At 42.2% G+C, this 72,089-nt stretch overlaps 1 protein-coding gene across 1 annotated transcript; it reads left to right on the top strand.

The window, feature by feature from the left end:
- Window positions 1-26,691: 26,691 nt before the first annotated feature.
- DBX2 (developing brain homeobox 2) lies at window positions 26,692-57,247 on the top strand. Its single transcript, XM_068273645.1, has 5 exons — window positions 26,692-26,741; window positions 34,592-34,917; window positions 42,899-42,994; window positions 49,589-49,776; window positions 56,948-57,247. Exons 2-5 carry the CDS (start codon window positions 34,593-34,595, stop codon window positions 57,245-57,247), a joined length of 909 nt encoding a protein of 302 aa, XP_068129746.1. The 5' UTR covers window positions 26,692-26,741; window position 34,592.
- The last annotated feature ends 14,842 nt before the right edge of the window (window positions 57,248-72,089 follow it).

Raw genomic sequence — 72,089 nt, 5'->3', positions numbered from 1 at the left:
TGTAACACAGAAATATTTTACGTCAAATGCTAATATACTGATATTGCGTGGTGTTTTTGACCACAAATACAGTTCTGCGCACTGCAGATTATCAAAAAAATGTTCTCAGGTGTAAACACAGAAATATTTTTCGTCAAATGCTAATATACTGATATTGCGTGTTTTTTTTTACCACAAATACAGTTCTGCGCACTGCAGATTATCAAAAAAATGTTCTCAGGTGTAACTCAGAAATATTTTTCGTCAAATGCTAATATACTGATATTGCGTGGTGTTTTTTACCACAAATACAGTTCTGCGCACTGCAGATTATCAAAAAAATTTTCTCAGGTGTAAACACAGAAATATTTTTCGTCAAATGCTAATATACTGATATTGCGTGTTTTTTTTTTTACCACAAATACAGTTCTGCACACTGCAGATTATTGAAAAAAATGTTCTCAGGTGTAACACAGAAATAATTTTCTTCAAATGCTAATATGCTGATATATTGCGTGTTTTTTATTTTTAGCACAATTACAGTGCTGTGCAGAGGGCCTGAGGCGGCAGCAGATGGCAAAGAACGCACACAAAATAAATGAGGCACTCTGAACTATTGATTTGCCAGAAAGGCTGCAGTGCACTCTGGCAGTGACACTGATTGACTGACAGCCTTAAATGAGGCAATTATCTGATTTGCCAGCCAGGCTGACTATTGGACTGGTCACTGGCAACTGAACTGGCACAGCACACCAGACCTGCAGCACTCTGATTAATTTGCCAATGCAATTGGCACAGCACACTGCCACAGCCAGTGTCTGGAGAGGCGGGTGGCAGATGGCGGCGGGTAGCAGAAGGCCGGCGGACAAATATGCTGGCTGAGCCTGAAACAAGTTATTCAGTTTGAGCGCTGACTCTGCTCTCTTCGAGAGGAGTCTCAGCTCTGACGCAGGCACAGTGGCGGGAGCGGGACCTTAAGAGGCCGCCCTGCATAGAGGAGGAGTCGACTCTCTCAGAGGAGGAGAATTCCTCTTTCTCTGAGAGAGTCGACTCCTCCTCTATGCGGTGCGGCTCTTAATGTCGCCACTGCCTGCGTCACAGCAGAGACTCCTCTCGGAGAGCCGTCCGAGGAAGAAGCGGTCATGTGACTGATCACATGACCGCTCTGCGCTCCACGCCATGGACCAGGAAGCAGCCGCAGCGGCAGAGCGAGAGCGGCTCTGATTTGAGGGGGCAACGAGTCTGTTTGAGGGGGCTCTGCCCCCTCTCGCCCCCCCCTAAAGCCGGCCCTGGCAACTGCCATTCACTAAGTGCTTTTGAAAATAAATAAGTCCAAAACCTGTTGCTCCTGTCAGATTTCTACTACCTACTGTAAGGGCCCAATAACACTTAGAAGCGCAAAACGCCGTCGATTTTTCCCGGTGTTTTGCGGGAGTGATTTCTCCCCGATTTCACGTGGAAATCACTGGACAGTGCATTGATTTCTCCGCAATCACGTTTAGCGCTTCTATAGCACTGAAACGCAATTGCCGGGATATCGCCTGAAAAGGGTGCAGGCTACGCGTTTACTTTTCACGATTTTGGGTGATTTGCGGCGATTAGCACAAATCGCCCAAGTAAGAACGGGCCCATAGGGTTTTATTACAGTAGCGCTTTCAAAAGCGCTAGCATTTGAGGGTTTTACCGAAATCGCCAGCAAAACGCTCTAGTGCGAATGGGCCCAGCAACATAGGAGAAAAGTAATTTATGGCTCATTTTACTCTGGAAAAAACATGCTTCTTATTGGTATATATTTGCATATATTTAAAATGTTAACATTTTTCGTCATAGTGCCCCTATAATGATGTTTTCTTAGAAAATGGAAAGTGAGCATGTCAAAGTTTAGATCTGCTGTGAAGGAGACACAATTTACACCTGGAACACATGTAATTACCACGGTTTTCAGTGAGTTGCCATTATTTAATTTAAGCAAAATTTGATTACAGCACACTTGTCTGTTTTCATGCACGTCTTCTGCATAGGAAAACTGAGAACCAACGTTAGTCAATGTTAACGGACAGCAGTGCAGAACTGTATGTACTTTTTGCTATTGATGACATTAGCTGCTGTGAAAAAACATGCACAGTTTCCAACATACAGGCACACATGGGCCTCAGTACACTAAGGGCCCATTCACACTAGAAATTGCTAAACGCTGACGCAAAACGCTGAGCGTTTTTCTGGCGTTTTTTCCTAGCGATTTTTCACTGTATAGAGAGCGTTTTTCCAGCGATTAGCGTTTTGCGATTTCTAGTTCAATTCAAATACTTTTATTGAATCGCTAATCGCTCCAGAATCGCTCAGAAAACGCTGCATGCAACTCGTTTGCGTTTCAGCAAAACGCTAAACGCTTAGATGAGAACACTTCCATACACTTTCATTGTGCACACGTTTTTCAAATCGCTAGCGATTTTCAGCAAAGCTGAAATCGCTCTGAAAACGCACAAGTGTGAATGGGCCCTTAGGTCCATTAGGTAATATTCCTGCGTTGGGGGAAATATTGAATGCAGTGTTTCTGGCTTTTGTTTTTTTCTTTTAAATGCACTTGGTTGTTTCCACATGCGGGAATCTCACAATAAATTACCAACAGAAATCTTTGGTTCAGGGCTGATTCACACTACAAGAGCTTTGAAAGCACCAGTGATTTTAAAAGCTCTTGCTAATGCAATGCTATGGGAGATTTTTACAAAATCACATGGCTCCAGTGTGAACACACACATAGGATAACATTAGCTGGAGCTTTAAAAATCACAAAACGCTCAGAAAAGCTCTTCTGGTGTGTGCACCAACCCTTAGAGCAGGGGTCTCAAACTCAATTTACCTGGGGGCCGCAGGAGGCAAAGTCAGGATGAGGCTGGGCCGCATAAGGGATTTCACAAAATCAAATTCACACTGAAGCGAACTATTTTGCCTATTTTACCTTATAGTTCGCTTCAGTGCTCCCCGCGGCAAAACGAGGGCTGCAGAGCCCCCAAATCGCCCGGGGGGCAATCCGCCGGCATTTCCTGGAAGGGACAGAGCTCTCAGCTTCAGCTCTGCCCCTCCTGACGTCAATCGCGGTGCATCACCGCCTCTCCCCACCCCTCTCTGTGAAGGAAGAGTGAGAGGGGCGAGCAGAGAGGGCGATGCGCCGCGATTGACGTCAGGAGGGGCAGAGCTGAAGCTGAAAGTTCTGCCCCTTCCAGGAAATGCCGGTGGCTTGCCCCCTGGGCGATTTGGGGGCTCTGCAGCCCTCGTTTAGTGGCGGGGATGCAGCGGATTACTTGGGAGCACTGAAGCGAACTATTATTATTATTATTGTTATTTAGTATTTATATAGCGCCGACATATTACGCAGCGCTGTACAGAGTATATATATATATATCTTGTCACTAACTGTCCCTCAAAGGAGCTCACAATCTAATCCCTACCATTGCCATATGTCTATATTATGTAGTGTAAGTAGTGTAGTGTAAGTCTAGGGCCAATTTTTTTTTTCGGGGGAGCCAATTAACTTATCTGTATGTTTTTGGAATGTGGGAGGAAACCGGAGTGCCCGGAGGAAACCCACGCAGACACGGAGAGAACATACAAACTCTTTTGCAGATAGTGCCCTGGCTGGGATTCGAAACAGGGACCCAGCGCTGCAAGGCGAGAGAGCTAACCACTACGCCACCGTGCTGCCCGTGCTGAACTATAAGGAAGCTTTTGCTGGCACGGGCCACAAAATATTGTATCGAGGGCCGCGAGTTTGAGACCCCTGCCTTAGAGTGTGTTAGTGCAGAATGCTGGTGCATTGAGCAGTGGCAGAGTTGGCAGAGCATGTCTGTGTACATTGACAGTCCGGGGTTGCTGCCTCTGCTAGGTGGTCGCTGTGCACACTAGTGGTGCTCATCACGACCTCGTGATCACGGAATAGCCGTGATTCACGAGCATTTTTTCACTATCCGACATCGTGATCCGAATTCGTGATCGCCTCTTGATCACGGATTCAGTTCCTAATGCACTCGTGATTGTGGTCCAAATCCGGCTCATGATTGCGGCAGTGATTAAAACCGCCAAAACCCACCGACTTAAGCGGTTAATAGCAAAGCCCCCTTACTTGCTAGAAACACCACATTTGCAGGATATGTTTACGTAAACAACAACGGGAATTTTTTTTTTAAACCTTATAGTTTTTGAGAAAATAGATTTCAAAATTTCAAAGGAAAATAGTATACATTTAAATGCGGTAAATGACAATCAATGCATTTACATGTATACTTTTTTCCTTTGAAACTTCCTTTGAAACTTTAAAATCGATTTTCTCAAAAACTGTAAGGTATTTTTGAAAAAAAAAAACCTTTTGTTCCCACTGTTCTACTTAACATAACCTGCAAATTTGGTCTTTCTAGCAAGTAAGGGAGCTTTGTTATTAACCGCTAAAGTCAGCGGGTTTTGGCGGTTTTTAATCACAAATACTTTTTTTCATTTGAAACTTTTAAATCGACTTTCTCAAAAACGATTAGGTCTTTCTGAAAACATTTTTTTAAGTTGTAGCCACTGACCACCTTTATATTCCATGCTATTGGTGATTGTAGCATGTATGGGGGCTTTGCTATTAACGTTAAAGTTAAATCCGTGATTTTACATGTAATCACGGCTAAAATCCAAGTCGAATTCAAATTTGGATCAAGGCATATCCAGATTTCGATTCTGCCATGGCCGGATTTACTCGAATTTGTGATTGGGGGGTATCCGAGTGACACTAGAGCACAATGATCCCCACCAGCAGCGGCTGCAGAGAAATCCTGGATCAGCCTGACCCAGCTCATTCTTCTGCTGCTGTGACAACATTAAAGTGTAAAAAAAACAAAAAACATCCTAGCAATCCTTGAGGGCTGGTCCATACTCGGACACTTCTCGGCGCTTTGCTGATCACGGGCAATCAGCAAAGCGCTGTTTTACTTATGTATCCCTATGGGATCATTCTCACTGCAGCATTTGCGATTTGCATAAATCGTAAACATACAGAATTTTGGATGCGATTGCAATTTGTTTCTCGTTATATTGAATGGGAATCACAAACACAAATCGTGGCAAAATCGTAACAACATTCGTGATGCAAAATCGCAATTGCGATCCGGTCCGGCTCCGTACTGTACGGAACGTACGTATGTGAACGTCCGCATAGCCTTTGCATTGCTATGCGGAACGTATGTTCCGTTTGTACAGTATACGGTCCGGATCCGATCAGGGAACGCTAATGTGAACCGGGCCTTACAAGGCATGGTCCAATTAGCCCCAAAAGGGAAAAATTCCTTCCCGACTCCAGATGGCAAGCAGATAAAATCCCTGGATCAACATCATTAGGCATTACCTACTAATTGTAGCCATGGATGTCTTTCAACGCAAGGAAAGCATCTAAGCCCCCTTTAAATGCAGGTATAGAGTTTGCCATAACGACTTCCTGTGGCAATGCATTCCACATCTTAATCACTCTTACTGTAAAGAACCCTTTCCTAAATAAATGGCTAAAACGTTTTTTCCTCCATGCGCAGATCATGTCCTCTAGTCCTTTGAGAAGGCCTAGGGACAAAAAGCTCATCCGCCAAGCTATTATATTGCCCTCTGATGTATTTATACATGTTAATTAGATCCCCTCTAAGGCGTCTTTTCTCTAGACTAAATAAACCCAGTTTATCTAACCTTTCTTGGTAAGCGAGACCTTCCATCCCACATATCAATTTTGTTGCTCGTCTTTGCAACTGCTCTAAAACTGCAATATCTTTTTTGTAATGTGGTGCCCAGAACTGAATTCCATATTCCAGATGTGGCCTTACTAGAGAGTTAAACAGAGGCAATATTATGCTAGCATTTCAAGTTTTTATTTCCCTTTTAATGCATCGCAAAAATTCGTTAGCTTTAGCTGCAGTGGCTTGGCATTGAGTACGATTATTTAACTTGTTGTCGATGAGTACTCCTAAGTCCTTCTCCAAGTTTGATGTCCCCAACTGTATCCCATTTATTTTGTATGGTGCTAGACCATTGGTACGACCAAAATGCATGACTTTACATTTTTCAACATTGAATTTCATCTGCCATTTATGTGCCCATATAGCCATCCTATCCAGATCCTGTTGCAATATGACACTATCTTCCTGAGAGTTGATGATTCTGCACAATTTTGTATCATCTGCAAAAATAGCAACATTGCTCACTACTGCATCTACTAGGTCATTAATAAATACATTGAAGAGCACTGGACCCAGTACAGACCCCTGTGGGACCCCACTGCTAACAGTCTCCTATTTTGAGTATGATCCATTGACCACAACTCTTTGTTTTCTGTCCATTAGCCAGTTCCCTATCCATGCACACAGACTCTTCCCCAGTCCTTGCATCCTTTTGCACCAGACTTTTGTGGGGAACAGTGTCGAAGGCCTTTGCAAAGTCCAAGTATATGACATCTACAGCATTCCCAATATCCATATTAGCATTCACTATCTCATAAAAGCTGAGCATGTTAGTCAAAAAGGACCTGTCTTTAGTAAACCCATGTTGATGCTGAGAAATAAGATTATTTTCTACTATGAAGTCATGTATAGTATCTCTTAGTAACCCCTCAAATAGTTTGCATACAACTGATGTTAAGCTTACAGGTCTATAATTTCCTGGATCTGATTTTTTGCCCTTCTTAAATAATGGGAACACGTGGGCTGTACGCCAATCCACTGGGACTCTGCCAGTTGAAAGAGAGTCACAAAAGATAAGATAAAGGGGTTTATCTATAACTGAACTTAATTCCCTTAGGACCTGAGGATGCATGCCATCCGGGCCAGGTGCCTTGTCTATTTTTAATTTATTTAGTCTTGCCTTCACTTCTTCCTGCGTTAAGTATTTAATATTACAGTTGCTCCTTTAAAACAAACAGAAAAAAGTCCTGGTGTAACTTTAAAATCCTCTGTATACATTTTTATTCAGTTTAAGATGTATATGTAAATGATTATTTATCATTTATTACTTAATTTTCTGATGTCGCCACTATTTATCTGTTTTTGCGTGAATAATGACTACTTGTGGATGAATAATGAGTATTTAGATCATGCAGGCATCCTTTACTCACCTCCTAGGCTCCAGCGATGAGCAGCTGTGGACCCATCCGCTCGTCCTGCCGCTCAGTTCCGGGTCTCGGCTTGATGACGCCATCAAGCCGGGACCCGATACTTACGTCAGAGCAAGCGGGGATGGCGGCCAGAGTGGAGGGAAGCAACGATCACGGGGGGAACGTCAGGAAGATGAGGGGATCCTCTTCTTCCCCCCCCCCCCCCCTACTGCCGCAGTTCCAACAACAGTGATCACTACGATCTGCCGGCGATCTGCCGGTGAATGATGACAAAAGGGGGAAGTAATGGAAAATATATTATTATGATATACATATTACTAAATTAGCCTATGACAATGAAGATAGTTATTATTTATTGTGCATTTATGTAGCACTGAACAAAACACTCTAGGTGATTTATGTTAGTCAATTAATCTTTTGGGGGTTTTTTTACATAATTTTTAAAAGCCAATTAATCTACTAAAAATCCTTCATACCTACAAGACACTCTAGATAATTGCAGACTTGCAGGATGTACAGTAATGTGAGCGCATCAAGCGCATCAACCACAATTGATGTGGTCAGCCTATACCACACCTTTTATGGATCAGTGGTGTCTGACTTTCAGGCTAACATTAAGTATAGGCTGAAGGCTAACTATAATCTCATTTCAGCTCAACAGAATAGGTTTACTAAAGACAGGGCCAGTCTCACAAACATGCTCAGCTTTTATGAAGTGGTGAATGCAAATTTAGATTTTGGGAAAGCTATAGATGTAGTATACTTGGACTTTGTAAATAGTTTCGATACATTTGCGCAATGGCCTGGTGCAGAAGCTGAGGATACAGGGACTAGGAGAAAATGTGTGTAATTGGATAGAGAACTGGTTAAAGAACAGAAGGCAAATAATGGTGGTAAATGGACCATACTCAAAATGGGAAACTGCTAGCAGTGGGGTCCCACAGGGTCAATACTAGATCTAATTATTTTCAATGTATCCATTTATAATTATTTAGCAGACATTGCAGAGTAATGTTCCCATCTTCACAGATTAATTATGCAGACTTATAAACTATATGAAATGCATAGAGATTACAACAGGATCTTGACGTCATGGCCATACGGGCATGCATATTAAAGCAGATTAAATTTAATGTTGAGAAATGTCAAGTGATGCATCTTGGATGTGTCAGCAATCGAGCACCATATAAAATAAATGGCATACGCTGGGAACATCACACTTGGAGAAAGACTTAGGAATATTGGTGGATAACAAGTTTAATAACTGTATACAATGCCAAGCAGCAGCAGCTAAAGCAAATAAAATTATGATATGGATTAAATGGGAAATAAAATCTCGAGATGCTGGTATAATACTCCCTTTGTATAAATCACATGTGAAGCTACATCTGGAGTATAGTATACAGTTTTGAGCACCACACTATAGAAAGGAGATGACAGTGTAGAACAGGTGCAATAGTTGGACAATATGGACGTATTTAGCTTGAAAATAAGATGACTGAGAGGTGACCTGATTAAAGAGACACTGAAGCGAAAAAAAAATTATGATATTATGATTTGTATGCGTAGTACAGCTAAGAAATAAAACATTAAGATCAGATACATCAGTCTAATTGTTTCCAGTACAGGAAGATTTAAGAAACTCCAGTTGTTATCTCTATACAAAAAAGCCATTAAGCTCTACGACTTTCAAAGTCGTGGAGAGGGCTGTTTTCTGACTTTTATTATCTCAACTGTTAGTTCATTTTTTACTTTTCCTCTGCTAGAGGAGAGGTCATTAGTTCACAGACTGCTCTGAAAGAATCATTTTGAATGCTGAGTGTTGTGTAATCTGCACATATTATAGAATGATGCAATGTTAGAAAAAACACTATATACCTGAAAATAAAAATATGAGAATATTTTCTTTGCTGCTAATTTTCTAGTAATTATTCATAGTACACAACCAATTCATTATATCATATATTTTTCCGCTTCAGTGTCTCTTTAAAGGAATACTATAAAACTTCATCAATTTCTGGCAGTAGCATAAATCAAAATTCCATCAACAGTCTGATGGAACACAGCATATCTTTTTGCTGTGCAGTGTCTTATTTTATTTATTTTACCTTATAGATTGCGTCCCCTGAGAAACTAACGGCGACGGGGAATGGGGCAGCTCATTATATGAGAGGGGATTCCTATATGACAGTGTAGCAGTGCCTATCCTACTTTCCCCACATCATAGCGCATTATTCAGCACATGACCCGCCGAAGTAGCCTGCTATGAGGAGTGAGAGACAAAACAACCGCTCTCGCTCCTACTCTGCCCAGCCAATTATCCGCCCCAGGAGGCTTCCGTGTGTCGGGCTGCTGCCGCCGCATCATTATTGCTGTTTGCTACACAATGGCAAACACATTAGCTGGAGGAGGGCGTGTCATTGCTCCTGAAAGCATTGGAAGCAGGAGCGGAAGGGGAGGAAGGCTCATGACGCGTCCTCCTCCAGCTACTGTGTTTGCCGTTGCGTAGCAAACAGCAATGATGATGCGGCGGCAGCCCGAGCCCAACACACGGAAGCCTCCTGGGGCGGATTGGCTGGGCAGAGTAGGAGCGAGAGCGGTTGTCTTGTCTCTCGCTCCTCATAGCGGGCTACTTCGGCGGGTCATGAGCAGCTGAGCAGATCATTACAGTGTCCTGGCTACCATTAACCCATTGGCAAGATTTACCAAGGCATGGTTTCAATATGTGAGATGTGTCCTGATTTTTGGAACTAGGTGATGTCTCAATTTTGATGACTTCATATTTCCGAAATGTCAATTTAAAATAGCAGCGTGTAAATTTGGGCACTGGGAATTACTGTTGTTATTATATTGTTAATGGAGCTGACATAAAATGTAATTTCAATTTAACTCAACTTGAGCTTCTGTAGTCCAGGAAAAAAAAATATTTGACAAAATATTTGCAAAGCCAACAATGTTTATCTGATGAAAGTGGCCAATCCAAAATTGCCGGACCTTTCTGTTGGTCCATAGTAAGTCCTTCTGCTGAGAAGATGAGTCCTAGAAATTGAATAGACTGCTGTTCGTACTCACATTTTTTCTGCCTTAACATACAGATTATGGAGCCAAAGGCATGACTGGACATGACAGACTGCAGTACGATACATTTTCAATGAAGATGAAAAAATAAAGATGTTATCCAGGTAAAAAATAATAAACCAATTGATAAAGTCATTAAGAGCATCATTCATTGAAGCTGGAGCATTGCAAAGCCCAAAAGGTATCACCAGACCAGATATTCCCTTCCTCTCTTCCCTTCATCTCACCAGAGTATAGGTTCCACAAATGTCCAGCTAGGTAAATAGCTTATCTTCTGAAATAGCTCAAGGACTAGAGGCAAAGGGTACCAGTTCTTGTTTATCACGTTATTCAATTCCTGGTCATCATTACATGGGTGGAAAGTCATGTGTTTTTTTATTTCTACAAAAAAGATCCCGGCACTGGAAGGAAATGTAGAGGGGCAGATAAAGCATTTTTTTTTCAAATTATCCTCGAAGAACTGTTTGAGCATATGGTGTTCTGGTTTTGAAAGGGAAAAAATCAGACCAAACAGAATTGGGGACCCTGGCAGTAGATCAGTTGGAGAATGGTAAGAGTGATGAGGAGGTAATTGATTGATCAGCCCCTGTTTTAATCAAAAGCATCAAGTCGTGGTGCTGCAGAGCAAGGACCTCGTAGTTGTTGAATTTTCTTGTGAACAGCAGCTCTACAACAAAACCGAAGTTAAAAGATATGAGTTTGACGGACCAGTCTATTGCAGGTTTGTGTGCCTGATGAACAGTAAACCCAGGATTAATGGAGTGGAGACAAGATTGTGTTTGAGTAACTCTTGGTGTTTTTCAAGAATCTGAGTAACAACAGGGATAGATTCCAATGTTATGGGTCTAGAAACAGTGGAAGATCTGTCTGCCAGATGAATGTGAAGGGGTTTGTTTCATGATTGAACAGGAAACTGAAGTGTCCATAAAACAGCTACATGAACCAGAATCATAATGGCTGATGTCTCAAGGGTTCTTCAGGGTAGCTGAAAAGAAATGGCAACAGTTAAATTATTAGTAATTGTTGCAGGAATGGTAGAGGTCCGTGTATTTAGGTATGTTTCCTTGTACAGTGTAAAAAACAGTGTTCTTTAATTTTTTGCTGCTCAGCTTATGTTTGTACAATGTTGACAGTATTTGCAACTGTTTCTGTATTGCATGGCTGGGCAGGAAGGCTGTTGAGTGCCTCAGAGGACAGTGATGACAACCACAATCTAACCATAATCTCACTAATATTATAAATGCCAAAGTTTGGATGTTTGTTACTCAATCACGCAACAATAGCTAAATGGATTTAAATGAAATTTGGCACACACATAGTACATTACCTGGAATAACATATAGGATACTTTTTATCCTCATAACCAAAAAGTTGGCGGAGATAAATACAAATTTCACTGGTAAAATGTAAACTGCAGCCATTCTTACACTGTTAACCAGTTCACCCCCAAGGGTTTTTATCCTAACGGACCAGAGCAATTTTCAGTTGTCAGTGCTCCTCCCTTTTATTCCCTAATAACTTTATTACTACTTATCACAAGAAAATGATCTATACCTCGTTTTTTTGCCACCAATTAGGCTTTCTGTGGATAGTACATTTTGCTAAGAATTTTTTTATTCTAAATGCGTTTTAATGAGAAAAAAAAAAGAAAAGAAAAAAAATCATTATTTCTCAGTTTTCAACCATTATAGTTTTAAAATTAAACATTCTTGTCACAAGAATGACTACGTACCTGGGATAGGTGCGGCCGATTTGTAGAGGACAGCCTCCCCTGCGACTTACCACCCCCAGGCCCTGGAAGTGAAACAGGGACCAGTGGGAGACAAGGGGCAGGAGCGCTAGCGAGACAGCCGGTGTAACGTCGAGAAGCGTGACCAAACTGACTCTCAGGCACTCCCGCGGGGGTTGTGCAATGACCTTGCGGCAGGAGTGGTATATGCTGCAGGTCGTAACCCCAGAGGATGGTTGCTCAGTTGCAGGCTTCTTGGTCTGAGATGCACAGACTGAGTCCCTTAGTGAGGTAGATCCGGAAGCAGGCAGGAATCCAGTGTGGGAACAAGTAGTTAGCCGGGCAGGGGTCGGTATTAAAGCGGATAGTCGGACAGGCAATGGTTCAGCAACGGAGCGGATAGTCAGCCAGGCAGAAGTCGGTATCAAAGCGGATAGTCGGACAGGCAAGGGTTCAGCAACGGAGCGGGTAGTCAGCCAGGCCAGGTTCAGCATTCCAGGAGCAGGAGCAGATTCAGAGATCAAGCACAGGAGACACAACGAACGAACAAGCTGCAATACTACAGCACTGATCGTTGGTCTCTCCAGGTTTAAATAGGCCTTTGGACGGAAGTGACGTACGCGGTACGTGACGCACGCGTACGTCAGCACGCATCACGCCGCACACGCGTACGTTAATACGCATGACGCCACGCATGCGCACGTCAATACACATCACGCCACGCACGCGCACATCAACCAAAACACATGTACACGCGGACGCCCCGTACGGGCGCCCGCACGTCAGCACCCACATGGACGCGTCTCCACGCCCATGCCATGCTAACGCACATAGCGCCTGCGGGCACGGACAGCAAGACCCCCAGGAGCCCGGCCGCCCGCACCAGGACACCCGCTGACACCAGTCTGTAGCCGCCGCCTTCCCTGGACACGTGAGTGACCGTGACAATGCCCCCTCCTAAAGGGCAGCCTCCGGATGCCTACTGGTGCAGGCTTGGCAGGGTATTTTCGATGGAAATTTCCCACAAGTCTTGGTGCATGAACATCAGAAGCCGATTTCCAGGTATTATCCTCCATGCCATAGCCTTTCCATTTAATTAAATACTGAAGTTGCCTTCTTCTTCTTCTAGAATCCAGGATAGCCTCGACCTCAAACTCTTGATCACCATCTACCAAAACTGGCGGTGGAGGGTCCGTACTTCGACCAGGGAACATATTCGGAGAGACCGGTTTCAGTAGTGACACGTGAAAAACAGGGTGGATCTTGCAAGTTTCAGGTAACGTCAGCTCATAAGCCACCTTCCCCACTTTCTTCTTGATCGGGAATGGACCAACGAACTTAGGTCTTAGTTTACGGGATGGACCAGGAATTCTCAAGTTCTGCGAGGATAGCCAGACCATATCCCCGATTTCCAAGTCCAAATTTCCCCTTCTATGTTGGTCCGCCTGGGATTTAAAATCCTCCTGGGCCTTTGTCATAAAGATCTGCAAAGTCTTGAAATTCTGTGATATTGATTTAATAAGTTCATCAGCAGCTGGTACAGTAGTCTCAGGAATAAGGTCAGGTAACAGGGTTGGGTGATAACCATAGTTTGCGAAGAATGGTGATTGTTGCGTAGTGGAATGAATTGAATTATTATAAGCGAATTCGGCAAATGGTAGTAACTGAAGCCAATTATCTTGTAGGACGTTTAGGAAGCATCTAAGGTATTGTTCCAGGGTCTGATTTGTTCGTTCAGTCTGTCCGTTTGATTGTGGATGATAAGCTGAAGAAAAACATAACTGAATATCAAGAAGCTTACATAAGGCTTTCCAAAATTTTGAGGTAAACTGTACCCCCCTGTCGGAGACTATATCACTGGGCACACCATGCAACCTGATGATTTCCTTGATAAAGGCAGATGCAGTCGTTTGGGCCGAAGGAGTACCTTTCATCGGAACAAAGTGAGCCATCTTGGAAAGTCTATCCACAATTACGAAAATTGTATTATATCCTTCAGACGGAGGAAGATCCACTATGAAGTCCATAGAAATGGAATGCCAGGGTCGAGGAGGAACTGGAAGTGGATTTAACAATCCCCATGGTTTACTGTTACTACTTTTACATCTGTTACACGTAGGACAGGAGTCAACATACTTCTTGCAGTCCACCTTCACAGTTGGCCACCAAAAATATCGTTGTAGCAGATCTAATGTCTTGAAGTATCCAAAATGTCCAGCTAGAGGATGATCATGAGCCAAACAAAAGGCCTGAATCCGCAGTGTTTCAGAGACAAAGATCTTGTTTCCAAAAAACCACAACCCGTCCTTAAGCACTAATTTGGAGCGGAATTCCTCTGGGGGAGGTTCCCTTGTTTGTTGAATTTGTTGAGTTAGATCTGTCTGTAGAAGCAGAAAATGTTGAGTCGACAAGATTGTATCAGGAACAATGGGCTGAGATTCTTCTGAATACATGCGGGAGAGTGCATCTGGTTTTGTGTTTTTCGAACCTGGACGGTAAGTAATATGAAATGAAAAATGTGAAAAAAATAAAGCCCACCTTGCTTGGCGTGGATTAAGTCTCTTTGCTGTTTTCAAATACTCAAGGTTTCTATGGTCTGTAAAAATGAGAACTGGGTGAAGTGCTCCCTCCAGCAGGTATCTCCACTCCTCTAATGCTTCTTTAATTGCAAGTAGTTCACGATCTCCCACATCATAATTCCTCTGTGCATCTGATAATTTCTTGGAAAAAAAAGCTAATGGATACAGAACAGACTTGGGTCCCTGTCTTTGCGAAAGAATAGCTCCCACAGCGGAATCAGAAGCGTCCACCTCCAAGGTGTATGGAAGAGCAGGATCAGGATGCTTAAGGACAGGAGCAGAAGTAAACAATTTCTTCAACTTATCAAAAGCCGTCTGTGCTTCAGAACTCCATTTAAAAGGAACATGTTGTCGTGTTAACTGAGTAATAGGAAGAATTATTGCAGAAACCCCCTTAATGAATCTCCGATAAAAGTTTGCGAATCCTACAAACCTCTGTACTGCTTTCTTATTTACTGGCGGAGGCCAATCCTGAATGGCCTGTACTTTTTGTGGATCCATGGTCAGACCTTCTGTAGAGATTATGAGACCTAAAAACTGGACTGATGATTTGTGAAACTCACATTTTTCGACCTTGACATACAAATTATTTTCCCTGAGTCGAAGTAACACCTTCCGTACGTGCTGTTGATGTTCCTCCAAGGACGATGAGAAGATTAAGATGTCATCCAAATAAACAATAAGAAAATGGTCAATAAATTCTTTAAGGACATCGTTGATAAAGTGTTGAAATGTTGCTGGGACGTTGCACAATCCAAAAGGCATCACTAAATATTCAAAGTGCCCGTACCGTGATCTGAATGCTGTTTTCCACTCATCCTCTTTTCGTATTCGTACCAGATTATATGCTCCACGCAGATCGAGTTTAGAAAAAACGTTTGCCTCTCGGAATTTTTGGAACAATTCCGTAACTAGGGGTAGAGGATATCGATTTTTGATTGTAACTTTGTTAAACTCTCGATAGTCAATACAGGGCCGTAATGTCTTGTCTTTTTTCTCCACAAAGAAAATACCTGCTCCCGCAGGTGATACTGATGGGCGAATTAACCCTTTTTCCAGATTTTCATCAATATATTGTTTAAGGGCTGCCTGTTCAGGTTCAGAAAGGGAGAACATCCTTCCAAACGGAATCCGGGATCCTGGTAACAGATCAATTGGACAGTCGTATGGGCGATGTGGAGGCAATTGGTCGGCTTTTTTCTTGTCGAAGACATCAGAGAAATCTTGATAACAAGCAGGAACGAGACTGTCTGGAGGCAGAGATGAGCAAAGTAAAGACCCTTCAGTAATTTGACCACTGTTATCTTTACAGTGGTTATTGCAGTAGGTTGATGGAAATGACATTTGCCCGGTGGACCAGTTGATATCAGGGTTATGTGCTTTTAACCAGGGGAGTCCTTAAATGATAGGGTACATGGGAGAAGTAATTAGGTCAAATCGTAACAACTCTTGGTGATGATCTGACACACAAGTCATAACAGGGATAGATTCACTGAGAACTGGACCAGAACAGATAGAAGATCCATCGGCTAATCGGACATGAAGAGGTTCCTGACGAGGCTGGATGGGAATTTGATGGATGGCAGCGAAGTTAGAATCTAAGAAGCAGCTGCAAGCTCCTGAATCAATAATGGCAAAGGCTCTAAGAAGTCTTCCGGGTAACTGAAATGAGATGGGTACAACAAAGTGGTTAGTGGATGCAACAGCCGATTTCTGGGCGAACTTCTGATAATTAATATTCTTACCTGTGGGTCTCACAGGACAGGTCCTTAGGAAATGCCCCGCTCCCCCACAGTAAAGGCACAAGTTTTCCCTTCTCCTCCTCATCCTTTCCTCTGCAGTCAGACTTGGACGCATGACACCTAATTGCATAGGTTCGGCTTGATCAGGTGGAGGGCTGACAACTGGAGAAGGATTAAAGAAGGCTCCCGAAGACCAGGGCTGACGTCCTGCCCCAGTCCTTTCTGCCTGTCTTTCTCTGAACCTTCGATCAATTTGTATGGTAAGTAGAATCAAGGCCTCCAATGTCTTAGGAACACCTACCCGAGCTAGCTCATCCTTTAGAGATTCTGTAAGTCCGATCCGGAATTGAGACTTCAGCGCGGCCTCGTTCCAGTCGAGATCCGCGGCTTATCGCCGAAATTCTGAGGTGTATTCCTCAACAGGTCTTCGCCCTTGCTTGAGATTGCGGAGCATGGTTTCGGCTGTGACAGCTCGTTGAGGATCATCATATAATGTAGCCATTAATTCAAGAAAAGTAGTAGAAGAAGCCAAGGCTGCATGTTTTTGTTCTAAGAGTTGGTGTGCCCAGGACTGGGGTTCTCCTTGTAATAGGGAGATAATAAATCCCACCTTGGTTCCTTCATCGGCAAATGTGCGGGGTTGAAGAGCAAAGTACAAAGTACAGGAATGACAGAAGGCTCGAAACCTAGAGCGTTCTCCTGAGAACTGATCAGGAAGTGGAACACGAGGTTCTGGTGGAGGATGAACGGGTGCTGGAAGAACTGGAGGTTCGATGGGAGCAGGTGGAGGAGCTGGAGCTTCCATTGGAGCGGGAGCTGCAGGAGCGGCAGGAGCTGTGGTTAGCGTGTTCATTCTCCCTTCTAGAGCAAGGTAGCTGGACTGGAGTTCCCTTATTGCCTCGGTCAATGTAGTTACTTGCTTGCATAACGTAGACAAAACTTCAGCTGCCTCTGCGGCCTGCATTTTTTGGCTGTAGTATTCTGTCACAAGAATGACTACGTACCTGGGATAGGTGCGGCCGATTTGTAGAGGACAGCCTCCCCTGCGACTTACCACCCCCAGGCCCTGGAAGTGAAACAGGGACCAGTGGGAGACAAGGGGCAGGAGCGCTAGTGAGACAGCCGGTGTAACGTCGAGAAGCGTGACCAAACTGACTCTCAGGCACTCCCGCGGGGGTTGTGCAATGACCTTGCGGCAGGAGTGGTATATGCTGCAGGTCGTAACCCCAGAGGATGGTTGCTCAGTTGCAGGCTTCTTGGTCTGAGATACACAGACTGAGTCCCTTAGTGAGGTAGATCCGGAAGCAGGCAGGAATCCAGTGTGGGAACAAGTAGTTAGCCGGGCAGGGGTCGGTATTAAAGCGGATAGTCGGACAGGCAATGGTTCAGCAACGGAGCGGATAGTCAGCCAGGCAGAAGTCGGTATCAAAGCGGATAGTCGGACAGGCAAGGATTCAGCAACGGAGCGGATAGTCAGCCAGGCAGAAGTCGGTATCAAAGCGGATAGTCGGACAGGCAAGGGTTCAGCAACGGAGCGGGTAGTCAGCCAGGCCAGGTTCAGCATTCCAGGAGCAGGAGCAGATTCAGAGATCAAGCACAGGAGACACAACGAACGAACAAGCTGCAATACTACAGCACTGATCGTTGGTCTCTCCAGGTTTAAATAGGCCTTTGGACGGAAGTGACGTACGCGGCATGTGACGCACGCGTACATCAGCACGCATCACGCCGTGCACGCGTACGTTAATACGCATGATGCCACGCATGCGCACGTCAATACACATCACGCCACGCACGCGCACATCAACCAAAACACATGTACACGCGGACGCCCCGTACGGGCGCCCGCACGTCAGCACCTACATGGACGCGTCTCCACGCCTATGCCATGCTAACGCACATAGCGCCCGCGGGCACGGACAGCAAGACCCCCAGGAGCCCGGCCGCCCGCACCAGGACACCCGCTGACACCAGTCTGTAGCCGCCGCCTTCCCTGGACACGTGAGTGACCGTGACAATTCTCCTGTGGATAAAACAAACACGCTTTATTTGCCAAGTTGTCCCGATTATTAAACAGTTTAAATGATGTCCCTATCACAATGTATGGCGACAGTATATTATTTTGAAATATAAGTGTTGTTTTTCTGTTGTGTTTTTTTTTTATTCTGGCCATAATTACAAGCCCCTATGTAATAAATTAAAATTAATTTCCCCCCATAAAATATAAATTAACAAAGCTGAGTCCCTAAGGCAACTATTTATTTATTTTTTTTAGCTGATTTTTTTTTTTTACAAGTGTTTTTTTTTTGGGGGGGGGGGGGGGGGGGGGAGGGGGGAGGGAGGGTTGGAATTGTAATTTTATTAAGATCTGTATGTACTTGAAAATGAATGTATTTTGTAGGTGTAATGTACTTTTCGAACACTCATAGGAAATGTTCACTTTTTTTTTCTTCTTCACTTTATTTAATTGTTACATTTCCTGTTATTGTGAATGGACGTAGCCGCTGTTCGCGGTCACGTCCTTCCACTCCAGGCACTGCGATTGGGTAGAGGACCGTTCAGTCCTCTTCCCCAATCACCCAGCATGGAAGCCCGACGGGAAAAGCGGCGGTAGCGGCGCACACACGGCGGTAGCATCGGCGGGAACGCGGGACGTATTAAAACGTCATGTTGCTGTTAATAGCGGTAAGCATGACGTTTTAATACGTTAGGATGTCAGTAAATGGTTAATGGTAGGGTTCTCAAGCTTCGCACAGTTGGTCACTGGGTGACTGGGATTAATCAGAAAAGTGGGTAGAGCCTACAAAAGCCAATCAAAATTCACCTATTGATTTTCAGGGGAATATTTAATTGCTGACATCCTTGTACTGTTCATGGCCCAAGCCTCAAACCTGGTACAGTTGGTCATTGGGTGACTGGGGTTCAAATTCAGAAAAGGGTGTGGAGCAACAGCCAATGAGATTTGTTTCAATTTAATGCAAATTATAACAGGTGGTGTTTCCCTGACGTTGTTAGCACATGCGCTGCCTGCGCAGGGCCGGATTACCGACCAGGCAAATGAAGCATTAGCTTGGGGCCCTAGTAAGAGTCTAAGGGCCCCATCAGCCAACCGAGAAGCCAACATCTTACATTCTATCAGCCGCTCCCTGGCTGGAGCCCCTCCATGCCTCAACTCCTCTCAGCACTCTGCTGACTCTGCAGCAGCATTATCCAGCCCAGACGAACGAGCAAGCAAGCAGCGGCCATTGATATGGTGATGGTGCCGCGTGCCAGCTCTGCTCACTCCAGCCCAGCCTGTGCAGTCAGACGTAGACTGATGTCGGCAGCGTCATGCTGCTGACATCATCAGTCTAGTGCCTTCCCTGCCCCAATCCTTCCCCTGTGTCTCCGCTCCTCCCCAATCCTTCCCCTGTGTCTCCACTCCCCTCCCCCCTGCGTACATGTAGTGCAGTGTAGGCATTGTCTTACCTAAGCCGCCATGCCTGCAGGGATCGACGACCTCTCTACTTCCATACCTTACCCCCTAATGATTGGCTTGTGTTGATCGCATAATGATGACACATCAGCATAAGTTGGTCACCAGGGAGAGAAGTGCGGAAGTTGATAGATTGGTGTTCCTGGCTGGTTGGTCAGGGTTTGATTAGATAAGACACTGCCTACACTGTATTACATGTAAGCGGGAGTACTGAAGACACAGGGCAAGAAGTGTGTGTGTGTGTGGGGGGGGGGGGGGGGGCTACCAGAGACACAGAGGAGGGAGAGGATGGGAGTGGAGACACAGGGGACAGAAGGGGGACACCTTGGGACACATAAGGGACAGAAGGGAGGACAGGAGGGGACACCTGGGGACAGGAGGGGACAGAAAGGGGGACAGCAGGGGACACCTGAGGACAGAAGGGATGACACCTGGGGACAGGAGTGGACACCTGGGGACAGAAGGGGACACCTGGGGATACACAGGGGATAGAAGGGAACACCTGGGGACAAAAGGGAGGACAGAAGATATGTGAGGGAGCAGCCTGGAGTTGTACTTTGTACTGGTTGAACTCGATGGACGTATGTCTTTTTTCAACCAAAATAACTATGTAACTATGTAAGAAGGGAACACGAGAGGATACCAATTGGGGGACAACATTATAAGACATTCCTGAAATATGGACCCACCAGGTTTAGTATATACAGGATCTTCTCAAAAAATTAACATATTGTCAAAGTCAACCTTCAAATAATTATGTTCAGTTATGTACTCAATACTTGGTCGGGAATCCTTTTGCAGAAATGACTGCTTCAATGTGGGTGTGGCATGGAGGCAATCAGCCTGTGGCACTGCTCAGGTGTTATGGAGGCCCAGGATGCTTCGATAGCGATCTTAAGCTCATCCAGAGTGTTGGGTCTTGCATGTCTCAACTTTCTCTTCACAATATCCCACAGATTCTCTATGGGGTTCAGGTCAGGAGAGTTGGCAGGCCAATTGAGCATAGTAATACCATGGTCAGTAAACCAATGACCAGTGGTTTTGGCACTGTGAGCAGGTGCCAGGTCGTGCTGAAAAATGAAATCTTCATCTCCATAAAGCTTTACAGCAGATGGAAGCATGACGTTCTCCAAAATCTCCTGATAGCTAGTTGCATTGGCCCTGCCCTTGATAAAACACAGTGGACTAACACTAGCAGCTGACATGGCACCCAAGACCATCACTGACTGTGGGTACTTGACACTGGACTTCAGGCATTTTGGCATTTCCCTCTCCCCAGTCTTCCTCCAGACTCTGGCACCTTGATTTCCGAATGACATGTAAAAGTTGCTTTCATCCGATAAAAGTACTTTGGACCACTGAGCAACAGTCCAGTGCTGCTTCTCTGTAGCCCAGGTGAGGCACTTCTGCGCTGTTTCTGGTTCAAAAGTGGGTTCATGCTTCCATCTGCTGAAAAGCTTAATGGAGATGAAGATTTAATTTTTCAGCACGACCTGGCACCTGCTCACAGTGCCAAAACCACTGGTAAATGGTTTACTGACCATGGTATTACTGTGCTCAATTGGCCTGCCAACTCTCCTGACCTGAACCCCATAGAGAATCTGTGGGATATTGTGAAGAGAAAGTTGAGACACGCAAGACCCAACATTCTGGATGAGCTTAAGGCCGCTATCGAAGCATCCTGGGCCTCCATAACACCTGAGCAGTGCCACAGGCTGATTGCCTCCATGCCACGCCGCATTGAAGCAGTCATTTCTGCAAAAGGATTCCCGACCAAGTATTGAGTGCATAACTGAACATAATTATTTGAAGGTTGACTTTTTTTTTGTTTTAAAAACACTTTACTTTTATTGGTCGGATGAAATATGCTAATTTTTTGAGATAGGAAATTTGGGTTTTCATGAGCTGTATGCCAAAATCATCAATATTAAAACAATAAAAGGCTTGAACTACTTCAGTTGTGTGTATTTGAATCTAAAATATATGAAAGTCTAATGTTTATCAGTACATTACAGAAAATAATGAACTTTATCACAATATGCTAATTTTTTTTAGAAGATCCTTTTTCCCCTAGTTTTTGCCCTCTAAACTTAGATGTGTCTTATATTTCGGAGCATCTTATATGGCGGAAAATACGGTATTCAATATTTTGATAAAATATACAATAGTTCACAAATTAAATTAAGCTCAGGGTTTCATAAATGTAATTTTAAGCAGGCAGATCAATTGTGTGGTAAACTTAACACTGTGTGTTGATCTGAATTGATATTATTCTATAAATGTGCATCAGCAGCAATGTAATCAAGTAGCACAGGACAGTTTCCCCCCTGACTCATTGTAATGTACAGCAGTCATGTTGTTAATAATAACTTGTTGCCAGAAATAGTCCTACCATGAACCAAAGCCAAGATGCTATCTGTGCACGCTGTATCATGTTTAGGATACAAGATTATTTATTCACTCTTGCTTAGATATAATATAATTAAATCTATTTTTATTTGGGATAGTAGTAATAACATGGCAGCAGCTGTGGCAGAAAAAGAAATCTGAAGCACTATAATAAGTAATATGTAAATATGGGCTGTTCAATGCTAAAAACAAGAGAGCTGCCAGTGCCAGATGTAAAGTGTGGTTTATTGGCGGAAATATGTATGATACTGCATACAAGCAGATATTCAGTACAGTATGCAATGTGCCTGTAGGGAATGACCCTTTACAATAAATACACAGAAACCTGGGAAATCTAAACAAAAATAAATAAAAAGTACAGAAGCAGAAGTTACCTGCAGTGAAAGCTGCATCTATAAATTACATCTTTCCTTTGGTATATAAGACTTTAGCCCTCTAGTGGACTTCACAGGTATATGCATCTAAAAAATGTAGAAATACACCAGTGGTCCACCTATATTTTTTTTGTTATTTGGTATGAAGTGCTCAGTGTTCTAGGGAAATGCTGACTGTACATGACTGCTAATATTACAATTTATTACTTCCACTCAGCCTATCTGGGGGTTTTTACAGTAGTGAAAAGTAATATATATTAGATTAGAAAAATAAATCCACTGTCATCTGGATAGCTGGTAAAGCTGTTCCCTTTGATGTGGGATTTGAGCCCTTTGACAACAGTTGGCATCCCGGCTCAAACCAGCATGTAAAACAGTAAGGAGTCTTTGAACAAGGCTCCCTAATGATTCTGGTCGCCTGTGGAGCATGCCTTAAAGAGCAATTGTTGCGAAAATTGTAAAATTTAAAACACATACAGATAAGAAGTACATTTCTTCCTGAGTAAAATGAGCCATAAATCACTTCTCTCCTATGTTGCTGGCATTTACAGTAAGTAGTAGAAATCTGGCATTACTGACAGGTTTTGGGCTAGTCCATCTCTCCATAGGGGATGCTCAGCATGGCCTTTATTCTTTATAAAGACACTCCCAGAAAAAGATTTATACAAAGATGCTGACCAGCCTCCCAGCTCACTGTACACTTTTTTGGCAGTTGGATGGAGCAACTGCCATTCACTAAGTGCATTTTCAGAATAAAGAAATCCCGGTGAACCCCCCATGAGGAGATGGGCTAGTCCAAAACCTGTCGATTCTGTCAGATTTCTACTACCTAAGTAAGTGACAACAACATAGGAGAAAAGTAATTTATGGCTCATTTTACTCTGAGAGAAACAGACTTATTAATTGTACATGTTTAAATATATTTAAAATTTTAAGATTTTCACGAAAAAGGTCGTTTAAATGGCTGCAGCTTTGGCACTTTGAGTCCGCCAGGAGAAAAGCATGATATAAAAGTTCTCTGTCTTGTCTTTTCTGTGTTTTCTATCTCCATATTAACTGTAGCATGACCACTGCTGGTCGCAAATGTCTCCCCATGTTTCTAAGCAGTAAGTTTGGAATCAAGACTACAGGGTTTGCTAAAGTTAATTTAACCACGTCAGCCTTCAGTGTTGTCTCAACGTATGTTTCCGAGCCACTTTCACCTCCCATTCATTCGCCAATAACCTTATCACTGCTTATAACAACAAAATGATCTATATCTTGTTTTTTCCGTCATCAATTAGGCTTTTTTCGGTAGTACATTATACTAAGAATTATTTTATTCTAAATTAATTTTAACAGGGAGTCGACAACGCCCCTGGGGGTGTTCATAGTGGCATCTGGGAGTCCCTTTTAAGAAGGGGACCATCAGTTACCTGCCCTCCTCCGAGGAGAAATGGATATAGGGGTATAAAGTACCCCTTACTCATTTCCACAAAGGGTTAAATGAAATAAAAACACAATGAAAAAAGTCCTTTATCATCTTTAATTAACCATAAATATTTACTTGTACCTTTTAAGAAAATGTTCCCATGCCAATATCCTCTAATCTTGCGACCTTCCTTCCTTGATTGAAGATCTGTGTACCCAAAGCCACACACACCGCTCCCTGCTCAGCTCTAGCTATACTAAGTATAGCTAGAGAATTTTTCTTTAATTTTGGCTCTTAGGCTGTGCTATGGGTGCTCTAGGGTGACAGCGTGGGTGGGCGCTTTAAGTGTGGTATGCGGAGCGGAGAGCGGAGCTGCGCAGGAAGGAGACGGAGCTGCTCTAGCTATATTTATTGTTTGGCGTCGGGTGGGTGGAGATCTTCAATCAAGGTGAAGGTCGCAAGATTAGAGAATATCGGCGTGGGACATTTTCAAAGATATTGGCGTGGGAACATTTTCTTAAAGGTGCCCACTGTCCCCCTCCACAAATCCTGCAAATGTGTTGTTTCTAGCACATAATGGGGCTTTGCTATTAACCACTTAAAGGAATACTGTAGGGGGGTCAGGGGAAAATGAGCTGAACTTACCCGGGGCTTCTAATGGTCCCCCGCAGACATCCTGTGTTGGCGCAGCCACTCACCGATGCTCCGGCCCTGCCTCCAGTTCACTTCTGGAATTTCTGACTTTAAAGTCAGAAAACCACTGCACCTGCGTTGCCGTGTCCTCGATCCCGCTGATGTCACCAGGAGTGTACTGCGCAGACACAGACCATACTGGGCCTGCGCTGTGCGCTCTTGATGACATCAGCGGGATCGAGGACACAGCAACGAAGGCGCAGTGGTTTTCAGACTTTTAAGTCTGAAATTCCAGAAGTGAACCGGAGGTGGGGCCGGAGCATCGGTGAGTGCCTGCGCCAACACAGGATGTCTGCGGGGGACCGTTAGAAGTCCCGGGAAAGTTCAACTCATTTTCCCCTGACCCCCCTACAGTATCCCTTTAAGTTGGCGGCCTCTCGCCTGCCATTTAAGTCTATGGGAAAAATGTAAATGCGATTTTTTTTTTAATTGCGTTTATCACAAACAGCAAACACCCCTTCTTCGCTGCAAACTATCCTCCCTCAGAGCAGTTTGGACCAGCTCATTGTGAACCAAATCTCCTAGGAGTGCGTAAGAGGCTAAAAAGGTCGAAAAAGCCCTTTTAATAAGAACACTATGCAAAACAGAAATGTGCCTTCTTAAAACAAAAGGTATTTGCGATTATTCAGGTTGGACTGAGCATATGAGGTCTCCCACAATGCCTCACTGCTGAATATGCCATGCCATGTACTGATGAGTACCAACCTGTCTTAAACAGTCTGTATGCATGTTGGATTATTGTGGCTCTGTACAATTAACAAGCTGGCACATCATTGCATTCCAGGGGTTTTGGATGTGTGTTTAGCTTTCAGGGACAACAAAGGGATGATTTGTAAATATTCCATGGTCCTCCTTTGCTTTCAGTGAACCTCGTTGCATTGTGGGAAATAATGGCTTTTTCCAGCTGCTAAGCAAGCAATATCTCCTTCTGTTCATAGAACTCTCAGTAACCAACATCCATACAGATCACCTGGCAGAATTAAAGATGTCACCACCAGTGATAAAGTTCAGAATGTAAATCAGGGAGAGGAGAGGAAATATTTTCAATGGGCAAACACTGACTAAATAATCTATTAATGAATATTGTAAAAATAAGCAATTTAGGTACCATATTTTCACTACAGTTCTGCAGATCTTAAAAAAAAAGGTAAAGGATTACGATAAAGTCACAATGCAAACTTAGTAGTCTGATACAGGCAGTCCCCTTCTTACAAACGACTCGAGTTACAACGTTTCAGATGTATATGTTTTATGTTTCACCATGTATAACACAGGACTTAACTTACAAAAAATTAAACTTACAATCTCCCAGAACAGAACCTATTTGTAAGTAGGGGACCGTCTGTACAGCATTCAGCTCTGGAAAGAAAATAAAACATTTGTTTCTATTGAAATGTTCTGTTCCCTTAAAAGTCTAAGGAAGCTCCCAAAGGGAAAGAGTGCAGAACAGAAACAACACAAAGGAATGAATCGCCATTTTAGTCAGACTATTAATTGTTGTGTGGGCCTGAAGAAAAGAACACAATGACCACTGCTTTGCACCAGGCTGCTTGTCTGGTGAATATTGCTCACTGCAAATGTTAGTAATGTGTGAGTATTTATTGTATTTCTATAAAGTCCTAATGAGCTCAAGAGGAGAGAATAAAACCTTTTGCTTTTTCACACTGTGCTCAGGACCTCTAGACTTCATTGGGTCAAGCCTAAAGAAAGGGTAATGGACCATGAGGTCCTGCTTAATAGACCCGGCATGAACACTTTAGCAAGAATGTCACACAATGCAACGTTTAGGGAACCAAGGAAGGGAGCTTTTGTTAGTGCTAAATAGTTTACAATGATACACTCTAGCTGTGCTATATCAATGTCACCATGGCTAAACTTAGGAAATGTTATAAGAAGTAATACTTTTGTCATTTTTCGCGTGATTGGCTTGTGTGTGGCAACGATCATTTTGCTTACACCTATCCATCCATGCTCCCACCTTTACTTATCAGAATCAGTTATTTTACAGTTTACAACCCAACTCTGGGCAAGAAAGTAATACATACCCCAAACCTCCACCCACACCACAGCCACACGGAGTAGGCAGCTGTCCCTGATGTTCAGGACACAGCACCCCAGTGGCTCTGCATCTTGGTGGTGGACAAAAAAAGTAAGGGACACTGATAGATGCTCGTGTGCATGCATTTGAACCCTTCAGCTCTTGGCTTGAAATGGTTAAGACAAAAAACAGCAATCACGATCATCCTCATCACAAAGGCAATAATGTCTAGAGCCATCTTTTGCTGTAATTTCAGGTGCATGTCTCTCATGGTATGTCTCTGCTTAATTTGCCTTCTTAAAACAGAGGTATTTACAATAATTCAGCTTTAAAGGAAACATCTGAGTAAAAAAAAAAACCCAAGTTCTACTTACCCAGGGCTTCCTCCAGCCCATAGCAGCCGTCTGCAGCTGTGCAAGTGCACAGCTGCGCCGCTAGCGGTTGTGCCACTTGCGGTCGTGCTCCAGTGTTCAGGAGCCTTTTGCGCAGGAGCAGTAGTTCTGCACCTGCGCAGAAGTCTCCGGGCCACATTAGCGCGATAGCAAGCGGCACGGGACACCAGAGCTGCGGTGAGGGACATATCCGCAAGCCCCAGTAAGTAGATCTTTTTTATTTTTTTCCTCAGACCTGTCCTTTAAGTGAGCAACTGTAGTTTCTTACAATGCATCACTACTGAACATACAAATGATCTCTTTATGCCCTTGAAACCAGGCTTACATCCAGAATTTAGCAATTACGTTAGATGGGTTGCATTGGTGTAAAGCAATCATCAATTCATGTGACAGGTTCTCAGTTGTATTGTAGTCTGAGCTTTGATTAGGCTATCCCAAGACATTTCAACATGTTTAAAGATAATCTGTACTCTAATATTCTTACAATAAAAAGCATACCATTCTATTCATTATTTTCTCCTGTGCCCCTCTGTGCAGTTTCTGCCACTCTCTGCTGCAATCCTGGCTTGTAATTAACAGTTTTAGGCAGTGTTTACAAACAAACTAACCAGCTTCTAATAGGCTCAGCTAAGCATAGTGTGTGAGTCATTCAGAGTGTGCAGGGGGCCTGCAGAGGGTGTGTATCGCTTCTACCAATCACAAGCAGCCCTGCACATTCCACACAATCAAGCCTTAGCCCGACAAACAGGACAGAGGAAAGATACATTGATTTATTACAGAGACAGTGCAGTTAGGAAAGACTGCAGTAAGCCAGAGCAGATTAGAACAGGCATAGGAACTTATAGGATAGAAGAACTAAGGCTGAAAAATTTGTTACAGAGTCTCTTTAAAGCCAGTGGCGTAGCAATAAGGGATGCAGAGGTTTGCGGTCACACCGGGTCACAACTGTCTCACACTGGAGCTGTCTTTGGTAGATTTTGGGGCTCCATATCATTAGAGTGCTTGGAGCCCCATGTTAAACTCGCACTGGGGCCCTCAGCTCCTTAGTTACGCCACTGTTTAAAGCACACCTGAAGAGGGAGGGGTATGAAGGCAGATATATGTATTTGCTTTGAAGCAATGCAATGCAAGTTCTATGGTCTTGCTGACCCTCTGCCCTTTAATACTTTCAGCCATAGACACTGAACAAGAATGGATTATCCGCATGCTAGTTTCAGGTGTCTAATTTAGATACTGCTGATTCCAGAAAGATCAGCAGGACTGCCAGGCAACTAGTATGGTTTCAAAGGAAAGACTCCTTACTGTTTTATGTACTGACTTGAGCCGGGATTTGAACCCTGGTCACTCAAATCCTTACCAGTGTGCTGTCCAGCAGACCCATCTAAACTCAGAATGATACCGTACTTTTTCCTTTCAAAGAATGTTATTGTACAACAAACATATTGCATAATATCATTAACATAAAGAGGAGGGAATCAAGCACTATTAGTAGCCGCTTAACGCGGCAAATATACACATAAGTTCCAAATGGATGTTTGCAGCAACAAAGCAACAGGTACCAACATCCCTCATGGTCCAATCATAAAACAGAAGAAACATTCTTACAAGGATCCATCTCGCAGATATAATGGATCAGTTGATTAGGACTACGTGTACATGACAAGGGGGGGAGGGAGGAAAAGGTAGGGATGGAGGGGGAAGGGGAGGAGGGAGGAAGAAGAAAAGGAAGGGGGAAGAAACTCAGAGAAAGTAAAAAGAAAGAACGAAAAGAAGAGGAAGGAAGAAAGGTGGATGAAGAAAGTTTCTTGGCTGATCAGTCATCAGTAGGTGGCGAGAGAGGTAGCTGGTAATAGGCACCCAGAGGTGGGGGACGCGTGGTGGTGGTCAGCTTTTAGACTTCAGTATGGTACTGAGGAAGCCAATGTGAATAATTGAGGAAGTAGGGCTTCCACACCTTCTCGAATTTAGGAAGGGTATCATCAAGAATAGCCTTCATTCTGTCACAGCAAAGGGCATGACTTAGGTTGGACTTAAATATATCAAATGTTAATGTGGAGGATCTCCTTGAGCATGCTATTACTCTTTTGGCTTCTGAAAAGATATGCTGGAGCAATCTATATTGGGAGAAAGTTATTTCCTGGGGTTTTGTTTCATACCTAATAGGGCAATTTGTGGTAATTTAGGTACTTGCATTTTGAAGATGGTATATATCACCTGATAGATTCTGATCCAGAACTTGCGCGCTCTAGGACATGACCATCATGTATGCAAAAAAGTTCCCGGCTGGCCACAATTCCTAAAGCAGAATCTAGTAGCGTTAGGGTGAAACTTAACTAGGCGATCAGGCGTTAGATGCCATCTAAGCAAAACCTTATACTGTGTTTCTACCAAGGAGGCACTGATAGAACAGCAGGGGATAAGCTTCCAGGCACAATTCACATCCTTGGGTTCAATATTAATGTTCAGTTCACATTCCCATTTTAGGATATATTGTGGTTTAGGTAGATGTGTGTGTGGGGGAAGGGGGGGGGGGAGGATGCATTTATTCACCAGAGAGATAAGTCCCGGAGAGTTAGGGTTTGAGGTGCAGATATGCTGAAAGCAGGACCTAGTTAGCAAAGATGATTGGCGATTGATAATTTTATTAATAAAATGGGAGTTTTGTAGGTAATGAAAACATTCATTATCTAGGATTTGTCTATGTTCTTTTGGCGAAGAAAACATTTTAATTGAGCTATCTGTCACCTGGCTAAAAATCGTAGATTATTTTGTCTCCACCAGTGAAAAGCAGATGGATTGTGTAGGCCAGTTAGGAAGTAGGGGTGGCCCAAAACAGAGAGAAGTGACAAGTGGGGCAATATGAGTTTTCCCTTTGTTTTAATCTGATTCCATACTGTTAAAGAGTGAGAGATTATGGGGTCTTTAATTTTATTCTTTTTCTGTCCTGTTAGCCAGAGAAGATTTCTGAAGGCGACAGAGTGATATAGTGACCCTTCTATAGAACATAGGAGTTGGTTTGATAAATTCTCAGGTATTTTAGTTTTAGGGGCTCCCATTTAAACTCAAAGGATGACTGCAATTTCATAACGTCTGAAACAGGAAGAGAAATATTAAGAGCTTTAGACTTGGTACTATTGATTTTCAGTTCAGATATATCTTCAAAATTTAATAATATATCCCCTAAGTTAGGAAGGGATGTGAGTAGGTTGGTGATAGCTAAGATGACGTCATCTGCATATAAGCAGAGTTTGTGTTGAACTTGATAGCACGCCAGTGGAATCCCCCCCAACCCCATCATGGCGATTAATCATTATCGCCAGGGGTTCCATTACTAGAGCAAATAACAAAGAGGAGAGGGGACACCCCTGGCGGGTTCCTCTTTGAATAGGAAATGTAGGGGAACTATAACCACTATATTGAACGCAGATCTATACTTTTGTACAACTTTATGATTTGTCTGGAATGCTCCTGGGTCTTCACATTGCTTGCTTAGGGGTATTACGGAGTCAGGAGCCTTTACATACAGGCCTGTTTTCTGTGGCATCCTGTGACAGATCATGTGACACTTTAATAGCTCTCAGTTATACTGTAATCAACAAATCGTGCAGATTCTGAAATTAACTGGTTGAACCATTAGGGATTCAATACCAAAGGGAATGAAAATACATGCACCCAGAGCTAATTTTATTTTCAGTCCAGTTGCACTACTTATTATTATTATGGGTTTATAAAGTGCCAACATATTCCATGGCAAGAAACAAACATGGTACATAATAAAGACCATGGTACACACAAAATCTAAACACTGGTACATAATACAGAATTGGGAGACATAGTAATAACAGAGATAAATGTAACAAAATTAATAGCAAATTCCAAGACACAAAAGAGTGAGGAAGCCTAGGAGAAAGGGAAAAGGGGAGGAAAGTCATTTATAGTGCATTTTACTCTGGGAGAAATGTATTTTTTATGTACAGTAAGTGCATCTAAAATGTAAAGGTTTTTCCTGATAGTGGTGCATTGAGATTTCCTTTATGTGAATGTCGATTAGACTAGGAAGACATGATTAACGTAAATGGAAAACAGGAAATCATGTTCGGGCTAGACTGTAGCAATGGCAAAATAATACCAGAAACAGCTGAATAATACTAGTTTACAAGAAAGTAAGACAGTTTACAATTAAAAGTGACTGAAGATACTTTTTTGGACTTGCCACCAAGAATTTTAAACATGTTTATCCAGAATCTCTGCCTGCATTCTGTTGATTAAGAATGCCTGCGTGCCATATATAAATGACACATTAGCCTGCAGTTCATCACAGACAAATTCTCAAATTTGTCCGACATTGCACTTCCATGCAGAAGTGGCACTTTTATAAATGATGAGAACCTGAAATTAGATTACAAGTAACCTTTGGCTCCTGCACAGTGAGACAATTGACAATGTTGTTAAGGGCAATTTCCATGCACAGCATGTGGGTCCTGTTTCAGCATCCAGAGACATGGTTTTATACTGCTCACAACTGTGTTTGCATTTTAAGCAGCCTGGGTAAGAAGCCCTTTATAAATCACAGCGCAATGAATGTCCCTTACTACTAACAATTTCACTTATGCCATACAGTTTTCTTTATCACATGTTGAGAGCAGCTAAAATTAGCTGTAAGTTTGTAGCCTCTCATAAATAGTGTTTTCATCTTTTTTAGACCTGTAGATTAAACTTGTTGATAAAGTTTAATATTGCAGTTTTAATCATATTGCATACCTTTTTGTCAAAGCAGTACGTGTCACAAATTGCTACAGATGTACGTATAAAAAAGATAAAGCAAGCTGATTTTAGTGAGACTAATCACTAAACTGTCTATTATTTGGTGATTTTTAAATATTGCAATATACCATAATCTTTGTGGGGCTGATTTCTCTACCTTGGAATAAAGAAAACTGGTATAAAAAGAAGCAATTATATAAATCTACCAATCAGATTTAAGCTCTAAATTAAACAAGGATCCTTATTGGTTAACCAGGGTAACTGTCCCACTTTTGTGCTATCAACGCTCTGTATAATATGAATATAAAATACAATGATGCTGTCATTTACACATTTTAAAATTACTGTGTTCTGACTGTGATTGATTTAGGGCTGGTTCACATGGGCGTTTTTGTGGCGTTTAAGCAGCGTTTCATGGGATCTACCGCCGTCCCCATTCAAGTGAATGGAAGCGTTTAGAGCTGGCTTTTGCAGGCTTTCATAAAAGCCTGGCGGTAGATCCCAGGGTTGCGTCTAGTCTCGAAAGCAACATGTTGCTTTCAGAGGCGGTAAACGCCAGGAAACAATAGCAGAGACCAGAACTGCTAGCCTTCAACGCTTCCCAAAAGCCTTCAAAAGCTTGCTTTTAAACGCTAGCGTTTAAACGCGGCGCCAAGCGAAAGCTCAGCAGACGCCCGTGTGAACCAGCCCTAACTAGATAATCATAATTAGAGGAACCAAAGCAGAAAGAAGTATAGCACTTAGTGATGGTTCTGTCTCCACAACTATACTGATCCCCCCTTGAGTATATTAAAGCTACACAGTAGTTGGTCAACATTTGTTGAGCTTTCATCTCTGAATATGTTTAGGTAGCCAATAAAAAATATCACAGGCCTGGGGCAATTATCCCTTTTCCTTTGCTAAGATCTATAGATAACATGGTACCACGTGTTACTGCTATTTTTTTCTTTTGGATCTACCAAGACCCAGATAAACAAGAACCTTTAAAGTAAATTCAGCACCTGATATAATAATACACTGCTTTGTAGGCCTAAAATGTTTAATTAAAATAGACCTATACATAAAAGCTAGGGAAAAACTACATCTAATAAATGCCTTTGTGACTCCTACTCCTAGATCCATCTTTCTGTGCGTGCTGATGCTGCAGAGAGTGGCTGAGCTGTAGTGTTTGGCTGGTCCAGCTCTCTCACCCCATATGTCCATACTTCAGGCCCAAGTGACATGGTTCCTCCCCCTCCCATGCATGTTAAGGCTGTAGGCAGAAATGCTTACAGTCTTGCACGCTTGACACATGCCACATGTGATGACATCATTTCCTACATGCATGCACACACAGTATTGTGCTAGATGAAGGGGAGCGGAATGGCGTGCAGGTTGGTAAGAGGCTGTGAGTATTAATAGTTATGGGAGGTGTTGAGTAGTAACAGTAACTGCTCAGATATATATATACCATATATATATTTGTCAAGACTATTCAGATCATATGTAGCCTTTACTGTTTACTCTGAAGAGGTGGTGAGAATATGTACTCTTCTTTAGCTGAAAAGCTTTGCGTCTTTATCTAGACTACACTGTGATAAATCACTCCAGCTAGTCAACTACTTTCCTCATATGCAGGGTGTAACTAGAGGGTAGCGGCCCATGTGATTGCAGGGGGGCCCAACTACGAATACAACTATACTTCAGATCAGGTGTTTTGTGATTACACTTGTTATGGGTGTGGTCATGATGGCCACACTTGTTTTATGACCCTTGGGAGATGGGCCCCAAGGCCGCGAAGGGCACCAAGGGGAGGCAAGTGAGGGGGTGTGAACATTGGGGGCACTTAAAGTTTTGCTGGGGAGCCCCATGAATTGTAGTTATGCCACTGTTCATATGTAAATAACTTAGTATATTATTATTATTTTACTATGACTTATATTGGGGCCATTTCTAACCATACAACAAAGTTAAGTCCACGGGCCTCAGACTGTATCCAATCTATCACGGAGAGTCACAGATTAAGGTAGGAGGTCCATCAAGTCTCCAATGCAATAAAGTCCATACCCATACAATACCCTTACAATAACAATGGTTATACAGCAACAAGAAAGCACAAATGTGCTTTCTTGTTGCTGTATAACCGCTGATGAAAAGCAAATAAAAAGTTGAAACTTACTGCAAAAGGGTCGAGTCCAGATTGGATTGTATGGGTATGACCATTTCTAACCACACACATTTTTATTCTCATTTCAGTATGTCGCAGTCACCTTCATTTTTTTAAAGGATGTTTTTCATATTGAAAGAGTCCTTAGGCAAAATGTATTGCAGGGTGTAAGTTAGAATTCATAGAACAGCTCAGGAAAACTTTGGCTACTTCAAAATTGAACTGGGTAAAACTAAAAAAAAATATTCTTATACTGACTGGGGCTTTGAAGTGAACATAAGCTCACTGAGTTGGCATAAAGCTCACTTAAGTTAATCATCCCCTTAGTTGAATACTCTCAGTGGTAGTAAATACATTCTCACACAACAGCAAGCACTTTGTAAAAAAGTGCATTTCAGAGGCCAGTATTGCTGTGCAGCAGTTAATTGTTGTCCATGTCATAGCCATTTGACATAATGAATGAGTTGGACACACCTTCTCCTAGAAAAGCTGCTTGTGTCTTATCTAACTTGCTGCATCTTGAAGTACAAAAAAAACTATTCAGGAACAACCTCTGCTTTGCTGAAGTAGTGAAACTGAACTGGGACCCAGCACAACTGTTCTGTGAGGCAAAGAGGCTGGAGAGCTGCAGATAATTCTACGTAACATTGTTTATTTAGAATGATGCCTGGAGTGCTATCATCTCATGCGATGAGCTGGAACCTAACTGAACATTCAACTTTGGTCCATCATACAGCAGCTCCTCATGTGTATAGGGGACTGGGCAGAAGTTTTCTAATAGATGATCTGTTAAGAGATATGGAACAGCCAGCTAGCAAGTATATTCCAGTGACTTGCAGCTCTTCTCCAATCACTCTGTGTCCTGCGGTGAAACAAATCAGCCCATCAGGAGGTACATATCCTACATCCTGGGTTTTTCAGCTTGTTAACCCAACAGATGGATTGGCAGCTTACCATCCACACACAGGCTTTCATCCCAATTCAGGTATGATTCTAATTCTTATATATTAATGAATATTATCTGATCAACTTGATTGATAGTAAAAGAGCTGAGTGGCCACACACAAGCAGATTTAGAAAATTGTATTTTAACATCAATTTTAGAAGTCAACAGATTTGTAAAATATTGATCAAAACTATTTACTAATGTTCTCCTGATTGCAATAAGAGAAGTGTTTAAAAAAATTATCCACCAATCATGAGTTGTCTTGTTCGTTGTGATTGTTTTTATGACTGGATTGCAAAATTGTTTATGGATTTAACTGGTGGATTTTTTTTAATTATAATTTAAAAGGATAATTTCCAATGTGTCTGTTTTTGTCCAACTTTATTTGACTTTGTTATACTTTATCAGAGCATTTATATAACTGCTCAGGCTGCGTTAACAGTGGGCATTTATATAACTGCTCACGCAACGTTCCCTGTGACAGTAGGAAAGCAAAAGATTGGGAAAACACATTATCCACACATTGTGTCACATACACTGAAGCATACAGTGAATGAAAAGTATGCTTCACTATAACTGTTATTATACCTGTTTTATGGTAACGCACTGCATGCATTTACTGCACGCTGTTATACCACAACATACCCTCCGCACTGTGAATGTCGCATAGGTGGTGCATTGCAGTGCAGCAAGCCATGTTCCCCGTAAGGCACCACTATTAATGTAGCTTCATTCTTACATTTTTTGCCAGCTACCCATAGTTCCAAATGTGAGCTCAGCAGAAAATGACCTCATATGTTCAAGTTCCAAACATCTCTAGAAATATTATTAAATATAACAGACGGCTCTGTTCACAAGAGCCTGCAATCTATAGGGATATAATAATACTACAAGCCCACAGGGTGGGGTTTTACTATAGGAGTAATTGCTACACCCAGGTTAAGTCCAAACAGTCACATTTTAAGAAAACTTTTTCATTTTTCCTAAATGTCCTAAAATTCTATCTATCCCAACTGGGTAAATTAAATTACTAAACTATAAAAAATGACTATACACTATAGAGCAGAATCAGATGATATCAATTTTATTTTAAAAAATCATATTGTCATTTCTGACTAGCCAGTAGTGGGAAAATCAATATTTTTAAAACTTTTATATACCACACAAGATGTATCACATGCATAAAGGATGCAACAAATAATTAAACCAAATTGAAGTTATTAAAATAAAATATTATTGCTTAAATGTTGCAGACTTTTTGTTTTCTTTGCGACAAAATGTTTAATTTATTGATAAATATGTGAATACATTACAAATACAGTTAGGCCTTTGTCACACACACAGATATTTGTAGCAACAACGTATCTTTAGCAAATGTTTAGTCGCTGCTAATACTATCCAATATATTTGCTACCAACTGTGTCCCACAAGCATCAACTTGAACCTTTACAGCCTTTTAACTACAGTTTGGTACTTTGTTGTAGTAGATCTACAACTGTAGCAGCATATTGTAGCAGCACAATAAAAATCAATGGAGATTTCCACCATCCATCGTGGAAAATGTATTAAAACTTAACAAAATAGCTTTCCAGTTTAAATTAATGTTACTTTTGAGACACAGAAACCCCTTAATAATGTATTGTTGTATTGTACTTCCACCATTACTGGACTGCTGTGATTAAAATAACCCTGATCCTCCACTGCTTTCCAGTACAAAAACATTACAGTTCCATAAGCTTTATTTTTTTGATTCATTATCACAATAAAGGTCTATAGACCTCGTAGTGACATATTAGGTTATTCCCACAATGTTCAAAATACCTCCCCTGGCTACTCCACCAATTATGTTTGGAGATAACTACTCTTATATTTGTAATAGGCCTGTGATTGGCCACTCTGATGATGGCAAAGTTGATGACAGAGGATAGAGATAAGAGGTGATTGTTGTGCATGCTTCTTGTCCAAATATATAGGGAACAGGAAAGTTTTCAAAAGAATGTAGAAAGGTGAAATTTCCTCTGAAAAAAAAGAGCAAATTTTGCTGCAAAATCAAGAAATGGTGAAATTGGCATGCTAATACCTTGCTGTCAGTGCAAGCCAATGAGAGAAAGATTTCAGGTTTCTCAATGTTTTCATTTGTAGGAAGTGGTTTAATTCTTCCTAATTTGTCTTTCTGTATTTATAAACATAAAGTGCAATGAAGAGGGTTTGAGTTGACTAAATGCTATTTATTGATACTTATACATTTGGCACCCGCATTTAGCTGTTGTTGGCAACATAATCCTCAAAATAAAACTTACATTTCTAATGGTGCGTATAAATAATTACCCTTCACAGCAGAAATAATATTCAGTTTACTATTCTGGACTCTAATAATAGTATGTTTATTCATAAAATTTTAAGCATTCCAATAATTCACACATAATTAAACAATAATATGATTCATTAATGGGGAAACGATTTAACATTTTCTGCAAACAAGCCAATAAAACATCTGGCATATGCCATCTGTTCTGTAGTATTAATTGCATGCTAGTGGACATTGTTGTATACACCAGAATTTTACATCATTTACTGTGTTTAAAATAAGTTAACATGTCTGTGGTTTTGTATAATATACATTCAAATAATGCTTTTACTGGTATCAGCATTACGAATTTTGTACCTATACTGTTTTTTTTTTAATTATCTTATGTTTATACTTATGCTTTAATCACACATAGGGGTTGTTTCATTAAACATTGGTAATATTATCGTGCATGCACAGCAATATTACTGTTACTTCTATGCCTAAGTACCGTGAGATACGCTACTAGCATGACCAGAGATACTCCAGTAGCTTGCCTGTTAGTATGGAAGGAGTCTTCACACCTTATTCAGGTACATAAACACTTTTATCTACCTTACCACAAAGGTGAGTACTATACACCCTAGCTGTCACCCTTAAAGCCTTAAAGTGTACTTGAGATAGTGTTTAATGCTGTGTTTACACTTACCTGGGGCTTCCTCCAGCACCATGAGGTGTGTGGGCTCCCTCACTGTCCTCTCCGGGGAGTTGATTTTATTTTTATTGATTTCTGTAGTGTCAGAATCTTCCGTGGCACTGTACAATAGATTACAAGGTATAACAATACAATATAAACAATACAGTTATATTTAACAGTACACGACAATGGTGGATAACATGACATGGTGAGACACAACAGTACACAGTACACAACAGTACATAGTGTACTAGTCCTACTAATAACTTTTCTGAAGTTCTCTTTTATATTTTTTTCATTGCAAGAATACTTCAAATGAAGTATCTAGTCAAATGAGTCAGCCAAACAAGATGCAAGTGCAGCCCGACTCTTCTTAAAAGTAAACAGAAGCCAAAACACTTATATTTGGCTAAGGAAACACTGCTAATAACTAGAAAGGTTTATAATGTTCTTCTGAATGAAACAGATCTTATGTCTCAGTGACATGGCTGCTGTTTAGAATTCACTCTTAAAAATGTAACCTTATAATCTGAAAATAAAAATATGAGACTCCAGGAAAGTTCTTTTTACGATTAGTAGTACAATAATAAAAATTATGCAATAACCATTATGACAACAGTTCAAGACATGAGTGTTATACAGGCATGTTGCTTGGCTATAGCAATATAGGCCATAGTAAAAAATTGCCCATGTCTAAGATCCTTTCAACACAGAAGGGTGTGTGCATTAAGCACCAAGTGAAACCTGATATTTCTAGCCTAGCAAGTCTGGCCTGGCTTAATCAAGAGGCATAGCTCATGCAAACTTGAATTTGCTTTCGCTTGTCAGAATATGCAGGGTTATACAACCAATTACACCGCAAAATTTTGCCCTGCAGGGATTGGTTCATGCTACATCAGCACTTATCCAGGGGCGCTGCGTGGAGGCCCCCCATGCCCCCATGAAACAGGGAGCAGAACAGAGCCATAAGCCCTCTCACTGCTCAGAGCCCTGTAGCTGCACCCCGGGGGGGGGGGGGGGGGGGGACTGAGAAGTGCAGGGGACCCTCCCAAGCATGGCCAGTCAGGTTGGATGTGAAGCAACACTACACAGTCATTTTACATTCTCTCCAGAGATTTTCAATCAGATTAAAGTCTGGGCTCTGGCTGGGCCACTTAAAGGGGTTCTGTGGATATTTTTAAAAACATAAACTGACACTTACCTGGGGCTTCTACCGGCCCCCTGCAGCTGTCCTGTCCTGCGCTGTCCTCTACGATCCTCCGTTCCCTGCCTTCCTTCACAGTCCAATTATTCATCTAACTAGATGAATGCAACTGCACCTGCGTGGCCGCACACGTCCTAGCTTCCACTCACGTCTCCGGGGGCTTACTGCGTAGGCGCAGTACGAAATTTTCTCGTACTGCGCCTGTGCAGTAAGCTCCCAGAGACACGAGCAGGAGCGAGGATCACACACACTAACCGAGAGAGATAGTACCAGGGAGATAATGTAACACACTCACTCCAAAAGGACAGTCCCTATAGGTATAATGGTAAGTTCGGTCGCTCACAAAAGTACAATATTATCGTTAAAACTTAAAAAAGCACCTGAGTATAGTGCTTCTGAATGCAAGATCGACACTGATTGGTGTACGAGCTAAGTCTTATGGAGGTCTTTGCTTATCCCCCACACACACACAATTGTGGTGTGGTGTAGCTATTCCATATAAGTAACCAATCCTGCACGTATGTAGGTGGTGATGGTACAGAAGTGCCAGGTCGAAGTGGCTTAGTACATACAACCTGCACTACAAGATAAGAGTACACAAAATCTACCTACTGTATGCTGAGGTACAGAGCAAAAAGTGGTGCTATTTACAGGGTTCTATTTACATAGTGTTTGCATTGTATCAGCCAAGCGGTGTTGCTCAGCCCCATCCCCAGCAAAGGTATGCCGTAATATGCCGTAATTCACACGGAGGTTGTGACGCGGCGGTACTTCCGGTGGCAGACGTCGTCACTTCCGGTTGCGGCATTTCCATAGTAACTGGGGACTCCACTTCTTGTAAACATTGGCTATGCGCCTAAGTGGTCAGGTTAGCCCGATGGCGTGTACGCATATAGTTACACATGCAAACTGCATGCGACTATGCATAATAATCACTGCGTGTGTATGTAAACGCACCCATGTATACAGTGCGTAGTCATGCGTGTATCTGCACGCTGTGAATTCCGCATTCCCCCACTGTCTGGGTGTTGGTATGCATGCATAAGCATCCGTGTTGGATGCCAAATGTCAAAATCCATATGTTGATAGGTCTGGATCTAGATCGCTTGACTGATACAATGTGCCCCGACCCGAGGCCACGTAACTGGTATGTTTTCATACACTTGACACACCCTGCGGGGTGTGTGTAAAGATTGTCCTCAGTATTTAAATGGGCACCGAACAGGGTGCATCAGCTCTGATAGGGGCGAATTGCTGGGGGAAACTTTGTTGGTGGGGGGTGCACTTTATTGCAATGTATATATGTATAGCAACTTTGAAAAAGCCGTTGGGTGAAACATGTCAGTTGATATCAGTATGCAAACACTATGTAAATAGAACCCTGTAAATAGCACCACTTTTTGCTCTGTACCTCAGCATACAGTAGGTAGATGGTGTGTACTCTTATCTTGTAGTGCAGGTCGTATGTACTAAGCCACTTCGACCTGGCACTTCTGTACCATCACCACCTACATACGTGCAGGATTGGTTACTTATATGGAATAGCTACACCACACCACAATTGTGTGTGTGTGGGGGATAAGCAAAGACCTCCATAAGACTTAGCTCGTACATAAATCAGTGTCGATCTTGCATTCAGAAGCACTATACTCAGGTGCTTTTTTAAGTTTTAACGATTATATTGTACTTTTGTGAGCGACCGAACTCACCATTATACCTATAGGGACTGTCCTTTTGGAGCAGGAGCGAGGATCCCCAGATTTGTGCGTCTAGTTAGACAAATAATTGGACCATGACAGGCAGCGGGGAACGGAGGATCGTTGAGGAAAGCACAGGACAGGACAGCTGCGGGGGGCCGGTAGAAGCCCCAGGTAAGTGTCAGTTTTTGTTTTCAAAAATATCCACAGAACCCCTTTAAGGACATTCACAGAGTTGTCCTGAAGCCACTCCTTTGATATCGTGGCTATGTGCTTAGGGTCATTGTCCTGTTGAAAAATGAATTGTCGTCCCAGTTTGAGTCAAGAGTGATCTGGATCAGGTTTTCATCCAGGATGTCTTTGTACATTGCAGCAGTCATCTTTCCCTTTATTCTGACGAGTTTCCCAGTTCCTACTGCTGGAAAAACATCCTCACAGCATGATGGTGACAACACCAAACTTCACTGCAGGGATTGTATTGGCCTGATGATGAGCAGTGCCTGGTTTCCTCCAAATGTGACGCCTGGTATTCACACCAAACAGTTCAAACTTTGTCCCATCAGACCAGAGAATTTTGTTTTCCATGGTCTGAGAGTCCTTCAGGTGCCTTTTTGCAAACTACAGGCAGACTGCCGTGTACCTTTTACTAAGGAGTAAGGCCCTTCTCCTGCTATCAGTTTAGATGGCCGGCCAGCTCTAGAAAGAGTCCTAGTGGTTTTGAACTTCTTACACTTACGGATGATGGAGGCCACTGTGCTCATTTGAACCTTCAAAGCAGAATTTTTTCTGTAACCTTCCATAGATTTGTGTCTCAAGACAATACTGTCTCGGAGGTCTACATACAAATTCTTTGACTTCATGCTTGGTTTGTGCTCTGACCTAAATTGTCAACTGTGGGTCCTTGTATAAACAGGTGTGTGCCTTTCCAAATTATGTCCAATCAACTGAATTTACCACAGATGGACTCCAATTAAGCTGCAGGAACATCTCAAGGATGATCAGGGGAAACAAGATGCACCTGAGCTCAATTTTGAGCTACATGGCAAAGGCTGATAATATTTATGTACATGTGCTGTCTTAGTTTTGTTATTTTTATTAAATTTGCCAAAACCTCAAGTAAACTTTTTCCACATTGGCATTATGGGGTGTTGTGTGTAGAATTCTAAGGATAAAAATTAGGAAAATGTGGAAAAAGTGATGCGCTGTGAATACTTTCCGGATGCACTGTAAGCCACTGGATGCAGTCATCTGAAATTACAAGTGGAAGCTGGACATGCAGCCAGTCAAAAATTGTACCTGCATGTCAGTGCTTTAAGAACAACTAATAATTAAAAGGTCCGTTCAGAAATAGGTCATATTTTGATTTAGGAAAAAAGGGCGCACAGAGCAAAGTGGAAAGAAGGGCGCTGCCACAGACTGCAATGATTAAAGCCGCAATTAGTGGCAATAGAGGGAAATTTGGTTGCAAATGGGGCAATAGATGAAATTTTAGGTGCCTGGAATTTGCGGCTATATATAGCAGGTGCTGCCCCCATTTTATCAGGCGCCTCCATGCATCCGAATGGGGCTTAAAGAGGGAGGTAGTGGGGGCACACAGTTTACTAACAAAAAAATAAATGCAGGGTGGTTATGAAAAAATGTCCTTATAAAAATGTCATGGCAATTTTTAAGAAATATTCTAGGGCCATACATAATCAAGCACACCTAACTATAATCAAACTGAGAGTTGATAGGTACTTCACATATATAATGGCTAGCTATGCACAATGAGATGCAAATAATACTGGCTTCTATGTAAATGTAATGCAAATTGTATGCAACTTGAAACTGGGTACATTCGGCAGCACATGCATTTGACTGGTACAAATTCAAGCTGCATACAGTATGCACTACATTGCCTGCGAGCCGGAATCACTTGCATCCTACAATATACAGTAATGACAAATAAAACATGTATAGTACATCATTTTCCAATGCTATAGTTTGTATGTATTTGACACAAAATTTATATAGCAATAGATTGCGTATGAAAATTTGCTGAATATGCTGTATGCTTACTATCTTGTCTACTTTGTTTTCTCCAGTGAATAGATGAAATAAATAGTAATTACTTGCTGTTTGTACACTTTTTGCAGGTGTTTCCAAATACTACTTTTTGCCATCGATGCCCCTCTATCCAGCATGCTGTGGTGGGTCCTGTCAGAATTCTGCATCCCCCACTGCTTTTCCAAGTAAGTCTTTATGCTTCATCAGTAATGCTTGACTTACTTTGTAAACCAAAGCAGCAGGATTTAATGGGTCCAAGAAAGCTAATTGATGATGCAATGGAGAGGGGCTAATTCCTCAGAAGAATCACAGCGGTCTATCTTTCAGGGCCTTTTCCGAAGATTTATCCTGTATGAGAACGCTGAACAATTGAAAATGCTCGAATGAAAACCAAACCAGCAAGACGAGAAGCTAATAGCTTCCTTGATATGGGTAGAATTTTCCTATTCATAAAGGACATTTGAAATAAATAAATGGCCTGTTTTTTCTGCTGTGCAGCACATTGTTAATGAATAAAAGATACTGTGGTGAAACAGAACAATGAAATAGTAGTAATGGTATTTATAAGTAGATGTTTTATTAATGTGTATGAATGGCTTCCAAAGGTTTGCTGCCCTTGCCAAAACAAGGTAAATAAAGCATATGTGAGGAAAGTATTCCAAACACCTCTAGTTGTGACTTAACATTGCTTTCAGGTGACCTTAACAGAGTTCAACTAAGCTTCTGTTTGGAAAGTCCTGTTTTCTCTCCAGTGCTCCAGAATTCCCTGTCCCCCTTCCTGCTGTTTTTTTTTTTTTTATTTGTTTGTTTCTTCTTTCAATTAGTTCCAAAACAGAACCACTAGGCAGCTTAGGTAGAGCAGCCAGTCCTATTCAGAAGGTAATTATGTAAATGAACTCACAGTAAAATGCACAGGCAACAACAGAAGAGCATTTATTGGCTGTTCTCCTGACTAAAGATGCATACACACCATCAAATTCTGTCTTTCACCAGGATTGGGACTCGATGTCTCAGGCAACAGTTCAGAGCTGAGTTCTGTAATAATGTGTCACTAGTCTCTAGTCTAGAGATACATTCTGTTGCTATGTTGCAGGGAGGAGAGCCAACAATACGTGCAAAACAAAGTAGCATGGAACAGGAGGCATGAATAGGTAAACAATGCCCTTGTCCTGTGCTTGGCTGAGTGGATCCGCCAGGCAGATCGCTTGCCGTCATATCAAGGGGAATTGGGGGCTGCGGTATACACACTGGATTCTTAACCAACCAACTCAGTCGAGAACAATTTAGGTTGTTTCCAAGGCTTTACTCCATTTATAGAATTGTTATACAGGGTCATACATAGATACAGTGGTTTTTCAAACTAGAAATACTGCATTTGATGATGAACACCATTTACAAAAATAAAAAAATATTCATTTTCCATATGACCACATTGGCACCTTCACTATCTCACTTCCAGGACTGGAGACATCCTTTAAAGCAATCCTTAAGTGAATAAAAAATAACCTTACCTTAGTAATGGGAAGTCTCTAGATAGTCCAGGGGCATCCTGGATCCTTCTGCAAGTGCTGGTGGGATGTGACCCAGTGCTGGGTCCATCTACACCTATTTGACCCAGTGTGTCAAATAGGTTTCCGTTGTCCCTGACTGAAGCTATAGATGAGCACAACAATACTGGCCTTGCGTAAGAACAGTCTGCACATGCTCAGTAGATGGAAGCACTTGTGTGCGCTTCCCTTTACTGGCCATGCACAGACTGTACTTGTGATGGGTTCGTCAGTGGCCGTGATCATGGACAAAAGATAAAGAGAGACCAAGTACTGGAACAATGGCACATCGAAGGATCTGGGAAACCTCTGGACTATACAGATGCTTCCTACTACCGAGTTAAGTAACAATTTTAAAATTTTTAGTTACTTCCGGATTGCTTTAAAGGTACATGTTTAAAGAGACACTGAAGCGGGAAAAAAAATATGATATAATCAATTGGTTGTGTAATATGGATAATTACTAGAAGATTAGTAGCAAAGGAAATATTCTCATATTTTTATTTTCAGTTAGAGTGTTTTTTATAACATTGCATCAATCTCTAATATTTGCAGTTTACACACTACTCAGCATTCTAAATGATTTTACAGAGCAGTCTTGTGAACTATTGACCTGTCCTCTGGAGAGAAAAAGAAAATACAGTGAATGACAATTGAGATAACAAGCTTCAGAAGACAGAGCTCTCTTCGACTTTGAAAGTCGTGGAGCTCAATGGCTTTTTTGCATAGATAACAACTTTCTTAACTCTTCCTGTACTGGAAACAATATTAGACTTAAATCTTTACTCCTAATGTTTTATTTCTTAGCTGTACTACACATACAAATCATTATATCATAATTTTTTTTCCGCTTCAGTGTCTCTTTAAATTACACCTCTTTTGTACAAACCTATGTAAGTAAATATCTTTAGCCCTTTCAGTCTTGCAAAGCAGGAGAGTGATAAGACTTGCTTAGTACTTGGCAGCATTCCTGTTTCCATTTCCCAATTATGGCCCAGGTTCTTGCAGCATGAGCAGTTACCATTGGGAGATGAAAAAATCTTGTGTCATGTGGACAGTGGGAGATAAAGAGCAATAGTACAGAAAACATACTATTTACAGTGTTCATTCTCCCAATATTAAGTATACTACAAAAAGACATTACACCGATTTTAAAATATTTACCGTAATTCTCTTTGAATGTACTCATCGCAAGTTTTAATTCTGTCAGCAAAAAACATTGAAACTTTTGAGCTTGGTTAATAAATATTGCAAGGAACTAAGAGCAGAATTACACTATGTATGTATGTATAGAAAATTGTAAAAATATGTTTGGTCTGATTTCAGTAAAGAAAATTCAGATGATTACTATGGGTTACAATATGTGGCACTAGTCTTCATTGCAGATCATTTTTTTTGTCCTCTTCTAGCTACCAATTAGCTTCTCGCTTGCATAATAGAAGAGAGGGTTGAATAAATAAGCGGAACATTGAATGGTTGCTAGTAAAATAATTTTCTACAGACAACATACATGACCCACTTTGTTCCTTGCACTGCTTACGGAGTAGGACTGCTTGTGTTGGTAATATATATTAGCACCATTGACATGATTATACCTTGAAGGGTGGTTAAAGTATACTACAAAAAGACATTACACCGATTTTAAAATATTTACCGTCATTCTCTTTGAATGTACTCATCGCAAGTTTTAATTCTGTCAGCAAAAAACATTGAAACTTTTGAGCTTGGTTAATAAATATTGCAAGGAACTAAGAGCAGAATTACACTATGTATGTATGTATAGAAAATTGTAAAAATATGTTTGGTCTGATTTCAGTAAAGAAAATTCAGATGATTACTATGGGTTACAATATGTGGCACTAGTCTTCATTGCAGATCATTTTTTTTGTCCTCTTCTAGCTACCAATTAGCTTCTCGCTTGCATAATAGAAGAGAGGGTTGAATAAATAAGCGGAACATTGAATGGTTGCTAGTAAAATAATTTTCTACAGACAACATACATGACCCACTTTGTTCCTTGCACTGCTTACGGAGTAGGGCTGCTTGTGTTGGTAATATATATTAGCACCATTGACATGATTATACCTTGAAGGGTGGTTAAAGTGAATGATTTATGTCAGGAGAGGCAGCAAACTGTGGCAGTTTAATGAGCTTCAGGCTTATGAACATCTCTCAAGGGGGTGATACTTTCCCACAGAGCTTCTTACAGGGACCTAGTTGCATTAGAATGGATGACAGGACTGTGACCAATTGGCACTTTCTCTTTACTCATCCACACGCGACTTAACCACAATTTTTCACCGTGCAGATGAACTTTAGGAACCATTTCACGCTGAAAAGGGCTTGGCAAGGGTCATTTGGCCTTTTGTAGTGCCGTAACGCAGAAATCTATATGCAATCTTTTATCCTGTGTCACATTCCAATGGAAGCTCTGAAGAGCATTTAAACACATGACTGCAAAATAAAGCAGTGAATGAGAATGACTTTTATAGACTCTTTTAAGCTCATCTTCCCCTATAACCTCTCCTACCTGAAAGGGAATTAGAAGCGTGAGATGAGTATATAGAGAAACTGGCTGAATACATAGGTCACATTATCAACTGCCAGGATTGTTTATTAACCCAGACTGATGCACAGTTCCCAACGTGGCCTATTACTTGTCCATTTAACAAGGAAGTATTGAGGGACAAAGGAAAAATGAAAACCATGACTAAACCTTTTCCTCACTCCTTCAAGGTGGTCCTCCACAAAGTCAAATCCGTATTGTTGTTCAGATTATGGAGGCATTCGCTGCTGGGACTGTTATGAGGGATTTGTAAATGTTAAGAACTCTAGTTTCCTAGCTATCAGTACCCGTTCTTAAAGAGACTCTGTAACATGAAAAACCTCCCCTGGGGGGTACTCACCTCGGGTGGGGGAAGCCTACGGATCCTAATGAGGCTTCCCACGCCGTCCTCTGTCCCACGGGGGTCTCGCTGCAGCCCTCCGAACAGCCGGCGACAGAGCCGACTGTAGATTCAATATTTACCTTTGCTGGCTCCAGCGGGGGCGCTGTGGCTGCTTTCGGCACGGAAATAGACGGTCTCCGTCGGGTCCGCTCTACTGCCCAGGCGCCGGAAACTTGCGCCTGCGCAGTAGAGCAGACCCGACGGCGATCGGGTATTTCCGCCTACTTCGGAGCCGACAGCCGTCAGAGCGCCTGCGCAGGAGCCGGGAAGGTAAATATTGACATCACCGCTGCACGGAGGGTTGCAGCGAGACCCCTGAGGGATGGAGGACGGCATGGGAAGCCTCATTAGGATCCGGAGGCTTCCCCCACCCGAGGTGAGCACCCCCCAGGGGACGTTTTGTCGTTACAGTTCCTCTTTAAGTGAAATTTTGCTCATAAGCCGTGATGAGATTGATTTTCAAAACTTATCATAAAAATTAGCACTCCTTGGGCTTGAATTACTAAAGCACGATAACTTCTATCACAACAGTTATCACGCAATCTTCCGTGCGCACAGTGTTACTTCGCGTGATAAGCGAAGGTTTGCGTGCAATCACGTGCAGTTTTCACAGATCACGTATTATAGCAGTTATCACGCTTTAGTGAATCAAGCCCCTTATCTGTCTTACTGTGACTCATGATTTATCTCTCCTCGCACCTGATGGGCTATGGTATAGTAAGGTTGTTGCGCACAGGCACCGCACAGCAATTTTACCATTACTAAGGAGTTGATTCCCTTGGGCGACATTGCTGAGCCGGCCTGCACACACGTGTGTCAGCTGTATAGCTAATGGCACGCTGTGTTGCTATGTGGGGGACGATGACAAAGGGATGACGAGGGACGCATGCGTGACATCATGTGGTGGGTGGGGGAGTGGTGAAAACAATGGAATCGGCAGGGGGATTGGTGTCGCTGGGGTTGGGTAGACTTGTCCAGCGTATTGCTCATGGGTTGGGTATCAGGGGTTGTCAAGTTACGTACACATGCCTGATTTTCAGCTGAGGTGGTTGTTATCGTCCGCCTCAGCCGACTTAAACCAGGCATGTCTACGAGGCTTAAAGAGGAACTCCAGTGAAAATAATGTAGTAAAAAAAGTGCTTCATTTTTACCATAATTATGTATAAATGATTTAGTCAGTGTTTGCTCATTGTAAAATCTTTCCTCTCCCCGATTTACATTCTGACATTTATTACATGGTGACATTTTTACTGTGGGCAGGTTATGTAGCTGCTCCTAGCTGTTTTGGCTGTTACAGACAGCTGTAAACAGCTATTTCCTGTCTGTGAACATTGTTACGTTGTGGCAGTTTGCCCAGAGTACCGCGGTCCCAGAGCTTCTTGTGGGAGGGGTTTCAGCACAAAATCAGTCATACAGCGCCCCCTGATGGTCTGTTTGTGAAAAGCATTATATTTCTCATGTAAAAGGGGGTATCAGCTACTGATTGGGATAAAGTTCAATTCTAGGTTGGAGTTTCTCTTTAAGGCTCGGTTCCCACTTGCACCGGATCACGTGCGGCTATCGGGAGTGCACAGTCTAGTGTACGCTTTGATGGTCCGCTGTGGTCTGGCTGGAGCCTGGGGAAGATTCGTTACCCCCATATGCTATATGGGGAAAGCATCTGCTCTTCCATTAATATCGGGGACGGCACAGAAGTGCGTTCGGCTCACTGCAACGCGTCTAATGGATTAGTTACAGATTGACAAATGTGACAGGCTCCAATATTTCAAAATAGGAGCTGTTCTCTGTCATTTTTGCAGTGAGTGGAGAATGGACAAAAAAAAATGGCCATTCTCAGTTCAAGTCGGAACAAAGCCTAACACAGGTGGTCTTACCCTACTAGATAAGGCTATGCAAAGAGCATTACTGAGGTGGAGAAAGCAGCCTAAACGACCAATTAGATTTATTTTTCATCAAATGAAGGCTGATTGCTGATGTTTGGCAAGTGCCTATTTGCAAAAAAATAAATGTGAAAATATCTTTCCTTTTTTTTGTTTCATATATTCCTGTGCAATCAATATATAGGTCAAAGAACTAGCATTTTTTTTTTCTGATTTGGTTTTGGTAACATTACAAGTTTTGTATGTTGCCTAATGACATCAGGTATTTATGCTAGGACACCTTTACTTTTGCAGCTTTTCATTGAAATCAGACTGCTGTACCTTAGTTTACAAACATCACTTAGTTTTTGAGATATTAAACACTCCATATTCTTTATTCTAAACTCAAGTTCTTTGTTTTAAAGGAAATGAAAGTGATGTTCCTGTGTTGCCAAAAGATTCAAGCACAAAGGCAAGGCGAGTCATTTTAAGACGTGCAGTTTTTTCAGAAGATCAGAGGAAAGCTCTTGAGAAAATGTTCCAGAAACAAAAGTACATCAGCAAAACAGACCGAAAGAAACTTGCTGCCAATCTTGCTTTAAAGGAGTCACAGGTAAACATTGGCAGAATCTAAGAATCTAAGTTGGTGGTTTACTAAATGCTGAAACTTTTATCTATCTTGAGAGCTTATGTTCTTGTCACTTATTTTTATGATTTCTAAGAGAGGTTTTCTGTGATGTCTGTATCAAATCGACAGTTTTGGTATTGTCTTCGTAATCTTTATTAGATAAAAGCAACTTGATACTATTTAAAGAGGAACTCCAGTGAATAATAATACAAAACAATAATGTAATTAAAAAAAGTGCTTCATTCTTACAATAATTATGTATACAGGATTTAGTCAGTGTTTGCCCATTGTAAAATCTTTTAAATCCCTAATTTACCGTACATTCTGACATTTATTACATGGTGACATTTTTACTGTTGGCAGGTGATGTAGCTGCTGCATGCTTTTTTGGCAGTTGGAAACAGCTGTAAACAGCTATTTCTCACAATGCAACAAGGTTCACAGACAGGAAACTGCCAGGAGTACCACGGTCCTCAGAGTTTCTTGTGGGAGGGGTTTCACCACAATATCAGTCATACAGTGCCCCCTGATGGTCTGTTTGTGAAAAGGAATAGATTTATCATGTAAAAGGGGGTATCAGCTACTGATTGGGATAAAGTTCCATTCTTCGTCTGAGTTTCTCTTAAACCACTTAAAGGGGTTCCTCCGCGAATGATGAAAAAAATAAAAAGTGGTTTATGCATAAACTAAAAAACATTCTTCTAAAATAGTGCAAAAAGTTTAAAAAAAAAATGAATGCTTTCCTCACTACAACATGTAATATAAACAGTGACGACTGACGGATTGGGAGGCTAATCCATTTAATAGGGGTGTTTTTTTTTTACTTGCATTTCACAAACAGAAGTCCTGCCTACGTAGTTTTCAGTTAGGGATAACGGCTGATCTATGTATATGCTTCTTGTATTCACTCACAGAGAAAGGAGCCCCCTCCTTCTCCTCCCTGCAGGAACAGCTAAGCGCAGATGCCGGTGTTCCGACGTTTTGAGTTCGTCATGTGTTTACAGTTGCCCAGCAACCAGACCCGGCCTCTGTGCAGAATAGTTTGTATCTTCTCCCAGCGAGTCAGTCCCCTTATCTTATCTCTGCCAGGAGAACTAAGAGTTCAATAAGGGGACACACTACAGCTGATAGCAGAAGACTCTCTGGGAGAAGACACAAACTATTCTGCACAGATGCCCGGTCTGGTTGCTGGGCAACTATGTAAACACATGACGAAGTCACTGAATCGTTGCCGGCATCTGCGCTTAGCCATTCCTGCAGGGAGGAGGAGGGGGGTCTTTTCTCTGTGAGTGAATACAAGAAGCATATACATAGGAGATCAGCCGTTATCCCTGTAACTGAAACTCCTAACAGCAATGGATTACACAACTGAAAACTAAGTAGGCAGGACTTCTGTTTGTGAAATGCAAGTAAAAAAAAAAACACCCCTATCAAATGGATTAGCCTCCCAATCCGTCATTTGTCACTGTTTATATTACATGTTGTATTGAGGAAAGCATTCATTTTTTTGAAAAACTTTTTGCACTATTTTAGAAGGATATTTAATAGTTTATGCATAAACCACTTTTTATTTTTTTCATCATTCGCGGAAGAACCCCTTTAAGGACTGCAGTCATAACCCCTTAAGAACCAGAGCCTTTTTTCCATTCAGACCACTGCAGCTTTAACGGTTTATTACTCGGTCATACAACCTACCATCTAAAGGAATTTTACCTCCTTTTCTTGTCACTAATACAATTTTCTTTTGATGCTATTTGATTGCTGCTGCGATTTTTACTTTATTATTTTCATCAAAAAAGACATGAATTTTGTCAAAAAAATGACTTTTTTTACTTTCTGTGCTGACATTTTTCAAATAAAGTAAAATTTCCTATACATTTGAGCGCGAAAGTTATTCTGCTACATGTCTTTGATTAAAAAAAACCATTCAGTGTATATTTATTGGTTTGGGTAAAAGTTATAGCGTTTACAAACTATGGGGCAAAAAGTGAATTTTCCCATTTTGAAGCATCTCCGACTTTTCTGACCACCTGTCATGTTTCATGAGGTGCTAAAATTCCAGGATAGTATAAATACCCCCCAAATGACCCCATTTTGGAAAGAAGACATCCCAAAGTATTCACTGAGAGGCATGGTGAGTTCATAGAAGATTTTATTTTTTGTCACAAGTTAGCGGAAAATGACACGTTGTGACAAAAAAAAGGGAAAAAAAAGTTTCCATTACTTCTAACTTGCGACAAAAAAAATGAAATCTGCCACAGACTCACTATGCTCCTCTCTGAATACCTTGAAGTGTCTACTTTCCAAAATGGGGTCATTTATGGGGTGTGTTTACTGTCCTGGCATTTTGGGGGGTGCTAAATTGTAAGCACCCCTGTAAAGCCTAAAGGTGCTCATTGGACTTAGGGCCCCTTAGCGCAGTTAGGCTGCAAAAAAGTGCCACACATGTGGTATTGCCGTATTCAGGAGAAGTAGTATAATGTGTTTTGGGGTGTATTTTTACACATACCCATGCTGGGTGGGAGAAATATCTCTGTGAATGACAATTTTTTGATTTTTTTTTACACACAATTGTCCATTTACAGAGATATTTCTCCCACTCAGCATGGGTATGTGTAAAAATACACCCCAAAACACATTATACTACTTCTCCTGAGTAGGGCGATACCACATGTGTGGCACGTTTTTGCACCTTAACTGCGCTAAGGGGCCCAAAGTTCAATGAGTACCTTTAGGATTTCACAGGTCATTTTGCGACATTTGGTTTCCAGACTACTCCTCACGGTTTAGGGCCCCTAAAATGCCAGGGCAGTATAGAAACCCCACAAATGACCCCATTTTAGAAAGAAGACACCCCAAGGTATTCCGTTAGGAGTATGGTGAGTTCATAGAAGATTTTATTTTTTGTCACAAGTAAGCGGAAATTGATTTTAATTGTTTTTTTTTCACAAAGTGTCATTTTACGCTAACTTGTGACAAAAAATAAAATCTTCTATGAACTCACCATACTCCTAATGGAATACCTTGGGGTGTCTTCTTTCTAAAATGGGGTCATTTGTGGGGTTCCTATACTGCCCTGGCATTTTAAGGGCCCTAAACCGTGAGGAGTAGTCTTGAACCCAAATGTCGCAAAATGACCTGTGAAATCCTAAAGGTACTCATTGGACTTAGGGCCCCTTAGCGCAGTTAGGCTGCAAAAAAGTGCCACACATGTGGTACTGCCGTGCTCAGAAGAAGTAGTATAATGTGTTTTGTGGTGTATTTTTACATATACCCATGCTGGGTGGGAGAAATATCTCTGTAAATGACATATATTAGATTTTTTTTTACACACAATTGTCCATTTACAGAGAGATTTCTCCCACCCAGCATAGGTATGTGTAAAAATACACCCCAAAACACATTATACTACTTCTCCTGAGTACAGCGATACAACATGTGTGACACTTTTTTGCAGCCTAGGTGCGCTAAGGGGCCCAACGTCCTATTTACAGGTCATTTTGAGGCATTTGTTTTCTAGACTACTCCTCACGGTTTAGGGCCCCTAAAATGCCAGGGCAGTATAGGAACACCACAAGTGACCCCATTTTAGAAAGAAGACAACCCAAGGTATTCCGTTAGGTGTATGGTGAGTTCATAGAAGATCTTATTTTTTGTCACAAGTTAGTGAAAAATGAAACTTTGTGAAAAAACAATAAAAATCAATTTCCGCTAACTTTTGACAAAAAATAAAATCTTCTATGAATGCTTCATACACCTAACAGAATACCTTGGGGTGTCTTCTTTCTAAAAAGGGGTCACTTGTGGAGTTACTATACTGCCCTGGCATTTTACGGGCCCAAAACCGTGAGTAGTCTGGAAACCAAATGTCTCAAAATGACTGTTCAGGGGTATAAGCATCTGCAAATTTTGATGGCAGGTGGTCTATTAGGGGGCGAATTTTGTGGAACAGGTCATAAGCAGGGTGGCCTCTTACATGACAGGTTGTATTGGGCCTGATCTGATGGATAGGAGTGCTAGGGTGGTGACAGGAGGTGATTGATGGGTGTCTCAGGGGGTGGTTAGAGGGGAAAAAAGAAGCAATCAATGCACTGGGGAGGTGATCGGAAGGGGGTCTGAGGGGGATCTGAGGGTTTGGCCGAGTGATCAGGAGCCCACACGGGGCAAATTAGGGCCTGATTTGATGGGTAGGTGTGTTAGGGGGTGACAGGAGGTGGTGACAGGAGGTGATTGATGGGTGTCTCAAGGTGTGATTAGTGGGGGGAATAGATGCAAGCAATGCACTGGCGAGGTGATCAGGGCTGGGGTCTGAGGGCGTTCTGAGGGTGTGGGCGGGTGATTGGGTGCCCTAGGGGCAGATAGGGGTCTAATCTGATGGGTAGCAGTGACAGGTGGTGACAGGGGGTGATTGATGGGTAATTAGTGGGTGTTTAGAGGAGAGAACAGATGTAAACAGTGCACTTGGGAGGTGATCTGACGTCGGGTCTACAGGCGATCTAATGGTGTGGGTGGGTAGATCAGATTGCCTGCAAGGGGCAGGTTAGGGGCTGATTGATGGGTGGCAGTGACAGGGGGTGATTGATAGGTGATTGACAGGTGATCAGTGGGTTATTACAGGGAAGAACAGATCTAAATAATGCACTGGCGAATTGATAAGGGGGATCTGAAGGCAATTTGAGCGTGTGGGCAGGTGATTGGGTGCCCGCAAGGGGCAGATTAGGGTCTAATCTGATGGGTAACAGTGACAGGTGGCGATAGGGGGTGATTGATGGGTAATTAATGGGTGTTTAGAGGAGAGAACAGATGTAAACAGTGCACTTGGGAGGTGATCTGACGTCGGGTCTGCAGGCGATCTAATGGTGTGGGTGGGTGATCAGATTGCCCGCAAGGGGCAGGTTAGGGGCTGATTGATGGGTGGCAGTGACAGGGGGTGATTGACAGGTGTTTGACAGGTGATCAGGGGGGATAGATGCATACAGTACACAGGGGGGGGGGGGTCTGTGGAGAATCTGAGGGGTGGGGGGTGATCAGGAGTCCCCAGGGGGAAGTTTAGGGACTAAAAAAAAATAGCGTTGACAGATAGTGACAGGGAGTGATTGATGGGTGATTAGGGGGGTGATTGGGTGCAAATAGTGGTCTGGGGGGTGGGCAGAGGGGGGTCTGAGAGGTGCTGTGGGCGATCAGGGGGCAGGGGGGGCAGATCAGTGTGTTTGGGTGCAGACTAGGGTGGCTGCAGCCTGCCCTGGTGGTCCCTCGGACACTGGGACCACCAGGGCAGGAGGCAGCCTGTATAATACACTTTGTAAACATTACAAAGCGTATTATACGCTTCCTATGCGGCGATCGTCGGGCTAACAACCCGCCGGCGCTTTCGATTGGCCGGCGGGTTCACGTAGCGGGTGGGCGGAGCCTATTGCCGGTGGATGCGCTCGAATACCAGCACGCGATCCACGGCAAAACAGTGCCGCAGGACCCGACGCCATTGTTACGTGGTCCTGGCGCTGCCACTTTGCCACCGCCAATATGCAGAAGGCGGTCGGCAAGTAGTTAAAGGTGCACCACAATGACATATAGTAGAGTGTATTACACTACTTAGGATACTTTAGGCTAAGAACTCTCCCAGTGGTGTTTAGCCTAGGCTATGATGTCACACAGCCTTTGCTCCAGATCATTCTGGGAGACTAGATGTTGTTTCTGGTCACTTTGGAACACACAAACATTCTGCAGTGTTGCACCTTGCAGCAGTAAAGATACCGTAAGCTGTGACAAATTTAATTAATACGTTTTTTTTCCTCCTAGGTGATATTTTTACAGCTTATCAATAATAAAATGCCCTTTAAGCCACTAGCAAGCAAGGAAATACTCAAAATAATGTTGACAGTACTTTTTCATCTGCTTTTTGGTACTTTTTCAATTGCAGAGCACTGAAAAGTTATTTTAAACAATAGATGAAAAATTATCTCCTAGAAGAAAAAATAAGGGCCACTGTGTTCAGGCTTGGATAAAAGACAGACACATTCACCATTGGCTTTCGACATATAAAGTTAAATATCAGGTAAAGGGCAAGTGGTTGTATGGTACAACTGTAGACAATGACATTAGATGTGGTTGTACTGTACAATTATAGGCAATAGGCATTAAGGCTGGTACATACCATGCAATTATGGTACAATTGTAGACAATTATATTATATGTGGTTGTATTGTACAGTGATAGGCAATGGTCATTAAGGTTGGTACATACCATACAATTTCTACTTCAGATCCTTTTTCTGATTGAGAAAATGATTGGATCTAGGGGAAAAAAAATACAGCCTACAGATTGCCAGTGAGCGATCCTAAGCTCAAAATCCATCTGTCTCTCGATTGGAAGCAGATCTAACATGCAAAATACTGGCTATCATTCCATGTGTATGTCCTTTCAATTAATTTTCATTTGACATATAATCGGAAAAATGATCAAAAATCTGATTTAATTTTTTTTTACAAATCACTTACTTGGGTACACTGGCTTTCTTCTATATCCAAACGATGTCAGATCTGAATATTGATCTGATCACTAGCCTAAATAGGATCTGAAGTGATAATTTCATGGTGTGTACCAAGCTTTAGGCATGGTTGTATGGTACAGATTTAGGCATTGGGCACTTGATGTGGTTTTATAGCGGCTATATATACTTACAGAAGCCAACATATTAGTAGTTTCAGTTCTTAATGGAATTTCACAAGAGAATCATCTTTTTTTAAATTGTAAAAGCTCTAACAAGCGACACTCATCTAACGTAATTCAATTCAAATAATATGCATGCTTTTAGCATTTTTAACTGCTAACTTTTAAGTGTTTTAAACTACTTATGACCGGTTATACAATACTGTAACATTTAAAAACAAAAATGCGTAATATATATATATATATATATATATATATATATATATATATATATATATATATATATATATATATATTTTATTTTTATTTTGATAGCGGACTATCTGAAGTTCCTTAGTAGTGTAAGAAAATGTTTCAAGAATTAAAATAAAAAATACATAAGTATTAAAAATGAAATATGGCTGGAGTCCCAGTGTGGTTATACTAGTTCAGCTCTAACAGGCAAAAACTGTCCTGGCCTCACACATTTTACAACTTATTTTAACAGGTTAAAATCTGGTTCCAGAACAGAAGAATGAAGTGGCGAAATTCCAAAGAAAAGGAAGTGCTTTCATATCGATGCTTAAACGAAGGACATTTGGAGCAGAAAAGTCATAGCAACACTTTATGTTCAAGTAACAGTCATCATTCGCCTGGCATGCCACACACCAATAGAAGCAAAGAGAGAACATCGACTAAGGCTGTGAAATTAGTAGAGCAACACACATTTGATTTCTCAGAGCAGTCCCTTAGAGACTTAAAGTGCCATCAAGGCAAGCTGCAGTTACAAGACTGGAAAGATATTTAAGTGCCTATGTGTCAAAAACTGGGACAATATGCTTAATCCTTAAAAGCACTATGTAATTTGAATGTTGAATGCGTTAAGACTGCTGTAGGTGTTTGAAAACGTATATTTTGGGACAAGATGAAAAATAATTGAATGCCTTAACATGTAAATACAGAGACTGCCTACCAGCCCAGAGGCGTTGTACTTCATACAGATGTAGCAGTGGTACATATGGCCACACTTTTCCATTAAAGGGAAATTACAGGATGGCATTACATAAAAAAAAACTTGTTTCCCAGCTCCTTATCAATTATATATTTTCCTGACTTACACCCTAAAGAAAGTGTGTGGATAAATGTTACTGCCATTGATTACATTCATGTATTGTGGAAGCTGCCATCCTGCTCAATACTGTGATAGTATTGCAGACAAGGGTCCTTTTTCAGTTCAATTTTTCTCTTTTGTTTTCTCTTTAGTAATATTTTCACACCTTATCAATAGAATGCTTTTTTTATAAGCCACCGGCTAGCAAGAAAATACTCAGAATAATTTGACCGCACTTTTTGACCTACTTTTTGGTACTTTTTTAATTGCAGAGTGCTGAAAAATTATTTGAAACAGAACATGAAAAAGTTACCCTGGGTTAAAATTTAGGAGAAAATGTGAATTGAATAAGGACCAGGGGCTCTCCTGCATCCAGAGATAAAAAATGTATTTACAGCCAGGAGAACTCTGTGGCTCACCATACACAGCCTAGTGACTGATAAGCCCACAGGAGAATAATAGAATAGAAAATACAACTAAAACTACCCTTTCAGGCGCATTTGTGTTTGCCCTTAGAACTTAAGGTGTGTTCACATACACAATGATTGTTGCCGGAAGGGTTTAGGACTTGATTCTTTGTGTGATATTTCAAGAGGAGGTTGATGCACATACAATGCATATGCTTCTATGTAGAAAGGAAGAAGTGTGGCTAATCCATTGAAGCAAAGGAAACTGTAGTTCTGTCTAGTTCTGTCCTTTCTGGATTAAAACCAGATGGCATACAAATAACCTGAAGGGAGTACATTGAGGGAAGTAATTTTAGTACACTTAGTGATATTTTCTGGTAGCATTTACAGTTCACTGTTCAATTTCACTTTTTGATTTAACCTGTTGATTACCGTAACTGCAGTAAGAGCCAGCACTGTTGAAATAAATGTAATTAGACTAGACTGGGAGAGCACTTAAAATTCCCAGGAGCTGATTTTCCCAGAATGGTGCACAGAAAACTGGGACTAAAATGGAGCACTTGTCCAAAGCAACCAATCATGTTTCAGCTGAGGAATGAAATAACGGGGCCTATTTATAAAGCAGTGCTAGAGGGCCACTTTATACTATGTCCCACATCACACAGCTGCATGCAGCAGTTCACTAAAAGAAATAGTGATGAAAAACCACTGCTGTGATGAGCAATGATGTTCCTTCTACAGGTGCAAGCTTACCATTGACTGTTTAGAGCCACATGATGTTGGCGACATCATGGGACCTAACCAATCAATGATAAAGGGGAATATTCCACCACCTCAAGAAAATGGCCTCAATTCACTATGGGCAGTTTGGTAAAATAATTTTGGTCGGTAAAATACCACATTAAGTATTTTAAGCTTTTTTTCCAAATTTACTTAAAATTTACAGCATGAGCTACATTGACTAAGCCCTGCTCGTTAAGTGTAAGTGCAACTGTGGAGCAGATCAGTGGTGAGTCACGAATCTGTGTGTATGAATTGGGGTTTTCTGTCCAGTGCATCCCAGACATCCACTTAGATGTGCTGCAGCCACCAGGGGGTGCTCTTCTGTATAACAGCATACAGATTTTCACATCTAAAAAGATGCAGAAAAGCCTCATAAAATGTCACGATCCCCTGCTCTGCTACAGTGAAGTCCTGTCTTCCAGGGTGTAGGACCAAATCACGATGAGAAGCAGGGCTGTGTGGCTTTCCCTATTGGCTGCCTGGCTCGCCCTATTGGCTGTCTGTCAATGTTAACGCATGGAGAAAGCATGGAGAGAGTAAGTTATCAGCTGTTAAAGAGCTGGAGAAAATTACTGAACACTTTTGTTTGATTTGCTAAATGTGTAAATTTTTGTAAATTGCAATTTCCTGACATTTATTGAGGTTTTTACCACACAATTCAGTAATTTGCCGTCACTTATTCTAATCTTCTGTGTGGTGATAGGTTTAGTGAATTAGAATTTGGGAAGGTGATCGGTAAAATCTGCTGTTTTCAGCATTACCGAATGCGGTAATGCTTAGTGAACCCTATGGTCAGCCCCAGCCGATTGGTGGCTGGGGCTGACCATAGGGCAGTGTGCTGAGTAAGGTTCGGTTCACATGGTTTAGTGGCAAACGGATCTGTGAAAAAAGATCTGATCGTACTGGTCGATCAGATCCACTTTTAATCTGTTTGCCTTCCGCTGCTTCCGTTTTGTTATCCAATATGTCCCCAGACCCCCACCCTTAAACTGACTTTTGCTTCATAGAATGGTTGGTTTCTTCACTAGTGTGAAGAAACTTTCCATTTTCACATTGCCCCCAATGCAGTGCTTTTATGTATGTTTCCGTTCCGCTGGGCTAGCAAAAATTGGTGGAGCAGCAAACTTGCGATCGTTCAGCATTCATTTGAATAGACAGATGTGGATGGATCCATAGGTTAACACTGAATCCATTTGCATCCATTCCGATTCATTCCCTTCTGATCCGGGAACAGACTGTTTTTAGCACTAATGTGAACCGGGCCTAAGGGGTGTCTTGTGTTTACTGAGGATTGCAATTTGCGGCCTCATAGAAAGAACATCGCTCACTTCCTAAATAGTGGTTAACATATTCTTGCAAGACAATTTGATGTGAATGTAGCAATGTGCTGCATTGTTAGTGATGAACGTGCAGACTTGCAGTACACATTTTTAAAGCTCCTTTATAAATAGCCCCCAGTTTTTCTCATTTTCTTCCACCTGTCTTGATAATTCCATCTGCAGAGTCTTCTTTATACTGTATATTGACATATTTGTTAAGAATTAAAACAAAAGCAAAATACAATACACTGTTTAATATTTGTAGTGTGTGTGTGTATGACAGCTAATACAACTGCTATGACAACAAATATCTAATAGTCAGATATCAGACTAACTCCCATGGCAAAATGTGTGTTCTATCTATGATTTCAGATATCAGGCTAACTTCCATAGCAAAGTGTTTTTCAAATGTTTTATACTTACCAATCTTTAGATTTAAAGTACTATAAAAAAAAAGTTTGAAGAAATTGAATATTCAATGTATTGCATTTGATTATCATGGCTAGAAACTGTATAGTCACAGAAGATATGTAACAGGGCAGCACAGTGGCATAGGCCTCAATTCACGGAGCATTATCAAACGTTTATCAAACACTTTATCAAACGTTTGATAATTTACCTCATGGGTAAAATCTCACTAAGGTGTTATATATTTGTTGAACGTTTTATCGGTAAAACATTCAATAAATTTATAACACCTTAGTGAATTTAAAATAAGATTTTACCCATGAGGTAAATTATCAAACGTTTGATAAAGTGTTTGATAAATGTTTGACAATGCTCCGTGAATTGAGGCCATAGTGGTTAGCGCTCTCTCCTTGCAGCACTGGGTCCCCGGTTCGAATACCAGCTAGGTCAACATCTGCAAGGAGTTTGTATGTTCTCCCCGTGTCTGTGTGGGATTCCTCTGGTTTCCTCGAACATCCCAAAAACATTCAGATAAGTTAATTAGCTTCCCTCTAAATTGTCCCAATATATGATATATGAACTACACAATACATACATAGACATATGACTATGATAGGGACTAGACTGTGAGCCCCTCTGAGGGACAGTTAGTAACAAGATAATATACTCTGTACAGTGCTGCGTAATATGTCGGCGCTATTTAAATACGTGAATAAATAAAGCAGGGACATTTTTAGGCATAGGCAAACCAGACAGAAGCCTAAGATGGTAACTGCAGAAGAAGGTGCCACAGGGATATTCTTAGAATTCTGTGCTATGAACAGCATTTAAAGTATACCAGAGGCAAAAAATATAGGAGAAATGGGGGAAGCTGGCATGTATGGTGAGCCGTCCTGAGGCCCCCCGTTCTCCTTTCTGCCGTTCTCCTCTTCCTGCCTGGGTTGGGCATGGCCTGGTTGGTTGCACACATTCCACAGCGCATGAAGGCGAACTTTCCCTGAAGTTTGATTCACCCCATAATGCTCTATGAGGGTCAACTTTGACCCTCTACATCACAGTCAGCAGGCACATTGTAGCCAATCAGGCTACACTCAGCCCTGGAGCCACTCCCCCCTTATATAAGGCAGGCTCCGCCGGCCATTACACTCACTCGTGTGGCTGCAATAGTCAGAGTAGGGTGAGCTGCTGCAGATTGTTTCTCCTAGGGAAAGATTAGTTAGGCTCTTGGCTTGTTAGCTTGCTTCTGCCTGAATCTTGTTGCTGTAATGGCACCCCACAACAGCTCTTTTCAGAGCTAATCCTGTTCTTGTGATCTATTTTTTTTTCTTCTGTGCGTCCCACTGACACTTGTGTTGCATACACAGCCTTGATAATTCATACTGTGTGTGTGCCATTGCCCGGCCCACCACATTCAGTGACTACCTGTGTGACAGGTGCACATTGTAATACCCAGTACTGCATATACCTACCTACCTGTTGTGTTTAATTAACCCACCTCATCACTGCATATACCTACCTTTGTGTTCAGTGAACCCACCTCACTGCATCTAACTACCTTTTGTGTTCAGTGAACCCACCTCACTGCATATACCTAGCTGTTGTGTTGAGTGAACCTACCTCACTGCATCTACCTACCTTTTGTGTTCAGTGAACCCACCTCACTGCATCTAACTACCTTTTGTGTTCAGTGAACCCACCTCACTGCATATAACTACCTTTTGTGTTCAGTGAACCCACCTCTCTGCATATAACTACCTTTTGTGTTGAGTGAACCCACCTCACTGCATATAACTACCTTTTGTGTTTGTGGCGTGTTACACAGTGAGTTTGGTGTGTCAGTGTGAAGCAGTACTCTAATTACACTCCCTGATTGATGTATACACATGCAAGATGTTTGAAAGTACTTTAGGCCTGCAACTTAGCATTCAATGTGATTTCTGCCCTTAAAACGCTGCTTTGTGTCAAATCCAGATTTTTCCCCGGGACTTTTGGCATGTATGCCAAACCGCCATGCCCCCCTCCAGGTGTTAGACCCCTTGAAACCTCTTTTCCATCACTTTTCTGGCCAGCATGAGTGTTTCCAGTTTTCAAAGTTCGCCTCCCCATTGAAGTCTATTGCTGTTTGCGGAAGTTCGCGCAAACCAAACCATCAGCGAAAGTTCGTGAACCGAAAATCGGAGGTTCGCGACATCTCTATACACCACTAGTGCTGCTCGGATACCCCCCAATCATGGATTCGACTATTCAGCCGTGATTGAAAAGAAATACGGAAATCCCGTGATTAATTTCCGGATTTGAAACAGACTTACGAATTTGACTCAGATTTTTTCCGTGAATGAGGCAATCACGGAAATTCACGGAATTAGTTTAACCACTTAAGCTCTCAGTCGTTTTCAGTTTATGCATCCGAGCAATGTTCACCTGACCTCCCATTCATTAGCCTATAACTTTATCACTACTTATCACAATGGACTGATCTATATCTTGTTTTTTCCACCACCAATTAGGCTTTATTTGGGGGGTACATTTTGCTAAGAGCTACCTTACTGTAAATGCATTTTAACAGTAAGAATAAGAAAAAAAAATTCATTATTTGTCAGTTTTCGGCCATTATAATTTTAAAATAATACATGCCTACATAATTAAAACCCATGTATTGTATTTGCCCATTTGTCACGGTTATTTCACCGTTTCAATTATGTCCCTATCACAATGTATCGCGACAATATTTTATTTGGAAATAAAAGAGCATTTTTTTTCCGTTTTGTATCCATCACTATTTACAAGCTTATAAAAAAAATACAGAGAAATATTTCATCTTTACATAGATATTTAAAAAGTTTAGACCCTTAGGTAAATATTTATGTGTTTTTTTTTATAGTAATGTTTTTTGTTTTTTTTATTAAACATTTTATGTGGGCATTTTTGGGAGGGTGGGATATAAATAGTGTTTTATTTGGGGAAATATTTGTGTATTGTAATGTTTTTTTACTTTTACTTGTAGTTTTACTTTTTGGCCACAAGATGGCAATCTTGATTTTGTTTACATGACGTCACTCTAAGCGTACAATGTACGCTTAGAGGGACATAGCTTCAGAAAAAGCGTAGCTTCCGAGAGAAGCTGCCGCTTTTTCAGCGGGGGAGAGGAATCAGTGATCGGGCACCATAGCCCGATACATTGATTCCTGGGCTACCAAATCCGCGGCCGGGAGTGCGCGTGCAAGAGCGCGATCGGCAGCGGGAGTGTGCGGGAGCGCGCCTGTCCTCCTTGACGTTTTTATACGTCAAGGAGGACAAAGTGGTTAAGCTATCATTAAAGCCCCCATACATGCTACAATCCCCCAAATTGCATGGATTATAAAGGTGATAAGGGGCTACAACTTAACAAAATTCCAAAAAGAACTTTTAGTTTTTGAGAAAATGGACTTTAAAGTTAAATCAACACTTTAAATGTGGCTAGTAATTGGTAATAAGTGGTTTTAAACAGGGAAATACACTTTAAGCAATCACAGAGGTGAAGATGAGTCCCAATGGCACCTGGCAGGTGGATGTCCGTGGGTGGATGTCACTATAGATGGTCCGAACGGTTCGCCGGAGAACTTGTTCACGTGAACTTAGCTGGTTCGAGTTTGCGGTGAACCGCGAACACTTAGCGAGTTCAACCCGCCCCCTATACTACATCATTGGGCTAAACTTTGACCCTCTACATCACAGTCAGAAGACACATGGTAGCCAATCAGGCTGCACTCCCTCCTGGAGCCCCCTCCCCCTTATAAAAGGCAGCAGCGTCTGCAATGTTCTCACTCTGTGTGCTGCTGAATTAGTGAGAAAAGGGAGAGACATTGGAGAGATAGGGAAAGCGATAGTTAGGAGGTCTCTTAGCTTGCTCCTTGCTGATATTTGTTAAAGAAAAGCATCCCAAAACTGCTCTTTTGAGAGCTAATGTTCTTCTGATGTGTTTTTTGTGTGTGTGCCACTGACACTGCATATACAGCCCTGTCTGTCGCAGCTGGCCCTTGCTAATTGCTGTACTGTGCCAGGCCCAGCCCATTCAGTGCATACCTTTCACTGCCTCTGTGTGACTGCACTTTGTATTATACCACCAGCAGTCAGGTCAAAAAAGTGTTCAGTACCTCACCTTTATCAAAATGAATGAGGCATGGATCCCAGAGGGCTACTGCCTGCCTGAAGACTAAGTCAGTCCCCACACACAGCATCTCTGCCTGCATGCCGTGTGACTGCCTGTCCCAAGACTAAGTCAGTCCCCACACAGCATCTCTGCCTGCCGGCCGCTGCTTCCTGCCCCAAGACTAAGTCAGTCCCCACACAGCATTTCTGCCTGCAGGCCACTTGACTGCCTTCTGCGCCACCACCAACAGGGTTCAGGACTCTAGGTGGATTCCTGAATTTTTATGGCCGCTGCTGCTAGCAGCGGCTGCTACCACACATAATAATATTTTTTCGGGTGCGTGTACATGCCTAATTTTTCTGGCTGCACTGCAGCTGCAACAAAAAAACAAAAGGCATGTACATGTGTCAATTCCCCTTCGTGATCGTTACCTTGCCGCGGTGAAGGGGTTTGCATACCACAATGAAGCAATGACCGGCTATATGAGTGTGTTGGGGGGCACACCTGACCCAAGATAATAAGGTCATTGCTTCATTGTGGATAGTTGTTCTGTCATTGAGCTACCTCAGCCCGACCATATGGGCTTGAAAACCGCTATCGCCTGCACTCTCGCCATGGTGCGCACCAGTCCAGCATGGCCATCACTACACAAACAGCTGTTTTTCGGTGCGTTACACAGTGAGTTTGGTCTGTCAGTGTGAAGCAGTACACTACTTACACTAACTGCTGATCCATGTATACACACGCAAGATATTTTCAAGCACTTTAGACTTCCAATTTAACAATGCAATGTGATTTCTGCCTTTTAAGGATTATAACCCTGCTGTGCGTCAAATCCGTAATTTTCTCCGGGACTTTTGGCATGTATCCCACTCCGCCATGCCCCCCTCCAGATGTTATGGTGGCCACTAATGATCCAATCTTTTTCATCCAATCTTACCAAATCTATGTAGTATAAGGGTAAATTGAGTGAATATACTGAATGGATACTTCAGGCAGTTACCTTATATTACATAGAAGTGGTAAGATTGGATGAAAAAGATTGAATCATTAGTGGCCACAATTAGACCCCATGAAACATCTTTTCGATCACTTTTGTGGCCAGAAACAGTGTTTGTAGTTTTCCAAGTTCGCCTGCCTATTTAAGTCTATCGCGGTTGGAAAAGTTTGCAGGTTCGCGAACTTTTTCGGAAGTTCGAGTTCGAGGTTCGCAAATCAAAAATCAGAGGTTCCAGCCATCACTAAGTAATCATTCACTGGCTAGCTAGCTGAATACAAGTATCAGATACAGTATAAGGGCAATGTTAGACTGAAAACACTCTTGCTGATGTACAATATGACCTGGAGATGATCCTCTCATTGCCACAGAGTCTAGCAAAGACGGAGCTCTGGAAATGGCCCCCCTTATATACAGGAGGGGAGGGGAGGGCAGAGCTTCCCCCCTCCTATGATTGGTTGCTAGGGCCTGGCTGGGGGCCTCTGATTGGCCCAGGGATGTCAATTCTGCCCATTTCCGCCAATCACAACCTAATCTCAGATTTCTACCGCGATCACAGCCGTAACCAAATTTCGAATACTTGCAATCACGGAATTTCCGTGGCCAGTTTCCGTGATCCAGAATCGATCACAAATTCAGATTCGGCAATCGAATAGTGGAAAAATGCTAGTGAATCACAGCTATTATCTGAGCACCATTGTACACCACTCATAACAGTTATAAGAAGGGTTTCTTATCTGTGTTTCATGAGTCTGAGCAAATATAATCTGTGTATACCTTAATATACTTGTATTGAGAAATAACATAATATCTGTATACAACTTATTAGTTACCGTTTGTTGTTAGTGTCAGCTAGTTACTGTACTACAGACTACAATCTTTCTATTTACTATATTGGGGGTTGGGGTGACTAGTGCACTCCTCAGGTAATTACAAACAGACTCTATGCCTGGCGCGCTCTAATCAACAGGGGTGTATGCCCTTACACAGAGTTCTTAATATTGTAATGACAATAGCGCTCAACAGGTTCTGCCTCAATATCACTAATATGGATCACTCAACATCCACTTCACTCTCAGCGATAAAAATGACTAAAAGGACCTAGATCACGGGCCCTAAACCATCCAACAGTTACTAATTAAAAGTTGACATACTAAAAAACATATATATGATATAATGCATAGGATCGTATTAGTCTGACAGGCTGGGCCACACGCGCTGATTGCCAACTGTTGTGATTGGCATCCCAATCTGGTGAGCATAATTGCTGTCTCTGTGAGGATAATACATGCTGGTGCAATTTTTTCCAATATTAGGAATATTTGTAGTTGGGACCTGATAACTAGGACTTTTGCATCTATTCAGTAAACGTGGTGTTCTGAGTGGAGAGGAACATTCCTGAACATTCAAATTCAGGAAGAGGTCTCCACAAAAGATTGAACTATTATTCTTTACCCCTGTGCGGAGTCTGGGACTTGAACACTAAGACTTTTGATCATTCTCTATGCATTATATCATATATATGTTTTTTAGTATGTCAACTTTTAATTAGTAACTGTTGGATGGTTTAGGGCCCGTGATCTAGGTCCTTTTAGACATTTTTATCGCTGAGAGGGAAGTGGATGTTGAGTGTTCCATATTAGTGATATTGAGGCAGAACCTGTTGAGCGCTATTGTCATTACAATATTAAGATTTCTATTCACTATACTTGTGGAGACAAAAGAGGCCTTGCCTGCAGCACCAAAATTGCCAGAAACGGCCCTGGATACACAAATAAACTTACAAAACAAATACATAGAATAAATACATAAAAAAGTCTTGGTTATCTTCTCTATGTGCTCACTCACTTTGCTGCAGGATAGCTAGCAGTGGTAGAGACAGCATCTCAACATAAGTACACAAATAGGTTGATTCATTACCACCAACGCAGGGAAAACAGCTCAAGTAAACCCCTGTTACTCACTCTAATAAATCAGTGCAAATTTCTGATATCTCCTTTAATTAACGTAGTAGCGGCTGTGCTAGTGAAGCATCGTGGTAGCGATACGTCACTACTGCATGGCAAGATAAAGCATCAGTCGTTGCTAAGTAACACGCTACACTGTCACCAGCGTGTGTAGCGTGTACGAAGATATCAGTAAGTTGCGCTGATTTATTAGCGCGAGTAACAGGAGTTTACTTGCGCTGTTTCCCTAGGTTAGCGGTAATGAATCAACTCAAAGAGACAAAGGGCCTGATTTAGGACCTGAATACACTGCACTTTCTTCAGCAACGCAGGTGCTGTTGAAAGGGGCACTGTTCAAAATGCATGCAGCAGTGCATTGTGAAAATGCACTGCTGTGCAGAGCATCATTGTGTCCATCAGTCAGCGTTATCTACAGTGGAGGAAATAATTATTTGACCCCTCACTGATTTTGTAAGTTTGTCCAATGACAAAGAAATGAAAAGTCTCAGAACAGTATCATTTCAATGGTAGGTTTATTTTAACAGTGGCAGATAGCACATCAAAAGGAAAATCGAAAAAATAACCTTAAATAAAAGATAGCAACTGATTTGCATTTCATTGAGTGAAATAAGTTTTTGAACCCCTACCAACCATTAACCTCCTTGCCGGTCTAAAAAATCCGGCAAGGAGGCAGCGCCGCACATTTTTTTAATTTTTTTTTTTTAAATCATGTAGCGAGCCAAGGGCTCGCTACATGATAGCCGCTAAGCGGCGGCATCCCCCCACCCACTCCGATCGCCTTCGGCGATCAGAGTATGCAGGGAATCCCGTTGAGAACGGGATTTCCTGCAGGGCTTCCCCGGTCGCCATGGCGACGGGGCGGGATGACGTCACCGACGTCATGGACGTCGGGACGTCATAGGGAATCCCGATCCGCCCCTCAACGCTGCCTGGCACTGATTGGCCAGGCAGCGCAGGGCTCTGGGGCGGGGGGGAGCGACTCGGCGCGGCGGATTGCGGCGGATCGGCGGCGAGCGGCGGCGATCGAAAGTTACAAGCAGCTAGCAAAGTGCTAGCTGCTTGTAACAAAAAAAAAATTATGCAAATCGGCCCAGCGGGGCCTGAGATATCCTCCTGCGCAGGTTACCCCGAGCTGAGCTCGGGATAACCGGCAAGGAGGTTAAGAGTTCTGGCTCCCACAGAGTGGTTAGACACTTCTACTCAATTAGTCACCCTCATTAAGGACACCTGTCTTAACTAGTCACCTGTATAAAAGACACCTGTCCACAGAATCAATCAATCAATCAGACTCCAAACTCTCCAACATGGGAAAGACCAAAGAGCTGTCCAAGGATGTCAGAGACAAAATTGTAGACCTGCACAAGGTTGGAATGGGCTACAAAACCATTAGCAAGAAGCTGGGAGAGAAGGTGACAACTGCGATTGTTCGAAAATGGAAGGAGCACAAAATGACCATCAATCGACCTCACTCTGGGGCTCCACGCAAGATCTCACCTCGTGGGGTGTCAATGGTTCTGAGAAAGGTGAAAAAGCATCCTAGAACTACACGGGAGGAGTTAGTGAATGACCTCAAATTAGCAGGGACCACAGTCACCAAGAAAACCATTGGAAACACATTACACCGCAATGGATTAAAATCCTGCAGGGCTGGCAAGGTCCCCCTGCTCAAGAAGGCACATGTGCAGGCCCGTCTGAAGTTTGCCAATGAACACCTGAATGATTCTGTGAGTGACTGGGAGAAGGTGCTGTGGTCTGATGAGACCAAATAGAGCTCTTTGGCATTAACTCAACTCGCTGTGTTTGAAGGAAGAAAAATGCTGCCTATGACCCCCAAAACACCGTCCCCACCGTCAAGCATGGGGGTGGAAACATTTTGCTTTGGTGGTGTTTTTCTGCTAAGGGCACAGAACAACTTAATCGCATTAACGGGAAAATGGACGGAGCCATGTATCGTGAAATCCTGAACGACAACCTCCTTCCCTCTGCCAGGAAACTGAAAATGGGTCGTGGATGGGTGTTCCAGCACGACAATGACCCAAAACATACAGCAAAGGCAACAAAGGAGTGCCTCAAGAAGAAGCACATTAAGGTCATGGAGTGGCCTAGTCAGTCTCCGGACCTTAATCCAATAGAAAACCTATGGAGGGAGCTCAAGCTCAGAGTTGCACAGAGACAGCCTCGAAACCTTAGGGATTTAGAGATGATCTGCAAAGAGGAGTGGACCAACATTCCTCCTAAAATGTGTGCAAACTTGGTCATCAATTACAAGAAACGTTTGACCTCTGTGCTTGCAAATAAGGGTTTTTCCACTAAGTATTAAGTCTTTTAAGGTAGCCATACACTGGTCGATTTGCCATCAGATTCGACCAACAGACAGATCCCTATCTGATCGAATCTGATCAGAGAGGGATCGTATGGCTACCTTTACTGCAAACAGATTGTGAACCGATTTCAACCTGAAACCGTTCACAATCTGTTGTGGTGGTGGTGGTGCTGCCGCCGCTCCCCCCGCCCGCATACACGCATACATTACCTGCTCCGCCGCCGCGACTCCCGGGTCTCCGCTCTTCTTCTCCACTCTGGTCTGGTCTGGTCTCCGGCATGCTTCCCTTCTTCCTGTCTGGGGGAAGTTTAAACAGTAGAGAGCCCTCTACTGTTTAAACTTCCTGCCGGGACAGGAAGAAGGGAAGCATGCCGGAGACCAGACCAGACCAGAGCGGAGAAAAAGAGCGGAGACCCGGGAGTCGCGCCAGTGGAGCGGGTAATGTATTGCGGCTCTATTGCGTCGGTCGTCGGCACTCGAACGCCGCTAGCGATGCGCTCTTTACCCGCGGGCGATCGACGGTTATTTTCTGCACGGCGCGATCGACGGGATCGGACGGAATGGATCGAAATTCGGCGTGTAGCGCAAACGATTGGCAGCAGATTCGATCCCAGTGATTGAATCTGCTGTCGAAACTGCGGCAAATCGGGCCAGTGTATGGCCAGCTTTATTGTTAGAGGGTTCAAAAACTTATTTCACTCAATGAAATGCAAATCAGTTGCTATCTTTTATTTAAGGTTATTTTTTCGATTTTCCTTTTGATGTGCTATCTGCCACTGTTAAAATAAACCTACCATTGAAATGATACTGTTCTGAGACTTTTCATTTCTTTGTCATTGGACAAACTTACAAAATCAGTGAGGGGTCAAATAATTATTTCCTCCACTGTATATATTTTCTGACGTACTTGTGTATCACACATTGAGCCCCATTGCTGAAATTCAATCAGCAACGCAGCCGTTTGCTCAGGACCTAATCCAATCCATTCTATAAGTTATCCAGCAAACTTGGAGAAGATATATTAAAAATTGTGTGCTATGATGTGCTGGTTAGGGAGGAGTGCATGGATTCAGTGGAATTCCAATTGTTGAGTATCGGTTTGGAATTCAGCATTTTTGAGTTCATATATGAGTCAGAAATTAATTATTTCAGATTTTTCGCTAGTTTCGAGTTTATGCATTGAAGTCTATGGTGATGACTTTCTGACTTAACTATGAAGCACCATACCAAACACCATCAACACCAAATTTGCTATATTTGTCTGGGTCATTAGTGGGGACAGGTACATTTTTGTAAGGTCTTGTAGTTGATGAGAGAATTGAGTTTAAAGTTTTGGCAGGGAAACAAGTCCTTAAACCTCTGAATTGTTGGATTCTGGCAAATTTGCTTCTTCTTGGTGTCTGTTTACTTTAATAATTGAAGATTAGACAGCCTAGTGAAGCGGGTAACATCAGCGCATGTCACTCAGCAATTCTTTGCTATGATGCGCATCCCGCACAAGAGTAAATTGTGGATCCAGAAATCGCCAGATCCTGAATTACAACTCCCACCTAGTTGGGATGACTTGGAGGGGGAATAGTATTTAATGCCACCGGTAAGTTTAGCGGCAGCAGGGTGAGCAGTAATTCGGCTCGCCCTGCGCCCAACTCACCGGCGGCCGTACTATATGTACGGCACCCTGGGGTTACCCCCTCCCAGGCACTGCTACCATCTTGTCCCTCATGCAGGCTGGTATAGTCAGAATGGCTAAGCCAGACTGCATGGGGCTCTGTACCCTAAGCCATGCCAGCCAGCATGGTCCATGACATGGGGGCCTCCCCGAGGTTCAGCCCCAATTTCCAGGTAAGGGGACCCCCTTCCTATTGAGAAGAAATAGTTAAAGTCACAAACTTTACTAAATGATCTTCAGTGTGTTGTGGATGTAAGGGATAGCCAACACCATGGCCCATTTGCTTAACTTTTTCTCCTTGGTTTTCTCCAAAGTGATATTTTCAAACTTGTTAATAAAATGCCTTAATTGCATATGTGACGTATACGTAGACATTCCTCTTGCAAATTTGAAGGAGGACAGACCCGGAGATACAAAGTTCAAAAATTTTAACCCTCTTAGGCCCTTGAGTCTGAGTTCCAAAGCCACACTTCACCTTTTTTGTGTACAATTGACCTGAGGAACAGGGGAATAACCACATAAGTTGTATGACCCCAT

Source organism: Hyperolius riggenbachi, chromosome 3, assembly GCF_040937935.1.
Source record: "Hyperolius riggenbachi isolate aHypRig1 chromosome 3, aHypRig1.pri, whole genome shotgun sequence".
Lineage (NCBI taxonomy): Eukaryota > Metazoa > Chordata > Amphibia > Anura > Hyperoliidae > Hyperolius > Hyperolius riggenbachi.
The sequence above is the reverse complement of the archived record's forward strand: the minus strand, read 5'-3'. Positions and strand labels throughout refer to the sequence as shown.

Coding starts and splice junctions, on each gene's coding strand:
- DBX2 (XM_068273645.1), top strand. CDS start 34,593: ATGATGCCTGGAGTGCTATCATCTCATGCGATGAGCTGGAACCTAACT. Junction 42,995..49,588: donor ATCCCCCACTGCTTTTCCAA/GTAAGTCTTTAT, acceptor TTTGTTTTAAAG/GAAATGAAAGTGATGTTCCT. Junction 49,777..56,947: donor TTGCTTTAAAGGAGTCACAG/GTAAACATTGGC, acceptor TTATTTTAACAG/GTTAAAATCTGGTTCCAGAA.